Here is a 72089-nt window from a genome sequence, read left to right as displayed (position 1 = left end):
GTTAGAGGCAGGGGTCACCTGACACAAGCGGCTATTCTCCCTTAGTTGCTCCCCCCATCTCTGAGGTCCTGATGCCAGGTCACCTCCATACCCCACAGAGAAACATTCTCCCAAGTGATCTAATCAAGGCATTTTCCAATCACAGGCAGCTTGTTCCGTATGTGTCTTTTTCCTACCAGCCACGAGAACTCAATTTTCTCCCTCATTACATTTTCCCATGAGCAAAACAGTTATAGCTCCTTGCAAATTTATTTTATTAATTCCCTGCTTGAACCTTAGGTGAATAAAAGAAATAAGCAGAGTGATACATAAAGTCCATTCACTTAGCAGAGATTCTCTCCTTTCTTTCTAATCTGAGGTTGGCCAAGACTCTCCTTTGAGGACCCAGGATTGTATTGTTTTCGGATTTTTCCCAGAGGTTCACTCTTTGCCTCTTTCACTCCGACGTTTTTCTCTGTATTCAGGACCAGCACACAACAACCATCTCCTGACACAATGTAGATGAGGATAGAGAAATGTACAAATATATTTGACTTACAAGTCTTTAGATTTATTACTTAAGAATAACTAGAATAAAACATCCTTATTTTGGACCTTCCCTCCCCCCTTTTTTTACAAACCAGGGTCAAAATCCTGTGTCCACCTCTACCTATAAAGAAAGTATCAGGAGTGTGAGTTCTTGGCCATTTCTTGCCTTCCAGCTTTTATCCCTTTTTTTTTAGACCTTTAGCTCAGGAACTTTATCCATTCCAGGATCAGTGAGCCTATAAGAGTGCGCGTGGTTTTTGAACCTGCTGCTTAGGTAGTAGCTTGCTAGATGCCAGTGTGGTGGGTGCCGATTGTCCCTAAAAGCCCTGTTTCCTCATGTGATGACCAAAGTGATAGTCACCATCGCAGTTCAAGCCATGAGTTTTGTGCTAAGAATTTGTCTGAATGGAGGTGGGGACTGCCCCACTTCCACCACCAGGGCTTACTTATCACTATGCATTAACTTCAGGAGACAGAATGTGTCCATCACATCCAGCTCCCACCTCTGAATGCAGCCTGCAGTCCCAACTCTAAGCTTTTCCTGATAGAACTCAATGTTACATTATTTCCTTTCCTGAGGTAGGTGCACTAATAGTGGGATTCAAATCATATTATCCTTTGTTGCAAAAGTTTAACTTAATCTTTCACCAGGTATTTTCTCTTGTCTATAAGAAGATCCTTAGACCTATTCAAGTTCCTGAGATTATCATTATTATTAATACCAGTGGGAAGATTTTACATGTTCTGCTCAGATATGTTCCTAAACTTATGATCACACATAATTTTTAGAGCTAGTACCTAAAATCTTTACCACCAATCATCATTGCTTCTGCACCTTTGAGTCTTGACAATCTTGGAATATTTTAGTGTTATAACCTTCCTTGGTATATTTGGGGTGATTTATTATAATAACCCCTTTTCTCCCTCCCCAACAGATATGAAAATCCATAGTTGGTCAAGTCCTATGTATAACATGGTAATTTGAACATAACCTATCTACAACTTCCATGTACATCCTCTCTAGATTATGCATAATAACTAATACAATGAAAACAGGAATACTAGTTTGTGTAATTAATAAAGATAAGAAAAGACTGCATATATTACTTTTAGATACAACTAGTTTTCAAATGAGTTTTAACCCAAGTTTAGTCACATATAATACAAAGCCCATGAATATTGAGGGACCATGTATATTCTCTTCAGTTAAAAATCTTCCTCTCCAAGCTTTGTCATAGCACTATCAGTCAAAATCTCTAGTCTTTCACAGAGAAATACTTTAAATAATGCTAAGTAAATGAAAGTACAATATTTCTTTCCCAGGAAGTAGTTTTAATCTTTGAAGGAGAGCTGTAACTAATTTGGACTCTATTGACCATAGATCTTTCTTCACCAACGAATAACCCATTCTTAAAAGAAACAATTATGACTATCCTGATGTATGATACTTCATTGTCTGCTTCATGAGGAAACTTTATGGATTCTGTAATTTTTGTAAGCTTGTATAATAATGACCTTTGTCAAGTGCTTCCTAAAGCCTCATTGGTTATTTCATTTTTAGGCCACATTTTCAAAATAATAATGACATACTAACAGAGTTTGGATTATGTTAATATTGCATTATATACTGGCCTAGCATGCATGTATTTCTTGGGAAAGCCTATAGGCTATATAAGAAGGGATGTATTATGGTACCTCACATCATCACAGAGGCTGAAAAAATATCACAATGGATCTGTGTAAGCTGAAGAGCCAGGGAAACCATAATGGCTCAACTAAAGAAGTCAGAAACCTCAGAACTGGGGCCTCAAAGCAATGACATAGCCTCCCAATCAGAGCACCCCCTCCACCCCACACTAGCCACTGATACAAATTCTAGCACCCAAACCTAAGAATCTGGAATCTCATGTCCAGGGTAGCAGCAGCACTGGAAAACATACCTTGAACAGAGTGAGAGAGACAAAGAGCCACGGAGAGGTTTCTCTTCCTTCTGCCTGCCTTTCATCCATCTTCATCCCCAACCAATAGGATGGTGCCACCCATGTTCATTGTGGTTCTTCTCCACTCAGTTTGCTATTTCCTACACGTATCTTCTCTGTAAACATTATCACAGACACATGCAGAAATATTTCAAAGGACCTTTATAGATCCTTTAGTTCAGTCAAATTGACACTCAGAGTCACGTAGGGGCATCACAAAATGCCCAGAAACAGTTAGTTAATGGCAAAGGCCTTACCTGCCTTGAGTGTGTGGGAAACCTGAAGTTCTCAAACTCTCAGTTCTCTGTCCATGTTGACTCTGGAACCTTCATATGTTGCTTTCCTCTCACCCATGAATGTCTAAATGCAAAACCTGAACTTCTTCACCACCTCTAACATAAAGCCAAGCTCACTGAGGCATTTATTAACCTGTGAGTTTATGTTAAGTTTGGAGAAGTCATAGGAGATTCATTCTCTAGACTAACACAATGTTCTGAAATTCTCAGATTCCTTTCTTGTCTTTTCTTCACCCAATTTCTAGCCTGTGTAACTGTTCTTCTATAAGCAAACCAATAGAAAAGAAGGCTTTTGTGTTAGTTTTAGTTTTTTAAACATCATTCATGTTCAGCATGTACTATAAAAACAGCATTTTCTAAAGTCAATTTGCTCTTCAAGAAATAATCCTTTTATTGTAAGCAGAAAATGAATTTATTTCTTATGTGCACCAAAGAACAATGAAGAAAGTAATTTTTAATTAAACCGCTGCCAACCCATGATAGCTGCACCAACAGTTTAGTGAATATTATTTTGGTGTTTTTTTAATTCACTTAGAATTACATCAGAAATGAAATTTTTCCCTTTCAACGGTTAAGCATCATGCCTACAGATATTCTTACATGAATTAATGTTAATAAACATTCAGCATTTCATTGATAGTTAAGTATTTTGAATTTTCCTAAGTTGTATTGCTCTAATAGCTGTTATGAAATAATATATAACCAAATATTTATAAATTTTCACATGTTTTCAACATATGTTGATTTTGTTCTTTAAGATTTCAACAGAAACCTTTGGTCTATACGAAGGATCAGACAAAATATTTAATAATAATCAACATTTTTAAGTAAAGGATGCTATGAACAGAGAGAATGCCTTTTCTTAAGGAATTTTTCTCTGAAGAGATTGTTTCAGAGCTTTTGTTAAGCAGGAGAAAATATCAGATGGTATGAGGGATTCACTGCCAGATTTGATTTGAAGCATGACAGCTAAACTGTCTATAGATATTCACAGAAAACCAGCAGCAGAATTTCATGATACTTGTTTTAATAAAACAGGAGATCAGATTTCCAGTAGCAATTCTTTTTCTGTTTTAAGGGAAAGTGATCTTTTCAGTGCTTACAACCATCAGAGATTTCTCCTTTCAAATATGTAGGCATTGAAATTTTTTTACAATCTGAGAATTAAAGGACTAGAATATACCTGATCCATATTTTGGTTTTATCATACAATTATAAAAATAAATCTCTATAAGCATCTGTATAAAGCCACTGTTTACCAGTTAATTCAGATCTTTTTATCTAAATTTTATGATGGTTAATGAAGCTAATACCATTTTTGCAAAAAAGCATACATATATACACATTAATGTTTATGCAATATATGAAACTTCTGTCTTCAATATTGGGAGTTAATGAGAGGTAATAGTTATACATGCATATAAATTCATACCAAGCCAGGCACTGGTGGCTCACACCTGTAATCCTAGTTACTCAGGATACTGAGATCTAAGGATCTTGGTTCAAAACCAGCATGGGCAGGAAAGTCCATGAGACTCATCGCCAAGTAACCACCAGAAAACTGGAAGTGGCACAGTAGCTCAAGTGGTAGAGTGCTACCCTTGACCTGAAGAGCTGAGGGACAGCACTCAGGCCCAGAGTTCAAGCCCCATGACTGACCAAAAAAAAATTCATACCAAATACTTATTTATATATTAAAGGAAGATCATGGAGATTAGTTACATATTAAAGCATTTAAATATTTAGCTTCACCAGGATTGGATAATACTAAACATAACTTTATCTAATGAGGTTTTATATTTCCCTAAGTATTGATTTTATTTTTCTCTTCCAAATATGAGACCTCTATTACAACTCAGATTTCCCCTTTTGTAATAATCCTGAGAAACCTCAGAGACAAATATGAAATAATCTTGAGTATTATGCCTGACACTTTTATTTCCATCTTCTTTGAATTTATTTCTATTTCTGTTGTATTATTACTTGCATATATATTTTCAGATAAACTGTATGAGAAAATTTTATTAAAAAAAGAAGTGGAATAAGGGTAGATTTCATGTTAACAACCCTAATACTAGAATAGTTGTTTCTTCCTTTTTTTAATCACATATTTCTCCTTAGCAGAATAGATTAACTATTCAAAAAGAACTAGGAATATCTGTTTGACCTTGGCCATCAGTGAAGCAATTTAAAGAATTATTTCAGTGAAATATAATTTCAGTGGTTAATCATCGTGTTTGTCCCTGAAAGGAAAAGAAAATCAGATTGTGCCATTTTATACATTTCCAAAAAATATACATTATTTTTGCTTTTAATTATCCCACCAAACTACAAATATAACATTACAAATGAAGTTTAGTAATCTTTAAAGAATGGTACTCCTTTTAACAATTTTTTCCTCAATGAATTATGCAAAACAAAATGCATAGGCATGAGAGTATAGAAAAATAAAGAGAAGATTCCCTTCTGTCCACATCCCCTCCAGTATCTGTTGTTATTAGAGTTCTTGATTATAGCCATTCTAACAGGGGTGAGGTGGTATCTCAATTTTGTTTTGATTTGCATTTCTTTTATGGCTAGAGAAGTTTGTCTTTAAGTCTTTAGCCCACTTATTTATTGGGCAGTTGTTTCTTTGAGGATTTGTTGGGGGATTTAATTTTTTGAGTTCCAGGTATATTTTAGATATGAGACCCTTGTCCATTGTATGGCTTGTGAAAATCTCCCATTCCGTGGGCTTTCTAAGGTCAGATAAGTTGATGTTAGGTGAAATGAACCCCAAGATAAGTATTCAAATGTTTTTTTCTTTCATGCGATTGTTTCTAACATATTTATAAGATGATTTCTTTGTTGCTTTTAATGTCCCTCACCCACGATATAACCCCTGCTTTTCTGTATTTGATGTTGGTATAATTTGTGGAGGGGAAGGAAAAAAACAAATTGTTTAAATAGGGATACAGGTGAACTCATTGCAACAATGAGATGTACGAGTCGTTATCTCGAAAAACGAACTTTACAACTTTGCGGGGGGGGGGGGGGGGGAATGGGAAAGGATAGGAAGGAGAAACAAAGGAGAAGGCAACAATGCTTGATGAGAAATATATTCATTATCTTGCCCGTATAATTGTAACTCCTCTGTATGGTATTTTCATAATAAAAAATTAATATATATATATATATATAAATAAAAAAATAAAGAGAAGAGTTGAAGTTGTGGTTTTAACAAGCTGGCCATTTTAGGAGAAAGTATTATTGGGCCTGATTTAGCAATATAATTATTCTGCTAATAATTATCTTCATCTTAATCTATTCAGAGCTATTAAGAGCCCAATAACAAATGTTAGACATAAGTATGTTCATGCATGAGAAGAAGATCATCAAGCCAAAAATTAAGATACTAACTGTGAGTAAAAATGAAAGCTTCCTCAAGTACTTCCTTCTTGGATTGTGCTTTAGAAGGGAAGTAAAAAGTACTTATTGGCAACAGTCTTGGGAAAAGACATTTAGACCAACTATAGTGAGTAACAATGTACAGTAGTTGAGCTTTAATTCTTCACTACACTCAGCTGATTTAGGCTTAGCCTCAATTGAGAAGTATTGAATGAATACTTATAGCCATTTAGTTCTTAAAAGCAAGGCTAATTTGTTCTCCCACACATCTTTCCAATAGTGTTCCTGAAAGAAATTTCCTCTGCTGTTCACATGAACTGTAACACACAATATTGATTTTTACAAGCTTGACAATTTCTAATTTTTCCTGTCTCCCATCTCTTTCACGCACTAGTTTAGAACTTATCTCACCTGCTGAGTATACTGCTGGTGGAAAAATTTAATCTGAACTTAAGATGTTTTCCGTCTGGGTCTCAAGGAGGAAAAGAAGTTTGGGAATTTGGTTTCTATTTACTGGGAAAAAAATCTTATCTGATCGCAGAAAAAATTAAGGCAAATTATATTGAGCAAGATTATGACAAAGTATTTATAATGCACCTCCATGGTAGATATGTACAAACTGGCTCCTTTGTAAATTGGTTTGTGACCTATCTTTTGGTGTTTTAGGATTTTCTAATGTGTGCTTCCTTGATATTTATCTTTTTAGTCTTAATCATCTGATTTATAAAATGGAGTTGGTCTGAAACTTAATTGAAGTCTAATTTTATTGCTTGTAAAATTGTAAAATCATATGTAGAATTATTTCCCCCCACCTTTACCTTATCAGATTCTCTGAATAAAAGTTTTACATTTAGTCACTAAATATACTTATTTCTAATCAGGATACTCTCCAACCTTACATCTATAAATGGAGCAGAATTCTTAAAACACCAGGTGTCTAGTTAAAAAGTGAAAAACAACCACTGCCTAGATGTGATTTAGCTCTTGATCATTGGACATGAGTCTGCAAAGACTATGATAAGGTTATTTAGACAACAGTGAGTTGGGGGTGGGTCTCCATGGAAAATGATGGGTATACTTTGACAATGGTGAGTCTACTTGGACAATAGGGTGTCTTCTCAATAGAGGTAGGTAAAAAAGGGCAGTGGTGAATCATCTTAAACTCAAAGCTGGAGATCCATGGGAGCTGAGCCTCCCTTTCAACCTCCCAACCCAATAAGCATTGTGTTCTTTGCTTAAAAATACTAATTTACAGCCACTTAAATCTAAGCAAGTTTAACTTACTGGGATTTAAGATAGGCTATTTTACCAGTGGTTTAAGTACAAACAAAACAGAAAGAAAAGCCAATCCATAAGAAAGTGATCACACAGAGAGTAAACACTCAAACCACACTTAAAAGTCAGTCTTTCTGTGCCCAGTGGGAAAAACAAAGACTTGAAGCATGCAATTCAAAAGAACTCCAGAGAAGGTATTAAGTCTTTATGAAGAGAAAAGCTGATTTATTTACAGGCAGTGTATATGAAGCTTTCTGGCTATCAGGAAGGCTAGATGGGCAATCTGAACTGACCTGAAGATAGGTCAGTAGTTATGTGAATGCTTTCCTACACTGGAGACCCACAAGCAAACCTGTGTTACAAAGCCATGTATAGCGTAATGGTCCACAGAATCTTGAGGAACATTCCCCAGTGTTGACAGTGGGTTATAAAAAATAGGACTGAAGAAAATGTGCAGACTGGAATGAGACAAAGGAAATACATTTTAGCCATGCCAGGCCTGGGTGTGTATATCACTTGTTCTGGCACACTTACAGCGGTAGACACATTGCTAACAAGGTCCTCCAGAGTGCACAGTATTACATTTTTATGGCTTCTCCCTTTTTTTGGTAGCAGATAGTACCTAATTAGGAAAAAAAAAGATTTTATTGCAGATTTTATTTTACTGTAAAAGTCAAAGCACTTTCAGGAAATGAATGTAGCCTTTTCCCAATGGGGATTAGCTGAATGACAATTTCAGGAAGTGGCAACTATCAAATTCTTCCTTTTTCCCACGAATATTTGGAGAAAGGAAAAAATGATGGAAAAACTTTCTACTTGTAAAACAGAAATTCCTGTTAATGTAGATTAAATCTGAAGTATTGGAGGTGGTAAAACTATTGAATGCATTTTTTGCATGGCAGATTTGAACATACATCTTGTTCATTTCATTTTTTATTGTCTACTATGCACTATCATTCTCTTGGATGTTTGATGTGTGGTGATGTAGCTACTAATAGCCTCCCATTTGAGTTGTAAATTTTTAATAAGACAGAAAAAGAAGATGGAGATACAAGTATCAGCTTAATTACAAATAAAGTGGATTTTGGGAAAATGTAAATGGTTTTAAAGAATAATTAAAGAAAAGTGTTTTCCTAGAATAAACTTTAGAATTAAAAAGTCCTACCTACATATCCTATTGCAGGCAAACCAAAATGCCGTGAAGACTGTGGGTGGAACTTCCCTTTTAGACACAGAATTTGAAAGAGACACTCAGATACTGAAATTCCTATAAGCAGTTGGATGATCTGAGGGAAAGGAACAGGGGCTAGTGTCACATGTCCTTTGTCTTTATCCTAAAGTACCCATCAGATGGTGACTTTTCCTGCCCAGAGCAAGAATGATGGAAGGGTTTAGAAAGGTCAACCTGTGATAACAGTGATGCTCTTGCAGACAGAGCAAGCTTTGGAAGTAAAAAGCTTAATAAGAGCTTTTCACTTCTTACACATATCCAGGCTCTGAAGAAAATCAACAGTTCTTCTGCTTTTATTTTCTAGCTCTCTAGGTTTGGGTTCTGCTTGTTTCTAATTGTTTTTACTCTATCATGACTTCCAGTTCTAGGATACCTTTTATAAATCTCACCAAGTCCCTCTGATCACTTTATTTTATTTTATTTTTTTATTGTGAAAATACTGTACAGAGGGGTTATAATTACATGGGTAAGGTAATGAGTACATTTCTTACCAAGCATTATTTCCTCCTCCTTTGTTTCCTCTTCCCATCCCTTTATTTTTTGAAATTGTATTTTATTGTAAAGAGGCTGTACAGAGGGGTTACAGTTACATGAATAAGGCAATGGTACATTACTTGTTGATCATTGTTACCCCTTCCCTTGTGTTTGTCCCACTAGCCCTTCCCTCCCCTACCTCCCACACTCCTCCCCACTCCACCCTCCTGCATGAAGTTGTAAAGTTCCTTTCCAATATACTCTCCTGTGTGTATCGTTGTTGTAATGGGTCATCCTGTGTCCATGTTTCAATGTTTTGTTATTCCCCTTCCCCTCTCCAGATTAGACAAATGTATCTACAAGATGCAGGGTACCAAAATCAAGTACAGTGACAACAGAGGATACCCCTCAGTAGATGAGTGGATCTAGAAAATGTGATGTGTGTGTGTGTGTGTGTGTGTGTGTGTGTGTGTGTGTGTGTGTGTGTGTGTGTGTGTGTGTGTGTGTGTGTGTGTGTGTGTGTGTGTGTGTGTGTGTGTGTGTGTGTACAGTGGAATTCTATGCTTCCATCAGAAAGATTGCATTTGTTAGGAAATGGAAAGACTTGGAAAAAATCATATTAAGTGAAGTAACCCAGTCCCAAACGAACTTAGGTTCCATGGTTTCCCTTATTTGCAATAATTGGTATACATATAGGATGATCTTATCAGATGAGCTGAAAAGCTCAAAAGCTATGTACATATTTCCATATAAGATGATCTAAGTGAAATGAACCCCAAGATATGGACACAAGTGGTCTGTCCTTATTGTTATTGTTTTAAATGTACTATATGATTTGTTTTTGTTTGTTTCCTTTGTATGCTCTTCCCCCTAAGGTATATCTCCTGTTGTCTTTGTACTTGATTTTGATCACTTTATAGACTACATATCCCCAGAGAGACTTGTCAACTCATTTTGTCATAAAATATAAGTAAGGTGATAAGATTTTTGCAAAAATACTAGTAAAGCAACATTAGTAAAATAGAAAAGTTTCCAGAAAAGGGGAAGAAAGAAGGAATGGATAGAATGTTTTCTTTAAAGCAGGTAGGGAGTCTGGCATGCCCCTAAGAAGTCAAATGAATGGGCTTTAATTGCATGGAACTATATCTGGTTACTTTCTGGGATGAATCAGGGGTAGTAAGGCCTCAAGTAAATAGCATTGTCCAAGGGCATTGGTAGAGCAGACACAAAAAATCATGACTCTTTCTGCAGGAAATTAGGATATTAGATTTTTGTGGCAGCCATAAATAATATGTTTCTTATTTGTATCCCTTTCTTATTAAAGCCCAATCAGTATAGTTACATATTAGTAGAAAACTCAGTAGATAGATAGATAGATAGATAGATAGATAGATAGATAGATAGATAGATAGATAGATAGATACACACACATATATAGAACATATATACCTACATATACATATATATACATACATACATATATATACATAATACACACATATATGGAATCTGGAGTCTGTCAATGCTGCTTTCACAGATATTGCTTCTTAGTACCAAGAGAATATTATTCCATGATTCACTGTCCTCATGTTTAGCATAAGAAGTCAGGTTTATTTTCTAGTTGTCCTTAAGATAATTGTTCTGCAATTTGTGTGCAATGTTCCTAGGTATCAATCTGATTTACTAACTGATATTATTAAATATGTCATTCATTATTGGAGATTGAAAAAAAATCTCCCTATGGAGACTTGCTTCCTTCCATACACTATTTCTTTGTGGAACTCAAATTAGACTTATATTCAGTCTTTCTTGTCCATTGTTGGAATATTCATAAGGATAGGGTTTGCTCAACCTAAAAAAGACCTAGCTAAAAATGAAATATCTCTAACGATAGCCTATCCTACATTGCCTAAGGAAGAATTGAGAGTTCTGTTCTTATTGGTATAAATACATCTCTAGAAATCAGGCTATTTTAAAAATATCTTCTGGCTAACATCCAAATATGATAAAGGTGAATTTATAAAATAATATTCAATCTCCTTTCAATCTTAAAATTGTTACTATAAACTTAATAATTAACTTAATTTATTTCAAATGTCTCAAGAATTGTTACATATAGTACTCAAATACCCACTGCTATAGTTATAAGAAGGGCCTATATCATTCTTTCAAGAATGTTAAATTCATTTAAAATATTCAAGACAGGTGACCTTGATGTTCACTCAATATGGATTAATTTGGCAGGAATAGTACAGTTACCTGTTAAAATTATTTTAGATTTTTCCAGTATTCCTTAGAAGCTTTAACCATGTAAACCACAAAACAGATTGTTTTCTTCTTTGGCTACAACTCCTACAAGTCCTTTTCAACAAGGACTTTCATTATCTCCAAAGAAACGGCACCAAAGACAAAAGAAAATGAAAGAATGGTCAGAAGGACTTAAATCATTTAACAATAATTAAAAACAATGAATTCTTCCATTTACCTAAAGGATTATCTTCAGAAGTGTTTCCAGCTCAGTGCCATACTTCCTGTACTTTTTAGACTTATGATAGAATTCATATCAACCTACTTTTTCTCATACCATGAAACTATTGACCTCCTTCTATATCGGATGAAAAATGAATGAATTCACATATATAAAATATTTAAGACAATATCAGAAATATAATTTACCAATGTAAATACTAAATAATATCTTACTGTCATCATTCCCTTAATACAGTTCTCATGTAGTTAAACTTTTGAGGGTGTCATTTCCATCAGATTACAGAAGAATGAAATCTTACCTTCACCCAGGGTTTTGTGGTACACAGCCTGTAAGGCGGCAGAAAATGGCACATTATAAAAGTGATCACATTGTTTTATACAGATGAGAAAATGTTCTCATGTTATTAGTGGAAAAGAAATCCAGTAATTATTGTGATAATGTCTACGGTGAAGCGATTCCCAGTAACATTAATTATTGAAATACAGCCATTCAAATCAAATATGGCATGTATTGGTATGTGGGGTGATTCATAATTTTCAAATGTTAAAGTTAAAAACATGAAACTACAAAGTAAATACATTTCAGCCACTTTATAGATTTAGATATTAATACAAAATAAAGGTATAAACCAAAGCAAAAATTTGTAGCTATATATGCACATGTGTATGCTTATCTACATCTATGTATGTGATAAAAGATACTATTTCATTCTAAAATAATATCCTTTAGAAAATAAAATATGATGTCTGTAGTCATGGTTTCTGCACAGAAGAAAAGATTTATATCTCCACTAGCCAAAATTCATGTGTATCATTATGGATGGATATTAATTACATACCGTCAGTTCTATACAAGATAATTTCTAAGCAACAACACAATTACAAGACACATAAATACAAAAGTGATTGAACATATACTTACATGTAGAATGCAATCACTCTTGGAGGAGTTTCTAAACGTTTCCCACTAATATTCTGTGCCCATTTTCAAATCAAAAGAACAGAAACTATGTTAAGAATGTGAAAAACATGAATTTGGTTAAAGATACATAGATCATATTGTCCTGGAGCTACTACTTCTAAATATATAAAGAAAGGACTAATGCTCAATAGGAAATGTACTCATTACCTTGCTCATGTAACTGTAACCCCTCTGTACAGCATTTTTACAATAAAAAAGTACAAAGAAATAAAGGTATGCAGACCAAAAAAACAAGACTGAAATTGTTTTCTAATTTATAGTGAGTATTTAGGAACTAATTTTAATATTTAATTTTGAAGAACATTTTTCCCTTATAGTCTTTCTCAGTTAATACCTGGTGTGTGTTTAGATGATTGAGTCTATGTTGGCCTGTGTTGGCCATATTGAAGGTTCAAGATCATCCTAAATAAAAAAAAGCCTGCTCTCAATACTAGTGGAAGTTCAAATAAGCTTATCATCTGCTAAATCCACCTGCAGGGACAATTCATCTAGTGATTTCAGTGAATGTCATCTTCTTTTTCTTTTTCTTTTTTTGTCAGTCGTAGGGCTTGAACTCTGGGCCTAGGTGCTGTCCCTCAGCTATTCAGCTCAAGGCTAGCACTTTACCACTTGAGTCACAGCAGGACTTGTGGTTTTCTGAGTGGTTTATTGGAGACAAGAGTTTCACAGACTTTCCTGCTCAGGCTGGGTTAGTCTTTTTAAAACAACTAAGAATAATGTTTTCAGAGTGTCTGCTTTGAATCTGAGGTCTTTGATCCATTTGAGTTGATTCTGCTGCAGGGTGATATATAAGGATCTAGCTTTAGTTTTCTAGAAGTAGTTAACCAATTTTGCCAGCACCATTTACTGAAGAGGCTATCTTTCTTCCATTCTATTGTTTTAGCTCCCTTATCAAAGATTAGATGGCTATAGGTCTGTAGGTTCATTTCTGGGTTTTCAATTCTATTCCATTGGTCCTGAGGTCTGTTCTTGTGCCAGTACCAAGCTGTTTTGATTAGTATGGCTTTATAGTAGAGTTTGAAATTTGGTATTGATATTCCTCCAGCACTGTTCTTTCTGTTAAGGATCGTTTTGCTATTCAGGGTCTTTTATTGTTCCATATGAATTTTTGGATTGCCTCTTCTATTTCCTTGAAGAATGAGGTTGGAATATTGATAAGTATCAAATTGAATTTGTAGATAGCCTTGGGAGGTATTGCCATTTTCATGATGTTGATCTTTCCAATCCAAGAGCATGGGAGTTTTTGCCACTTTCTAAGTTCTGTTTTGATTTCCTTTTAAGCAGACACTCTGAAAACATTACAGGATGGAATAGGAGCAACCCTAGGTCTCCTTAGCACAGGCCGAAATTTTCTTAATAGAGACCCAGAAATACAACAAATCAAAGAAAGGTTGGACAAATGGGATTGCATGAAGTTGCAGAGCTTCTGCATGGCAAAGGACATAGCTAGCAAGATCAATAGAAAGCCCACGAATTGGGACAAGATCTTCCCTAGCCATACAACAGACAAGGGTCTCATATCTAAAATATACCTGCAACATAAAAAATTAAATCCCCCCAAAACAAATCTTCAAAAAAACAACTGCCCAGTAAATAAGTGGGCTAAAGACTTAAAGAGAAACTTCTCTGAAGAGGAAAGAAGGATGGCCAATAGACACATGAAGAAATGCTCAACCTCCCTAGCCATAAAAGAAATGCAAATTAAAACAACATTGAGATACCATCTCACCCCAGTTAGAATGGCTATAATCAAGAACTCTAACAACAGATGCTGGAGGGGATATGGACAGAAGGCAACCTTACTTCATTGTTGGTGGGAGTGTAAACTTGTTCAACCATTTTGGAAAGTAGTATGGAGGATCCTGAAAAGACTCCACATAGACCTCCCCTATGACCCAGCAATCCCACTTTTGGTCATTTACCCAGATTATCACAAACAAAACCCTACTAAAGCTACCAGCACAACTATGTTTATTGCAGCGTTATTTACCATAGCTAAGACATGGGACCAACCTAGATGACCTTCAGTAGATGAATGGATCAAGAAAATGTAGTGTATATACACAATAGAATTCTATGCCTCCATCACAAAGAATGACATTGCCCCATTTGTTAGGAAATGGAAAGACTTGGAAAAAATTATATTAAGTGAAGTAAGCCAGGCCCAAAGAAACATTGATCCCATGGTTTCCCTTATTTGCAATGACTAGTATATGTCTGAGTCAAGCAGAAAAGGTCAGATAAGTTGATGTTAGGTAATGAACCCCAAGATAAGTATTCAAATGTATTTTTTGTTTTTTTTTCCTTTCATGCAATTATTTCTAACATATTTATAAAATGATTTCTATGTTGCTTTGTATGTCCCTCCCCCATGGTATAACCCCTATTTTCATTGTATTTGATGTTAGTATAATTTGTGAAGGGGAAGGAAAAAAAAAACAAATCGTTTAACTTAGGGATACAGGTGGACCCATTCAAGTCGTTATGTCAAAAAACGAACTTAACAACTTTGGTGGGGGGTGGGGGGAGGATCCGGTGGTAGGGAGTGAGGGAGGATGGCAAGGGATGGGAAGGGGAAACAAAGAGGAGGCAACAATGCTGGATAAGAAATGTACTCGTTATCTTGCCCATGTAATTGTAACTCCTCTATACATTATTCTCACAATAAAAAAAATTCTAAAAAAGACTAAGAATAGAAATAAGATTTTTAAAGTCTATTTTTCTCAACTCTCTCCCAAACAACAAATGCCATCAAAATTAATATTTATCATATGTGAAAGAAAAAAAAGGAAGATAATTACTGAATTTCAGTGGTGTATCCTAGGCTCTGGTATTCTGAGCCCTGTGAGACAGACTCCAGCTCTGACCTCGTTTCTTCAATGAATAACCTTCCACCATTTTCTGGTTAAATAACCTCAGATCAGTTATAGAACCTTTCTACTCTTCATTTTTCTCATCTGAAAAAGTTGAAATAGTAATGGTGATAACCATATTAAGTAACTTACTGTTTGTAAACATATGGCAAGACCTATGCTTTTGAATTACTGACTGCAGTTTTTTTCTAATTGTTCTATAAGAAACATTTAGTATTTTAGTGAAAGTAATCAATAGGAAAGACTGCATCAAATTATCAATGGTTCACTTCAAATGTAATATGATGTAAATTGTATTAGTTATGATGAATGTTACATTCATCATAACTCAAGGATTTAGGATTGCTATGAGTCAACCACTTAAGCCAAACCTCTGTTACTTTTTTCTGTATTTGTGAGATAGGGTCTTACCTTTTCCTCTACCCACTGAACGGTAATCTTATTTATAACTTAGATGGTAAGAATCTGTCACTATACTCAACTTTTTCTGTGGAGATGAAGCCTTGAAATTTTTTTCCCTGGGCTGACCTACACCTATGATTCTCCCAATCTTAGCCTCATGAGTAGTTACAATTACAGGTGTGAGCCACTGGTACCCTGCCTAATTACCTCCTTTTCCAAATAGAGATTGAGACTTGGATCTGGTTGTTTGACACTTTTCATACTGTATTTTTTGTGATCACAAGAAGGAATTGAGTTTCAGTCTTACACTGTGTGAATGTATCATTTCGTATATTTGGGTGGCTGGAAAATTACTGAATCCATTAACTCTGGCAGGTACTTAAATCTCAGATGACCAAGTCTCCAAGGAATGTAAGTCTCTTAAGAGAAACGTGTGCTAGGCATCATGAAGCTATATTTTGTGGAGAAGTGGTGAATATGGCTTGATAAAATTCACCAGAATTTGGTGTTAAACATATTTTTGTTCTTAGGATACTTAAGAGAAAAGCATATAAAGGCAAGCTATAAATTAAAATAGAAAGCTATTTTACAGAAACTGAATAAGAAGTTGAAATAAACTATACACTTCCGTGTTATAATCACAGTGCGTTGCATGTACTGTATTACAGAAAGTGGAGACTCGCCTTTTCCTGAACTATTCACTAAAATATGAATGTGCTCATAGCTATACGCTATGGTGGTACCTGGTAAGAGATCTAAGCATCACCAGTAAAGCCTGTTGGTGTTGACAGTGATTTCTAAAAGATTCAGCATGTCCAAAGGAGCAAAGTTCATGTTAGTTCTGAGCCTAAGAATGTAGCATAAAGTTGGTAGGTGTGACCCACATATATACATATCCTGGAGCAGGCAGTAGTGACTTTAGCAGAGAAAGTACTCAAATGGTAATGTTCACACCTATTGGCTGTGGGAACTGTCAGTTAACTCTGGCAGTCTTTGGATGTAAATAATGGCAGGACGAGTTACTTGCCCTAAAAATGAAAGAGAAATGCTAGCAAAATACAACCTCTTTGCTTTAGAGAATCGTTGTAAGTGACATACAACTCTTCCCTTTCCCACAAGAACTATTAAGAGAAACCAAATCGACCATTAATTCTCATATGGTTACTATGTTTTTGTGTGTATATGTTTTACACTCAGAGTTTGCATTGCTGTGACAGACCCCTGAGAAAATCAAGTTAAAAGAGGAAAGCTATCATTTTGGTTCCCAGATTCAGAGGTTTTAGTGCACTGTCAACTGGTTCATTGTTCCATTATGGCAGCAGAAGCTGTGGCAAATGCTGCTCATTTTATAGCCATCTGGAAGCAGAAACAGATAGGAAGGGGTACGGGACCATCTACACCCTTCAAACACATCTCCTGTCCAGGATTCACTTCCTACATCTAGATATCACCTCCCAATAATGTCATCATCATATTATAAATCCATCCATTGATTAATCTACTATTATTTTGAAACTCTATCAGTACACAAACATTTCCCTGACACCCATCAGCTAGAAATGAACCTTTGGAGAATATCTCAGAATCAAAGGATTGTATATGAAATTTGAGAAGTGAATAAATGAATATGGAAGTGTCTAAATAATTGAACTGGTGATTTTTAGATTCTTGTTTTATGTCTAGCAGCGAGAGCACATGCTAAAGATCGTGTATTACAAGTTTGATCCCTAGAATGACCTTTAGGCCCAAACACCTTTAGATGCTTGAGCCTATGGGAGTTTCTTAGGTCACTGGGAAACTGGCCTGAATGGGGTTGTGAGTATTAGAACTTCCTATTTTTCTTTTACTTCCCAGATATGAAGTGAGCAATCTGCTCTAGCACATGCTCCATGCCATTACCACCCAGGAAGCTCATAGATCCATCCCAAAGGTGAGTCTGTCTTGAACTCGAATCTCCAAAACTATGAGCCACAATATATTATAATAAACTGTATGAAAACAGTACAATTTGCTCAATAAGATGATACGTTAACAGGAAATTAGAATCAGGAAAACTAGACACCTTAGTATATTCAACACTAATAATTTTGTTCTTGCTTCTATATGTCTTCTAATTTTTCCATGTAATTTGTTATAATTCCCAAAGGAAACTATATATCAAGTATAAGTGAATATATTTTAGCATTTTTTTCTCTTCCTAATATTTCCAAAAGTAGAATATACTTTAATTCTAAAGAAAAAAAGCATAATTATTCTTATATCTCTCACATATACAAAGTTTGAGATTTTCTGAATCCTATATTCAGGCACAAATAGAATGTGTGATTCAAACTGAAGGTATCTCTCATTACAATAATTTAGTTCAAAGAAAGGTTTATCCACAGGACAGATGACTGTGAAGAAAAACTGAGAAACAAATCCACTTTTTGTATCCTCAAAAATCATTGTAGGTCTATTTAAATATTAAATTAAGCCATTATTTTCTGTATAGTTATCTTTTAATTGCACCTTTTGGGATACTTCAGCAGGAGAGACATAATTATAAGGTGTGATATGTGCAATTTCATTTTCCTTTCTATTTATTCAGTGATTAAGAATGGTTGAAAATTGTCCTCTTATTTTTTTGGTATACTATTGAGATATTTAATACACTTTGAATAAGACTGCAGAAGGGTTTCTGAGCAATTACTTTGCTCACACATTGAAACTACAACTCTCATTAAAATATAATCATCAAGTTCAATTTTATACAAGAATGGAAATACACAATGCATTTCTTGTAAGTTTACTCTATGAGAAAAGAAAGAGACATTTATGGGGAAAATCTTGCATCCTTAGGATCAAATTACCAATGCCTTCAACATTTACAGATGTCAGTGTTCTACCAACTATCCAAGTCTATGAAAAAGTTTAAAGTGACAGGACTGAGAATGACTCAGACTTACTTTCAAAGCAATACATCTATTTGCCTGTGATAGGCAAAGGAACTCTTGGAAAAGAAAACTGTATTTTTTAAGCATCATTGACAAAGGTAATATATAATAAATATGATCCATTTTATTTGTAGTAGTTCCCCAATATAGCTCATTGCTTGCCTACTTCACATGAAAAACTAAATGATCCTACATTGTTCCAAGAGGAACAAGGCCAAACAAACACCTAAGCAGTCTTACATCTTGGCTGTCAATATAATAGGCTCTAGTCATTAGGGGTTATGTTGGAAATGAACTATACAACTTGGAGGGGAGGAGAGTTAGGAGAGAATAAAAACCGGGAGAAAATGAGGGAAGAGGCAACCCTGTTCAAAAGAAATATACTCAATACCTGACTTATGTAATCCCTCTGTACATCACCTTACAATAAATAATAAAAATAAAATTAGAATTGGCTCCACTTGCATGCCTCAGTTGCTTCAAATGATACACAATGTCCTAAACCTGCAACTTACTAGACTCTGTGAAATTTAATATTTGGAGCTCAGACTTCATTTGGTAAATGTCAATCAATACACGTGATTTTGTACATCTGTATCCATTTGCCTATATGAATACATTTATGTACATACACCAGAGTTCCATACAACAAATATACAGATTGGACAGTTAGGGTTAAGTCTAAACATAAATATTTTATGCCATCATTCTAGTCATCAAAATTATATTACTAGATAGTAAGAATATATTTGAATATCCACATCTTATAAAAGCGTAGCTAATGGTTAAAAATGTTAAGAAACTAAACTGCAGCCAAATCAAGACTAAAAAATCAGAATTTCATTTGTTTATTCCTGTCATTCCCCATTGATTTTCTTTTTCATTTTTTTTTGCCAGTCCTGGGGCTTAAACTCAGTGTCTAAGTTCTATCTATGAGCCTTTCTATACTAAAGGCTAGCACTCTACCACTTGAGCCACAGTACCACTTCTGGCTTTTTCTCTCTATGTGGTACTGATGAATCAAACCCAAGGCTTTATGCATGCTAGGCAAGAAATCTACCACTAAGCCACTCTTGTTGCTCTAAAAATAATATACATAACATATGTAATATACATAATATGGATAAGGCTGAAAGCCTTATCCATGGAGCATTTGCTTCATATGCACAAGACCCTGCATTAGAAAGAGCGAGAGAAGAGAAAGAGAGGAAAGAATATGCATGCATTTTACAAACTTTAGATTTTTTAATAGTAATCAATCTGACACATAATTAAAATCCTTTATTTAACATAGGATGCTTTATATATAAAATATATGCATAGAGATAGATATGTAATGACTAATAATTATATCAATTCATACTTGCCATGCATGCCTAGAACAGCTCAGGATAGAGTGTACAGTGTTTAGATCCTACATAAAGGCCAAGATTCAAGTTTATTTTACCAATAATAACTAACTTGCTAGAGTCAGTCATAGCATTTACTTGATTCTATCATTCATAAAATGTGCTAAAAATTAAAGAGGCTTAATAAAGTAACACAGCATTGGTGGCTCACACCTGTAATCCTAGCTACTCAGGAGGATGAGATCTGAGGATCATGGTTCAAAGCCAGCCTGGGTAGGATAGTCCATGAGACTCATATCTCCAATAAACCACTCAGAAAGCCAGAAGTGCTGCTGGGGCTCAAGTGGTAGAATGCTCACCTTGAGCTGAAGAGCTGAGGGATAGCACCCAGGCCCAGAGTTCAAGCCCCAGAACCAACAAAAATAAATAAAATAAAATAAAATAAAATAAAATAAAATAACAGAAAAATTATTAACATAAACCAACAGCTCCAGATTTCTTCAGCATTCTGCCCATTCCAAAACATTCCAGGTGCTGGAGATATAACTCAGAGATAGAGTATTTATCTGGCATGTTGAATCCTCTGGATTCAATCTCTACTACCACAGAAAGAAAAGAACAAAGAAAAAGAGAGGAAAGGCAGACAGACAGACAGAAACAAACTCCAAAAAAACATAAAAAGAAAAAAAAGGAAGAGACAGAGAAACAAAGAAACAGAGAAACAGAGAAGGAAGGTATGAAGGAAGGCGAGAGAGAAAGAGAAAGAGATAGGGAAGGAGGGAGGGAGAAGGAATGGAAGTAAGTAGAGATGGAAAGAGAAGGAAAGATATAGGGAAAGAAAGAGAGAGGGATAGTGTCATTATTTTGGATGGAAGCATAGAATTCCATTGTGTATATATACAACATTTTTTGATCCATTCATCTACTGAAGGTCATCTGGGGTGATTCCATATCTTAGCTACAGGGAATAATGCTGCAGTGAACATAGTTGTGCTGGTAGCTTTAGTGTGACCTTGTTTGTGGTCATTTGGGTAAATGCCCAGGAGTGGGATTGCTGGGTCATACAGGAGCTCTATGTGTAGTCTTTTGATGAACCTCCATACTGCTTTCCAGAGTGGTTGAACAAGTTTACATTCCCACTAGCAGGGTAGTAGCATTCCCTTTTGGCCACATCACCTCCAGCATCTGTTGTTATTAGATTATTGATAATGGCCATTCTAACTGGGGTTAGATAGAATTTCAATGTTGTTTTGATTTGCATTTCTTTTATGTCCAGATATGTTAAACATGTCCATTGTTCATTCTTATTTCCTCTTGTAAGGAAATGGAAGGTCTTGGAAAAAATCATATTAATTGAAGTAAGCCAGACTCAAAGAAACATAGGCTCCATGCTTTCCTTCATTTGTAATAATTAGTATACCTAGGATAGTCCTAGAAGAGAATCACAATAGCTCTATAGGTATGTACATATGGCCATATAAGATGTTGCAAAGTGAAATTAACTCCAAAATATGGAATGAGGTTTTTCTTTGATTTATTTTTTGGTCAGTTGTGGGACTTAAACTCTGGGCCTGGGCACTGTTTCTCAGCTCTTCAGCTCAATGCTAGTGCTCTACCACTTGAGCCACAGCACCACTTCCACTTTTCTGGTGTTTATTGGAGATAAGAGTCTCGTGGATTTTTTTTCCTGGGCTGGGTTTGAACTGTAATCCTCAGATCTCAGCCTCCTGAGTAGCTAGGGAATACAGGTGTGACACACTGGTTCCCAACCTAATGTTGCTTTTAATGTACTATGTAAAGTTATTTCTTTTTTCTTGCATTTTTTTCTTTTTTCCTCTATGTTTTATCCCTTGTTATCACTGGGTTTGATTTTGGTACCCTGTGTATTTTATATGTTTATCTGAATTGAGGAAGGGAAGAGGAATGGTGATACACAGGACAAAGGCTGAACCAATGCAACAGTGATACATGACAACACATTGGAAATGAACTTACAACTTGGGGGGGGGGCAATGGGGAGGAGGGAAAGTGGGAGAAAAATAAGGAAGGGCGTAACATGTTTGACAAGAAATGTACTCACTACCTTACGTATGTAACTATAACCCCTCTGTGCATACCTTGACAATAAAATAAAATTAATAAAAGAAGGAAGAAGAGAGAGAAGGAAGGGGAGAGAGGGAATTAGGGAGGAGCAGAATAAGGAAAAAGAGAGCTAGAAGGAAGGGGAGGGAGAAAAAGAGAGAAGGGAAGTGGAAGAGAGTAAAAGTATTGTGATTTTCCTGAAACTATTTCCGGTGGCTTCCTGCCCTTCATGAAATTTTTTTGCCCATGTCCTAAACTCTTAAGAAGAAGAGTTCATAGAAACGAGTAGCTTTAAAAAGGGGAGTACATACATAGATAATAGTTCCTGATAGCAGGGATGGAGGATATCATCAATTTCCACTTTTTCCAATTTATAGTCCATACATAACCTCCATTCTCTAGTCTATCTCTCTAGCTGTACTGGCTTGGCCAAATCCAACATCTATTTATAGCAAATCTACTTTGGGGCTTCAGCACTGTTCTTCAACCATTTATTTCTAGTGGTAAGATCTTTTCTCAGACCTTCTCCTCTGAAGTCTGAATTAACTGAGCAGAAGGTATTGCAAATGAACCCATTGGTCCAGCCAGAAATGCAGACATATTGTGATTAAATGTTCACTATAAAATATGGACTGGTGGACTTATGCAAACTCAGTATGCTCAATGGCAAGTCTCCAAATTATGTACTTTGCATGCCTTTATTGTAAAATGTTGTTTATCATGTAGCAGTTAGCTGAACAGTATCAATATAACTTTCTATTCTAGAATGGGGAAGATTATAAACCATGATCAGTGCAGGTTATTGAGTTACTTTAACTCAAAAGGTCATATGAAGAGAATTTGAATACCTAGGTACTTCATTTTATTTGTTTTGAAGCACTGCACCAAAAAAGTATTGAAGATGTAATATACAGAGAAAAATATAGATTGCTTCTATTTAGGTACAAGGTTACAAAAAATAAAGCTAAGCCATATGCAACCATCAAGTCAAGAGAAAAGCAAAAAAACAAAAGGTGTACACACTAGTTCATCTTTTTTATTTGAATTAACTCATCTTCTATAGAATAGAAAACAATCTTTCCTGAAAATCATAATTAATATACAAAATTAGATTATTTGCCTTGACCCTGTTTCAGTACATTGGTTTCTTTATGTGATTTTGCAAGGAGGTTTGTACTTTTTGCTCTGCTGCTGCATATATTGATTGAGAAAATGAGTTTCTCAGAAGATAAAAACAACTTTCCCTCCTCCTCCCTCCTCCCCCCACAATGTAATATAGATAATGGATTTTTCAGTCATTGTTTCCAAATACTCTAAAGTAACCAACAAACATTATAATGCAATACAAGTAAGATTTAAACATTGAAAGTGTTCTCACCAGAAAATGCAGCTTAAAATTAAATAATATGAAAATAGGATATTTTATGTAACAAGAAGAGAAGATATAATGAACCTTTCTGATTTAGGTTAATTTGAATTGTTCTGGTGGTGAGGAAGGAAAACCAGAGCCTATCAGAATGCACAGCTAGGTGCCACTTCTGTGGTCATCAACACAGTGTGACAAATGGTCTACTTTCAACAAAGCATCTTGTGCTGAGCTTTTCACAGCAATAGAAATGAGCCTGCATATTTGTTTGCTTGGTCTTCCGCAGACTCGTATACCCCCAGACCGTCTCCCACTGATTTTTGATTGATGCTTCCATTAGGACACTTTGCACTGGCATATTCTACTCCCATTCTTACCTAGACAAGTTATTTCTTTTGATACTCAGAAACAGAATATAGTATGTAAGCAATCTAATCCTGTTTACAGTATAATCATATAATTTCATAGATGTACTGGATACTTTTGCAAAGACCTCCAGATTTGAGCTTCTAGAAGCGTGTGGGTAGGTGGCAGGGAGAGGGGAAAATATAAAGTCAGATGACAATTGAGACTTACATAGTACATGCTGTGCCTCAGAAACACACAACACAGTCTGTCCATTTTCTTTGCCCTGCCTACAAATTACCTAGAAAACTCATTCCCAGAAACTGCCATGGCTTTTCCTCCTTCTAATTAAGTCTTTGCTAAAACCTCATTTCCCACATGACCATTCTTGGTTATCCTATCTAAAAAACATGGCACTTCACACTACTCTCTCTTCTGGCATTATTTGTCTCCATAATCTATTTAGCTATTATTTGCTTTTTTTCTATTTTTAATTAAGTTTTATTGGCAGTAGGGTTTAAACTTAGAGCCTTGAATTTGGAACACAGGTGCTCTACCACTGAATCCATGCTCCCAGCTAGCTCTGCAACATAAGCTACACTGCAGGTTTGGGGAGAGTTAATATCTTGTCTGTATTATTGCTGTATCATTTCCCCACGAGAAGTACTTTAGAATAAGTTAGGTGTTAGTCTTCCAGTGGAAAATATCCCCAAGAAATACGCAATGGAATCAGACTCCCATTACCTTTAGCTACAAAATACTTTGTATTTTTTAAACCAGATCTTTAAAAATACACTTTATCAGCCAACTTATAGTTTACTTTTGGTGACACTAGGATTTAGACTAAGGCTTTATCCTGGTGAGGCAAATGCACTCTCTTGAGGCAAGCATCCAGTCTTGTACTTTAGTTTATTTTTCAGGTTTTTGCAAATTTACCCAACAATGGCCACAAACTACTTTCATCCTACATTTGTTTAATGGGATTTCTAATTATGTGACCATGGCTAAGTTGGTTATTGTCTGCTTGTGTGTTTGTTTTGAGATAAGGTTCCTAACTTTTACCCAGATTGTCCTTGGACCACTGTCCGTCAATCTCCATCTCTTATGTAGCTAGGATTACAGGTGTATATCACTATGTCTACAGAAAATATATTTTAAAGTTGAAGCATGAGTCCTTTACTTGGGAAAACTGTGAGAGAAAACAGCAAATAAGAAAAGTTATAGTTAAAGGACAAAAATATCTCCTTAATTTTTCCTCATATACATTTTGATTTATTCACTTTGAAATTTTTGTAAATATTCAGTTAGCCTGAATTTAACTCATCTTTTTAGCTTAAACTCTATTTGCATGATTGCGAACTATATATATAATATTAAAATACTTTCACATATAAATACCACTTTCACTTTTACTGAAAATGGGACTTAAATTCTGTAAAATGAGAGTATTTGAAAATTTAATCCTAACAAATGAAATAGAAAAACCTTCAAACTTGTTGTGTGGGGTTGTATAAACACCAAGTAGCTTCTATATTACCCCAGTGATTTTTATTTTTCTTATTACTAAATTAATTACATAAGAGTTTTGTTTTTCAAAAGTTCTCTGTCAGCTTAAAGTTTCCCAGTCTCTTGGTGTGGCCACAGACTGAAACAACCTTTAGCCAGATTTTGGTAAAAGGAAAATTAGTCACAACGTTCAAGTCAAACATCAAGAATTTGGATAGTATTTAATTAGTTTATTGATGACAATTATTCAAAAAAGATATATCTAAATTATTGTCCTGCTATATTTCATAATTCAATCATGAATGTAACTAGTAGTACCATAACTTTGAACAAAAAATATCATAAATGTAAAAGAGGCCACAAAACAAAATCACAAGAAAATAGCCCTGTTCTAATTATGCTATCACTTGACTTAGATGTTTTTGGCAATATGTGATGAAGTATGGTACTTTGTTTTCTGCTTGCATATGTAATATATTATTTATATATGCTAAAAACCACTAACAGCCAAAAGATGGTCAAACATAATATTTTTTTATGAAATTTGGGGATTAAAATCAGTTCACCAGTGTGTTTTAAAATCCTGTAGAAGGTAGAGTCACACATCTCTAAAGTGACAGATCTGAAATTCAAAATGAGTGAAGGTTTTCTCAATCTCTTGCCATCAGTAGTCTACTTTCTTTTTGGGTTTTTTTGTTTGTTTTTAACTTTAACATATGAGAAAGAACATGTGTTATTTGTCCTTCCTGTGCCTAGCTAATTTCACATACTATGTATAATAATGTTCTTTATCCATTTGCTTGAAATAATAGGATTTCATTCTTCTTTAAGTCTAAATAATACTGCATGTATATTTCACCACATTTTTCAATCTATTCATTTGTTAATAGGCACCTAGTCTAATTTCGTATCTTAGCCACTGTGACTAGTGCTGCAATACAAATGGCAGAGCAGGTATCTATTTGGTGTGCTGATTTCAGTTCCTTTGGAGGTATACCGAGGAAAGGATTAGCTGGATCACATGGAAGACCTATTTTGTATTTCTGAAAAGACTTCCACAGTTTAGATGGATGCACTAATTTACATTTATAGCAACAGTGTGTAAGACTTCCATATTCTTGTCAACATTTGTTGAGGTTTTGTGGTGGCCATTTAATGATAGCCATTCTAACAAGTGAGCTGTTATCTCAGCATCTGTGACTGGCATTTCCCTTGAAGCTTCATGATATTGAGCACTTGTTCATACATTTGTTGGCTATTTGTTTTTCTTTTGTAAGATTTGTCCATTCAGAAAATGTGTCCATTCTTAATTGAAATACTTGTGTTTCTTTGTTGTTTGGAATATTTATATATCTTTGTTGCTTTTTATCTTGGATTTACTTGTATATCTTTGTTTTTGTTTTGTTCTTTGTTGTTCTTTATATATTCTGAACATTAACTCTATACTAGATGAACAACTAGGGAATATGTTCTCCGGTAAGTTGTCTGTTTACTATATTCCTCTCAGCTTTCTTTGCTGTGAAGAAACTTTTTTAGTTTGGCATATCCCTTTTGCTACCTTTGCATTTGTTTTGTGCTTTTGTGAGCTTATCTAGAAAAATAATCAACTATACCAAGGTCTTGAAGTCTTTCCTCTATGATTCCTTCTAGCAGTTTCATAGTTTCTGGCTTTATATTTGTATCTCTGGTTCATTTTGTGTTCATTGTGTAGAGGGAAGAATCATGGTTAGGTTGTACTATTTGGTGAACAGGATGGCCCTTCTCCACATGTGGTTATACAGCCTCTGTTGAGAATTAGTTGCCTATGGATGCATGGATTTCTTTCCAGCATGTTTATTCTTTCCCATTGTCTATATATCTGTTTTCTTAATATCATGCTATGTTAAAGACTAAAGCATATATGAAAGTCAGGATATTGATGCCCCCACTTTGTTCCTTTTATTCAAGATTGCTTTGACTATTTGAGATCTTTTTTTCTTTCATATGAATTTTAGGATTTCTTTCCCTACTTCTGTATAGAATATCTTTGGTATTTTGATGAGGGATTGCATTTAATCTATATTTCTTTGGGTAATATGAATATTTAAACAAAATTAATTCTTCTAATTTATAAACACAAGGGAAATTTCCTCTTGCTGTGTTTTATCATTAGACTTTTAAAATTCTAATTCCCTTATTGGCAACAATTAGTATACATCTAAGATCATCTTAACAGATGAGCAGAATATCTCAGTAGCTATGTACATATGACCATATGAGATCAATGCTAAGTGAAATCAACTCTAAGACATAGACACAAGGGGTTTTTCTTCATTTTTTAAATGTACTATATGATTTTTTTGTTTCCTTTGTAGGTTCTTTCTTTATGATATATCCTCTCTTGTCACTATATTTAATCCTGGTACCCTGGTATTGTATATATTTTATTTGAATTAGGGAAGGGAAGGGGAACAACAGAATGGTGAGACAAAGGACAAGGGGGAAATCAATGCAACAGTGATATACACAAGATAATATGTTGGAAATGATCTGTACAACTTGGGGGGTGGAGGAGTGGAGGGGGGAGGGAAAGTAGGAGAAAAATGGGAGAAGGGGTAACAAGTTTGACAAGAAATGTATTTATTACCTTACTTATGTAACTGTAACCCTGCTGTGCATCATCTTGATAATAAAAAAGAAAAATAATTCTTATTTCCCAAGAAGCCACTGTATTATTGATATGACCTTTCCTAAGCAATTTGAAGTGATCTCCTCAGTCTTTATTATTTCTTTGAGGATTTCATCTATTTTTCCTGTTGATCTAGTTTTCATTTGATACCGAAACCCTGTTAATATATGATGAAAATTTCTGTGGAAGTATTTAAGGGTAATTGTTTCTATGAGTTTGCATTTAAATAATTTCTGTGTATAAAATAGAAGAATCGGGGAGCAACACTGCCTCATGCACCTGGTTCACGTTATCTTGCAAGTGAAAAATTTCAAATAGAAGGAAGAAGAAAATATCACCAGTCACATATACTGAATGCTCTTTTCTTTCATTGTATTAGGCTCAGTATGTGCTGTGTGTGAAAACATAATGCCTCTTGAATAGTAAACTTAGTTTATTAGTAAACAAATATAAATGCAATATAGTAAACATTATAAATATATGTTTTCTTTCCCATGTGAGCAAACAAAATTTAATATTTAAGCAGTTCTCTTCAAGACATAATCATTGTTCTTCTTGTCATCAGGAAGATTATTGATTTCCAGGAAATCATTAAAGCTTCAATGTACACTGGAAAAATGAATTGCCCAACTAGCTCAATAAAGCTGTTGGCCTGCTGTTGGTCCTAGAGTTCTTCAGCCATAACCAATTGCACACCTATTATTTGTACAGATATAAAGCAAAGGACAACAAATCCTGTTTCAATTTCCTTGTAACAGTGGAAGGTTAAGTGGGCCATTTTAGAAGTAGAGATCTCATGGAAGATCTAGTGTTAACGCACGTATGAATGATTAGAAAGTACTATAAATTTTTGTTAATTAAACCAGAGCTTCTGTTCAAGTGTTGTGAAGTAGGCACATAGTTCATTTTTCTGCAAAATTAGTGTTAAAAGAAAGAATAGCTTACAATAGAACAAAACAACAGTTGGAGGACTCTGTATTGCTCAAAGCATAGAGCTAAGTGTAGGTCCTAAGCGTATGTAAAGCTTGTGGATTAAGAAAAGGAATTTGTGAGCTACTCAGGAGGCTGAGATTTGAGCATCACAGTTCAAAGCGAGCCTAGGCAGGAAAGTCCTTGAGACTCTTATGTCCGATAAACCACTAAAAAACTGGAATTGGCACTGTAGCTCAAGCCTTGAGTAGAGAGCTGAGGGACAGTGCTCAGGCACAGAGTTCAAGCCCCACAACTGACCCAAAAAAATGAATTTGTGAAATATTCATTAGTTGGTTATTTATTGCTAGTATTAACTCCAAATTCTATTAGCTGAAATTGATTAGCTAAATTTTTTCAGAGTCAGTCTGAATGAAATACTGTGATTTGTATATAATAACCAATAGATTTCAGAGTTTTCTTATCCTGAGGTAGTTGTAGGATTCAAAAATCCAGATCCTTGCAAACTATAAGAAATTCAAGAAAAATATATTTAGTCAAAAACATGTAAAATGTTAGTGAAGTATGTCGTGATTTGTGTTAGAAGGCTAAATAAAGGGTAGAAAAAGATTCTCCACGCTTAGGGGAAAAGTACAAAATGATCTTGGACCCAGAACCAACATCGGTCCCAACCAGACATTTCTACTATAGCTAGGGGAAAGAAAGAGAAATTTTTCTAAAGAACAAACACAGAAACAAGGCTGAATTTGGCTGTCAAAAGAAGAATGGGCAAGGACACAGAGAAATCTCCAGTTCTGAAGCCCTGAACAAAAATCCTGAAACTGGAGCAAGATCAAGACAACAGATAACCCTGTCACCTTCACCATCAGTCTAGTGTTAAATAATAGGCGGTAAACATCTACAACTCTCCACTAACAGAAGTGGAGAGACTGTCTCTGGAGCATACATACAGTGATGGCTGAAGGTGAAAAGGAACAATGCAAAAAGCCCTCCAATAACCCACTTCCCTCTTCCAATACAACACCACAGAAGCCAAATTATTAATACATTTAAAGTGTCTTGAAGTTTTTGATACCATCAACAAAATTCAAGTGCTTATTCAGTTCACTTGACCACCCCCCACAATCACTATCTACAGAAATAGTAGATATATTTCCTAGATGTAAGTACTATTTACGTCCACTTTCTTTCTACACATAGTATATAGTATAGTTTAAAAAATATCAAAACAAAAAAAGAGAACATCGTTGAGGGATAGAACAGTAGCAAATCTAGACTTAGAAATGGCTGAGGTGTTGAAAATCTATTGTATATAAACTTCTCTAGCTTGTGGAGAGGAAGGGAAAAAACAAAATGCTTAAATAGGGATACAGATCGACCCATTGTAACAATGAGATGTACAAGACACTAGGTTGAAAAATGAACTTTACAATTTAGGCAGGGAGGGAGGGAAGAGGTGGAGTGTAGTTGTGGAAGTGGGAAGGAAGGGAGGGTAGGGGAAAAACAAAGGAAGAGGTAACAATGCTTGAAAGGAAATGTACTCATGACCTTGCTCATGTAGCTGTAACCCCTCTGTACAGTATTTTTACAATAAAAACGTAATTAAAAAGATTTTATGTTAAGAGATTAAGAGATTTAAATAAAGGCTGGAAATTTTCATAAACAGAGGGGGAATTTCCAGAAAAAAACTACAGAAAAATATCAAATAGAAGTATAAGGAAAACCTACCACCAAAGAAATAAGAAACACATTCAGTGCTCAAGTTTATTGGTGTAGTTGACTGATGAAAGAATAAGGCAAGCAAAAACCAAGACAACAGAGTTATCCAAACTGATAAAATCAAAATAAAAAAATAAAAGTGAGCAATCAAGACTTTAAGCAAAAAATCCTGCTTTTAGAATCCTTTTGGAGTTGTAGAAAATAAGAAAGAAAATACTTTAAGGCAATATCAGAGAACTTTCAAATGTAATAAAACACATAAACTAAAAATCCAAGGTCGGAGAAGTTTAAATACAAGTGTGTGCATCTACAAGCACACACACACACACACACACACACACACACACACACATTACTAAATACATCACAGTCAGGTGCTCAACATTAAGGTAGACAAAAATTCAAGGGTACCACGGAAACAAGTGCATTGTGGGGAAAAGGCTAATAAATATTAAAGGAAAATTCCTATCAGTAAATATGCAATGACAAAGGGAATGGGGTATACATGAAACGAAACCTGTCTTGACAAAATTTTGTGTCTAGGGAAATGAATTTCAAAAATAAATATTGTGTAAAATGTATTTCAGAAGGCATAATAAAGTACAAAGTTTTGCTAAGAGCAAAGAAGCTCTTCAAGAAAAGGTAAGACAAATTGTTTCACAGAAAATAATACAGTGGAAATTTAATCTAAAATGAAACCTGCTAGGAATTGTAAAATGAAGGTAAATGAAGGATCTCTTATGTTTAAACAAATTAAAGGTAATGTTTGAAGTGAAGGTATTAGTAATCTAAAGTGAGATGCACACATTTTTGTGAGAAAAATGTGTTCCAACAGTGGCCCTGAGGCTGGAAAGGGAGGTATTGGAAGAATAACTTTGCAAGTTACTGATGAAGATAGACATGAAAAACAATGTAGTTATACTGTGATAAGTAAAACACATACATCATCAGCCCTGGTTCAATCATTGTAAGAAAAGTATATAATGAATATGTAGTGAAAGCAAAGAGAGGTACAAAAGATACTTTTTTTTTCTTTTTTTCTCTTTTTTTTATTGTGAAAATACTGTACAGAGGGGTTACAATTACATGGGCAAGATAATGAGTACATTTCTTATCAAGCATTGTAGCCTCCTCCTTTGTTTCCCCTTCCCATCCCTTCCCATCCTTCCCCCGCGCCCCCACCCAGTCCTCCTCCCCCCCGACACCCCCAGTCCACCACCAACCCCCTTCCTCCCCCTCCGCACCAAAGTTGTAAAGTTCGTTTTCGACATAACGACTTGTACAGCTCATTGCTGTAATGGGTCCACCTGTATCCCTATTTAAACTATTTGTTTTTCCCCTTCCCCTCCACAAATTATACCGACATCAAATACAGTGAAAGCAGGGGTTATACCGTGGGGGAGGGACATACAAAGCAACAAAGAAATAATCTTATAAATGTGTTAGAAACAATCACATGAGAGAAAAAAATCATTTGAATACATATCTTAGGGTTCATTTCCCTAACATCACCTTATCTGACCTTTTCTGCTTGACTCAGAGATATACTAGATATTGCAAATAAGGGAAACCATGGGACCTATGTTTCTTTGGGCCTGGCTTACTTCACTTAATATAATTTTTTCCAAGCCTTTCCATTTCCTAACAAATGGGGCAATGTCATTCTTTCTGATGAAGGCATAGACCATTGTGTATATATATGCATTGTCTTGATCCATTCATCTACTGAGGGGCATCTGGAGACTCTGAATAGCAAAAACAATCCTTAACAGAAAGAACAGTGCTGGAGGAATATCAATCCCGAATTTCAAACTCTACTATAAAGCCATACTAATCAAAACAGCTTGGTACTGGCACAAGAACAGACCCCAGGACCAATGGAACAGAATTGAAAACCCAGAAATGAACCTACAGACCTATAGCCATCTAATCATCGATAAGGGAGCTAAAACAATAGAATGGAAGAAAGACAGCCTCTTCAGTAAATGGTGCTGGCAAAATTGGTTAACTACTTGTAGAAAACTAAAGCTAGATCCTTATATATCACCCTGCACCAGAATCAACTCCAAATGGATCAAAGACCTCGAAGTCAAAGCAGATACTCTGAAAACATTACAGAATGGAATAGGAGAAACCCTAGGTCTTGTTGGCACAGGCCAAATTTTCTTAATAGAGACCCAGAAACACAACAAATCAAAAAAAGGTTGGACAAATGGGATTGCATGAAATTGCAAAGCTTCTGCATGGCAAGGGACATAGCTAGCAAGATCAATAGAAAGCCCATGGATTGGGAGAAAAGATATTCATTTAAACCAAGGAATCTATATAACAAGAAACCAAGAATGGACAGAAGACAGAAATAGGAAATAATAACAGGGTAGTATTTCATCCAATTTTATTAAATACTACAATGGAATGCTTTAAGACTAAATAGGGCTTATCACAACCAGATCTGGTAGGAAACACAGAAATTAAATGATGGTTATGAAAGGGGAAATTTTTATACATACAAATCGCTAGAAATAAGAGACACAGGATGTTCTCTACATAGAAGCAGACAAATGGATTTAGGGAGCCAAGAAAGAAATCAAAGAAAGACTTTGTAAATGAGATTGCATCCACCTTAACATTTTCTGCAAGGCAAAGGACATAGTTATCAAGCTATAGAGAAAGCTCACAGAATGGCAGAGGATTTTTACCAGCTATACATCAGACAAAGACCTAATAGTTTTTTTAAATTAATTTTTACTGAAAAAGTGTTGAGCAGGGGTGACAGTTACATAAGTAAGATAATGAGTACATTTGTTTTTAATCACTGTTACCCCATCCCTCTTTCTCTTCTGCTTACCCATCCCTACTCCCTTCCCCACCCCCCAAGTTGTAAGGTTCATATCCAATGTAGTGTCAAGTGAGTATCAATGTTGCATTAGTTCAATCTTTGTCCTGTTGTTTCTGTGATTCCCTTTCCACTAATCAAATAATCTTATATAAAAGATACAAGGTACAGAAAATTAGGAGAAATGAAAGAAAAAAACCATACATGCAGGATATAATAAGAATCTCTTGTTTCCATATCTTGGAGTTCATGTTGATATGCTTCATTATATATGCCTCTATGCACTAAGTATTAGGTTATTGAGATCCCGTGTTATGAATAGCATAGACATATTCAAGTTCGTACAAATGAGGGTAAACATGCAACCTACTTTCCTTTAGGTCTGGCTAATTCACTTAATATAATTTGTCCAGGTCTTTACATTTCCTTAGGAAAATGCCATTCTTTCTGATGGAAGCATAGAACTCCATTATGTATATATACTACATCTTCTTGATCCATTCATATAATGAGAGGCATCTGAGTTGGGTCCATATATTACCTATGGTAAATAATGCTGCAGTGAACTGTGGTTGTAGCTTTAGTATAGCCTTGTTTGTGGTCATTTGGGTAAATGCCCAGAAGTGGAGTTGCTGGGTCATAGGGGAGCTCTATGTTTAGTCTTTTGAGGAATCTCCATACTGCTTTCCAGAGTGATTGAACAAGCTTGCATTCCCAACAGTGGTGCAGTAGTATGCCCCTTTGGACAAAGGCTTAATATTAAAAATATACTTAGAACTTACAATTTTTAATCCTCAAAAATAAACCCTTGAACAAGCAGCAATACAATTAATAAATAGGCTAATGACTTAAAGAGAGACTTCTCAGAAGAAGAAGTAAAAATATCCAGTAGACTCATGAAGATATGTCCAATAGCTCAGGCTATTGGAAAAGCAAATCAAAACAATACTGAGATTCCACTTCACTCTAGTAGAATGGCCATTGTCAAGAAAACAGTTGTGGCCAGGGTGTGGTCAAGGGGATCTCAATTATACTATTGGTGGGAATTTTATTCTGGAAATCAGTAAGCAGGTTCCTCAAAAACTGAAACATAGAACCATCCTAATACCCCAAAATTCCATCCTGGGCATTAATCCAATAGAACACAAACAAGGCTACAGTAAAGCCACCAAAACAACCAATTTGTATTGCAGCACTATTTACCATAGCAAAGTTATGGAATCATCCCAGATACCCTTCAGCATATGAATGGATCAAAAAAATGTGTTATATACAAGCAATGTAATTCTACTCTTCCATCAGAAGGAATAATATTGTACCATTCATAAGGAAATGGAAAAGCTTGGGAAAACAAATTTGCATGTTTCCCCTTATTTGTGGTAGCTACAATGTGCCTATAAATCTGTAACTAAGCACACTGGGTAGTATGAAAGTGTTTACCAATTTACTAACTGAAGTATAATAGAGACTATGGAGAGCTTAACTTGGTGTAATTATTTAGTAAGACACTCAAATCCCAAGAAAATAAGTACCATCAAATGGGCACTTGCAAGGGTATGGGTGAGAGGAGAGGGATAAATGAATGAAGGGGGAAAAATGGAGTCAAGAGTTGATGGTATATACCACTAAATTAAGGAAAATAAGAAAAGGATTGATTCAAAGAGAGGGTGAAATGCTGAAAGGTTGACATAGATCAAGATGCTCTGGGAAGGGATGGGAGGGGAAAAACAAAGGAGGAGGCAACAGTGCTTGATAAGAAATGTACTCACTACCTTGCACATGGAACCATAGCCCCTCTGTACAGTATTTTCACAATAAAAAACTTATTTGAAAAGATGCACTGTGTTCATAAACTGCTTTGTTAAGTGGTAAAACATGAATACATATCCTTAAAATTAAGAAAGTGAGGGAAGTGGTGGTTTGAGAGGAGTGGGTGAGAATGTTGAAAGAATAAAAGAAGTAGGAAGAATGTCTAGCTGGTCCTAACTCAAAAATATGACTAGCATTATAAATGGATGGGCTATTAACAGAAAAGGAAGAGAGAACAAATTATTATAGGCAAGAAGTCAAGAAGCATAGGAATCTTTTAAATATAATTGATAAATTATATCAATGGATAAATCATATATAATTTAAATATAAATATATAAATTATATTTCACTCTCTGTAATATAATTATCAATTCAGTGTCTGTAATTCAAATATTCACATCTAAAAAACAAAGCAGAGAAAGGGAGCTTGGGATGGTCACTCATTCCCATCATCCCAGCTACTCAGGAGGCAGTGATTGGGAAGATTGTAGCTCAAGGAAAACTTGGGCAAATGTTATTATGATGCCAACTCATTGAATAAGTAAAGCATACTGGTGAGTGCCTGTCATCCCCATTACAGGGGAGACATACATGGGGGAATCATGGCCAAAGTGTGAATTCAGACAAAAATAGGAAACCTATCCCCCAAAACCCTAAAATAAAAAGGACTGGAGACATGGCTCAAGTGGGGGAGCATCTGCCTATCAAGTTCAAGGCTTTGCAACTAAACCCCAGTATTGTTGAAGAAAAGGAAGGAAGGAAGGAAGGAAGGAAGGAAGGAAGGAAGGAAGGAAGGAAGGAAGGGAGGAAAGGAGGGAAAGAGGGAGGGAGGGAGGAAGGGAGGGAGGGAGGGAGGGAGGAAGGGAGGGAGGGAGGGAGGGAGGGAAACAAGAGGAGAGAAGGAAGAAAGGGAGGGAAGGAAGCAAGCAAGGAAGGGAGGGGAAGGAATAGAGGGTACAGAAACACATGAACAGTCTTCTGAGTTATTACCTATTGTCTTTGGGAATGAACAAATGAAGTGGGAACATTGGATTTAGTATTGACTAGTTTGACTAATTTTAGTCAACTTGAGTTCTATCATTTCAGAATCCTTAAGATTTCAAAAGCCCACTTCACCATGTGAAGAACAAGAACTCTTTCTTGGCTGCATAAAGTAGCATGATATTGTATGCAATGAAATTGTACCACCTATTCAATTTCCTGGAAGAAGTAAGAATTTAAAAATTAAGAATTTAAGATGATTAAACAATAAGCTCTTCATTATCATAAAGAATAGTGGAGGTGGGAGGGAAGGGACGGTAGGAGGAAAACAAAGGAGGAGGCAACAATGCTCAATAGGAAATGTACTCATTACCTTGCTCATGTAACTGTAACCCCTCTGTACAGCATTTTACAATAAAAAACATACAAGAAAAGAATAGTCAGTTCTCTGTATCTGAAAATACAACCACACTGGGATGGAAAATATTGGCACACAGAATTTACACTGTTTTTGTCATGTGTTTAGTAGTTAAGCTTATAATGGTTATATCCTTATTATATACATACATACATTATTTTTCATATTGTTAAGCATTAAGTGTGGGTTTTTTGGTCAGTTGTGGGGCTTGAAATCTGGGCCTGGGCATTGTCCCTGAGCTCTTCAGCTCAAGGCAAGCACTCTACCACTTGAGCCACAGCACCACTTCTATTTTTCATGTTATTCTCTAAAACAGTACAGTGAGACAACTGTTGACATTGCTTTTATATTGCATTATGTTATTATTAGGCTTGAGATGATTTAAAGTATATAAGATGATGTGTGTAAAGAATGTGAAAATATTAGATCATCATGTTTAATCTGTAGGTTCTGGCATTTATGGGGGTTCTCAGGCCAACTTCATTACAAAGCCCATCATTACAATATCCATTGGTTAAGCTGTTAGGAATTCCAGAAAAACTGGGGGACAGAAACATATGCCCTGCTATAAATACAATTAGAAGAACATGAGAAGAATGCTCTGACTCAGGCTCAAGAGTTTGGAGGCAGAGAGATTAACCACTTCAAACAAAGTTTAGAGGACATTTCTGAAGGTCTTGTAAATATGGTCCTCTTTCTGCCTGGAATTCATTCACCTCAACTGATACAGGGGTATGGAAGAGGAAGACGACTTTTACCTCAACATCTGTAAAGAAAGTAATTACAGATGTGAGAAAGATGTCCTTGACACTTTCTCTCATACAATCCCTCCATCTTCTCTGCAGCTCTGTGTGATATGGGTGAATGTACGGGACTTCAAAATCCACTTTACATGATGGGATAGAGGAGGCAGTTTTCTCAATACTCATTAAACAGAGTCGTGCTGGAGTTTCTAGCCATTGTGAAAAAGAGATCAAAAGAATTCAAAACAAAAGATAAAATCATTATTTATCTTAAAGTATCTGACTCTACCCAGAAAATTTAACTGAACAATTTTGTAGCTATATAACACCTAATAAGAATTCAGTAAGTACATGGAGTATACAATAAAAGATTGCTATGTTTCCGTAAGTCAGTCAATTAGAATGTAGAAGCAAATTACCAATAGTACAATGAAATAGTATATGGGCTTTTTTTTAATTATCAAAAGCAGACTAGTGCCAGTAACTCACTTTTTTTTTAATTTTTAAAATTTTTTTTAATTTAATTTTATTTTGTGAACATACTGTACAGAGGGGTTACAATTACATGGGCAGGATAATGCGTACATTTCTTACCAAGCATTGCAGCCTCCTCCTTTGTTTACCCTTCACATCCCTTCCCAGCCTCCCCCCTCCCCCCCAATCCCAATCCTTCTCCTTCCCCCCCATTCTCCCCCCCACCCCCGCACCGACATTGTAAAGCTCGTTTTGGACATGACAACTTGTACTTCTCATTGTTGCAACAGGTCCACCTGTATCCTTAAACAACTGTTTTTTCCCCATCTCCTCCACAAGTTATACTGACATCAAATATAGTGAAAGCAGGGGTTATACTGTGGGGGAGGGACATACAAAGCAACAAAGAGATAATCTTATAAATGCGTTAGAAACACATGCATGAAAGAAAAAAACATTAAAATACTCACTTTAATACCAAATATTCAGGAGGCTGAAACCTGGAGGATTACAATTCAAAGATACCCAGGCCAAAAAAAAGAAAGAAAGAAAGAAAAAAAAAAAAACTCCATCTCCAAAACAATGAGGAAAAAGCAGAGCTGGAAGCATGGTTCAAGTGGTAAGGTGCTATCTTAGAAAGCAAGCTGAACAAGTGCAAGGCAGAATAAAACAAAAAGATACAAAACTGTTAAATATCTTCTATGATGTATATCACAGAAAATTATGAATATCAGATTAAAATACATTCTGGATAAGAGAAATTGCCTTTGAGAGGAAGTCAAAGGAAGTGATAAAAGAGACATTATTTCAATTATTTTTTAATCTTGAAGTATTTCAAAGATGTTCATGTAGACACACAACTGTCTGTGCTTTAGTTAACATTTAAATATTTTTCAACTAAAAATAAGAGGATGAACATCCCATTTATAATGAAACAGAATTTAAATTATTAGAATAAAGAACAGAAAACACGATCATGCTTTTAAGAAAACTATCTGAATTAACTTAGAGATGTAAACAATTACAATCTCCATGTAAACACCAACAACCATACATTAGATCAATACAAGACAAAGTAGTCTTACAATTACTTGAAAGCATAAATCTGTCTGATCATTGCACTAGCAGATAGTTATCTATTGAATAGAAGAATTAAAGAATGTGAAACTGGCATAAGAACAAAGCACTTAAATAAAACATTCAGAATCAATCAAAAAATTCAGACACAAATTTTGAAACAAAAATTCTGTGGGTTAAAGTAAAGTTGACAGTATTGAATAAATAAATTATTCAACAAATCCTATTATGACATTTGTTTATTAGGATGGAAACGAAGTGTGGCCATGAATAATGCTCTCAACAATGGAAAATAGAGATGAATTAAGGTTTAATTTTTAAGAAAGAAACAAATGAATTAAGACAGTTAAATATCTTATTTCAAGATGCAGTATATTTGAAAGGTAAATGTCTAATAATAAGTTAGATAAATTGAGTGACAGAAAAACTAATAATGACTATCCCCATTAATTTGGAAAAAGACTTATATATCTAAATCACAATGAACAAAACCAAACAGCCAATAAAACTCAGACAACAATATTAAAATATACAAGGGCAAATAAGGTAAAATGAATACAAATATCAAAATGACATCATTTTAGTGTAAATCATCCGCTGATCAAGCCAGGAATTCAAGTGCCCACTTGCATTTTAATGAAAGCAGTGTAAAGTGGTCCTGGCTTTCTAGAAAGCAAATTAAGAGAATATATCAAACACAGTAACTCTCATACCTCTTGACCTTGTAATCCAACATCTAAATTTATGCTAATGAAATCTAGTCAGAAATGTTTATCAGGCTTTATGAATGACATGTTTAATTGTATGCTATATTTATTACAAATGGGAGGGCAACTCAATAGTAAAGGATTTGTTAAGAACTAATATATTGCTGGCGTGGTCTACTTAAAAGAAATTAGTTTCTTACTTTTATAGAATAATAAATGTTACAGGCAAATATTTATGAAATAAATTTCTATAGTTGACAAACATGTAAATAAATTATACAAAGTAAAACTGCCTTCGTCAAATTGGATGGTACCAGTGAATCTTAAAAACCTTTGGTTGATTTCAAGGATTTTAAAGTTTCAAATCATTGCCTATAATTAGATTCTCCAATTCCTTCCTTTCTCTCCTAAAAGCACTCCAGCAAAGATTTGCATATATAAAACTTTATGAAACCGTAATTAGTGCAACAATTTTTGTCTTCTTTGCTAAATCTAATACCTCAAATTAAGTTTTTTTTAATCTTGAACAGCATCTAAAAGCCCCAACACATTGTTCTGCTTGGACAGCAACTCTTCTCCATACTCAGGCTCATATCCAATCTCTTACCATCTACACAAATACTTCCAGGTCAGATATTAGACATTTTAAAATCTCAAAGCTAAAATTGTACTAAAGTTATCTCACCAATGCCTACTCCTTCTACAATCTATTCTCCATTCTTTTTTCCCCTTTATACCTCACCTCTGATATGACCCCCCCCCAAAAAAAATCCTGATGACAAAAAAATCCAACGATAGGCAGATCCATACCTTACCATTATTTCTTTCCTGAATAATTGCAACTGCTGTCTAATGAGTTACCCTGGTTCTACATTGTTTCCCAAGAATCTGTTTCAACAGTCTCTTTGGAAACTCATACTGCATAATCATCTTCTTGTACCCCATGAAAAGTAATCCATTTCATATTGTGAAAGGAAAGACCTTAAAATGGCATTCAGACCCCTCATCTTCACCCATTATCTCTTGGAGCTCATTTCTGTTTCTTCTCTTGCATTTACTTTGTGCCATTGCCCATTGCTTTAGCAAAGCATACACCTCTCTCAAGACCTTTTTTACTTGTTACCTTCTGCTTCACACATTCTTTTGTACATAACCAGGTACTGACTTTCCCACCTTCATTTTGGTTTTACTTCAATATCATCTTCTGAAAAGGCTCATTTTGAAACCTAAATTTAAAGGCAGATGCTGCCTCTTATTACTGATCCCTGTTACCCATTTTAACTTCCTCCAGTGTTTTCCTGTATCTAGAATGATTGTCACAAGACATTGGCTCCTGCTCCAAGCCCTACATTTGGAAGACACCCATGGGTCCTTTCTCAGGGTTGGAGAAGTCATGCAGTCCAAGCATCTGCTCACAGTGAAGCACAGACCTTCCCTTGTGAGACCAAGAGTCAGATAGCAGAAAACCAAACTGTCATAGCAACAACCCATGAGAGCCTATGTCATCAGGACATACTGCGACGCTAGTAAAGCATGCTTTATTAGAGAAGGCTTTGGTGAGAAAGGGCCAAGATATTGGAGAGTAGTGCCACTGAACTTTGGAATATGTCGACCCATGTGTGCATGTGGTACATAAAGTCCTCTCAGTATAAGATGAAGGCAAGGATGAGAAGCAATGAGGCTCGGTGCAGCACCTAGCTATTTACTGGTTACCACAGACCACTTAGAAACTCTGAAAGGATTGAAAATCCTGTATTGGTGTTTATAATATAAATATATAATGTAGCAACTATATATATACATATATATAATGGAGTCTGCAACACATAGCTCCATTTATTGCTAGAAAATTCGTAGACTGGATTATTCTACAGCTAGAAACTATGGTATTTGCTTTCATTTAGAACTTTCTTTCCTCTTAAAAATTAATTTTATTGATGTACAGAAAAGTTACAGTTATATAAGTCAGGTAATGAGTACATTTCTTGTTGAACATTGTTACCCCCTCCCTCCATTTTCTCCACTTACCCTCCCCCCACCATGTTGTAAAGTTCATTTCCAACATAGTGTCTGTGAGTATCGCTGTTGCATTGGTTCACCCTTTGTCCTTTGGCTCACCATCTTGTTCTCCTTCCCTTTCCAAAATCAGATAAATGTATACACAAGGCACAGAGTACCAAAATAAAAACCAGTGACAACAGCAGATAAACCAAAGGGAAAAAAAATGAAAGAACAAAGAAATAACTTCACATAGTACATTAAAAACAAAGAAAATCCTCTTGGAGTTCATTTTGATTAGCATCATTTTGTATGGTCATATGTACATAGCTATTGAACAATTGTGATCCTCTGCTAGAACTATGCTAGACATATCCTAATTATTACTAATGAGGGAAACTATGGAGTCTATGTTTCTTTGGGTCTGGCTTACTTCACTTAAAATAATTTTTCCCAAGTCTTTCCATTTCCTTACAAATAGGGTGATGTCACTCTTTCTGATGGGAGCATAAAATTCCGTTGTGTATATATACCTCATTTTCTTGATCCATTCATCTATGGAGGGATATCTGGAATGATTCCATATAAGTTTATCTGATTTGGGGATGGTAAGGGAATCACAGAAATGGTAAGACAAAGGAAAAAAGGGTGAACCAAATCAACAGCTACACTCACAAGACACTATGTGAGAAATGAACTTTACAACTTGGGAGGAAAAGAGTGGGTTGGGGGGAAGAGGGAAAGAAGGAGAAAATGAAGGAAGGAGTAACAATGTTTGACAAGAATTGTACTCATTTCCTTACTATGTATCTGTAATCCCTTTGTGCACCACCTTTACAATAAAATAAGGATACAAACTGGGACTGGGGTTGTGATTTAGTGGTAGAGTGCTTGCCTAGCATGCATGAGGCCCTCAGTACCGCATAAACAAAAAAAGTCATTCAATAAATCATAAAAAGACTACAAGATGTTGCTGCTGCTTCTATTAAACAATATGTAGCTGTGGCACAGTGCTGGTGTACTACAAGAGGCCTTGGTTCAAAACCTACCTCTAATAAAAAAAAGGAGAGGTCCTAAAAATAGACATTTTTTATTCCAAAAATCTACTTCTATATTTGTTCCTAAGGAAAATACAGAAAGCATTAATATTGTCTAGAATGGAGGCTCATGTCAATGCTCTGTCCAAGAAATACTACATATCAGATATGTATAGATTATATTATTCAATAGCTTATGATACATGTATACAATATAGAATCATACAATTCTTAAATGAAACATGATAGAATAATATTTTGACAGGTTTGTTTATACAATAATAAGTGGGAATGGCTACATAAAATTGAAATAAAATTTTTTCTCAAAAAACTAAAGGGATTATATACATATATATAGTTTATATACACATATAGTCTAGTGACAAGTATGTCAACAATTATGACAAAATACTGAATTTTTATAGTATATGTTATATTTTTAATAAAATGAATTAAAATACTGAGAATGAAAAAGCAAATGTCATCTGCATGTTATGTCATGAATTATATTCTGAGTACTCCATTTTTTGAAAGTTTCAACTCTCTCTAGTTGCATTATAGTTATCATTGTACGGGGTCAGGGGAGGATGGGAAGGATGGGAAGGGGAAACAAAGGAGGAGGCTACAATGCCTGATAAGAAAGGTATTCATTATCTTGCCCATGTAATTGTAACCCCTCTGTACAGTATTTTCACAATAAAAATAAATAAAAATTTAAAAAAGAATTTTTAAAGCATCTGTTCTCTTGATATCAGTTTTATATTATATTCTCAATGGTTATAGCAAAAGGATTACAGGAAGGAATATAAGGAATGTAGTTTAGTCTTCCCCAGTTAGATTTATTTCATATTCTCAGTGGTATTTTCCTTCACCAAACATAATTATACTGCAACAAGTGTCTCACAAAACATTATTTTAAGGAAATTCTACTTTATCCAAGAATATAAGCAAGTTTCCTTTGGGAAATTTTCCCAAAATATAACAAGTACTATCTTGAAATACTGGGGTCCAGCCATGGCTTTGGCTTTGGTCAAGTCCCCCCATTACATTTGGCATTCACATGCCTCCTTTGCCATGTGAGAGGACAGAAGCAAATATGCCCTGGGATTTCTGCAACTCTGATTTTCAAGAATTTGACCCATCAATTTAAGTCAGAGAAATAAGTTTGCAAAAGAAATGCCCAGTTTACCAAAGTAGAGAGGGATAATGTAATTAACTATGAGGGGACCTGAGGTATTTAAATTCTACTTCTATCAGTCCCGCCATTAGGATAAGTAAACCTTCAGGGCACTGATGGCTTTGCATGATGGGGAGACAGAGGTTAGGTTTTATTATGGTTTGAATGCCTGTACTATCCTAGATTCATGTGTAGGAGACATTTAATTGCCATTGAAGACTTATTACAGATGAGACTTTGTGGAGGTAATTAGGTCATGAGGGCTTGTCCCTCATGAATGGTTTAAAGCCATTACTTTGAGTATGGGTTCTCATTTTAACGGGTTCCTTCTAAAAGGACAAGTTTGGTACCTTATCTCTGCCTGTCCCATACCATATTATGATACAGTCAACCAGGATCCTGCAAAATATCAGGAACTTGACCTTGGACTTCAAGCCCAGAACTGAATTGTAAAAGTAAACAGCAAGAATCATGACCAATATAATGTGTTGAAACGCTAAAATGGTAGCCAGCTATTTTTGTTGTTGTTCTGGTTTATTTTTTTACAAAAATAAATATGTAAGAAAATGTCATGGTTAAATACCTGACTAATAATACAGGAGTCTGTGAAAGATTTCTCGAGTTGAAAAAGAAATTTTCATCATTTCTATTTCAGGAATTCTCACCAAAAACAGATTTGAAAAACAAACTGATATGGTACTTAACAACAAGAAGAAAAAAAATACCTCTTCTTTAATACCATGTAGAAAACAGAGAGAAAGTAAAAAATATATTCTTCCATGACAAATTCCTAAGCAAGGTTTTTGTAAAGAAAAATAGAATATTGTTTGTAATGAATAGCTTCGTCTTTAGCTATTCCTTTTGTAATAATAGATGTTACATTGTGTTTAAACTATCTCAATTTACATAACTATGTTTTCTTTCCCTTGACAATATCCTTCTTTTATGACTAATGCTTAAAGAACAGTCAAACAATTTCTTTAATAATGTATAGCATGCTAGGTACAGGTAACAGGAAATCATGATGCAAGGTTTTAAATGATTCCAAAGCTTAATCATCACAGCAAATTTTAGACAATCAACAGGGAATTGTTATGAGACAAAGTCTTATAAACTTGTGAGTTTTTAAACTATATTCTTATCCTATTAATATATTGTTCCGTAACCACCTTAAAACCTAGCTTTTCATATCACTGGGTAAAGGAGAATAATTCCATAGATCCAGGAAACAGTATTTACTGTATCTTTATTACATGATTATTAGCCCAATAAAGCCATCAACACCTTATTCTTGAGTAATTGACATGATTAAATAACTGCTCCGAAATCAAATGATGTGTAGCTTCCCAGAATATCACCTTTCTCATCAAAAGAGTAACAAATGCTAAATGACATTGACATCAATGTAGGAAGCACATAACATTTTTATTTGTAAAAAGAACATTTTTTCAACCAAAGCAATGCTTAAGCAACTAGCATACTTACTTTGCTTATTAGGTTTTTGTCTCAACGTGTTTGATTTCATGATTGTAATGAGGAAATGGCAAATTGAGCATATGTCTTGTTCTGATGAATCATCTGACAAGTTGGTTGACTGACCTTTTCAGACTTCCTTCTTCTGCTTCTCCAACTCATTGCTTTCTTTTAATTGACTATATTTTATGTAAGTTCATTGACCAAAAACTCTGGAAACAGGAACTTTGCATAGATCCACAGGGTACTAATTAGTACTTGGCAGAATGTACTCTGCCAAGGGAGATGGGTTCAATCTGTGTGTTCAATGAGTTCTGGATTTGCCAATGGAGGTGTCGACAAGGATAGTGATTAGTAATGTCAAGTAGAGCAAGGGCAATACAAGAGCATTTAGGAAATTTTATTTAATGTGTAGACATGTACCCTTGGGAAGGATAATAAAAATCACAGATCCAAGAGGACATAATACCATTGTTTAGGTAACATTGCAATGATATACAGTTGTGCCATGTTATGGTTTTGACCTTTAGAGTGTAAAGGAAAATAAATAATGTTTTACTATCTTGTTTAATTCACAGTAGGACTTCTATATCTCATTTCTCCATGTTTCTACCTGCCAGAGGCAAATCTTCTTTTTAAGTTTTTTATTGTGAAAATACTGTACAGAAGGGTTACAGTTACATTAGCAAGTTAATGAGTACATTTCTTATCAAACATTGTTGTCTCTTCCTTTGTTTTCCCCAACCCTCTCTTCCCTCCCACCTCTACAACTACACTCCCCCCACCCCACCTAAATTGTAAAGTTGGTTTCTTTTTGCTTTTTTTTAATATACTGGTCCTGGCACTTACGATTAGGGTCTAGGTACTATCCCTGAGCTTTTCTGCTCATGGCTAGTGTTCTACCACTTCAGCCACAGCTCCACGTCTGGCTTTTTCTTAGTTAATTTGAGATGAGTCCCACCAACTTCCTGGCTCAGTCTGGCTTTGAACCACAGCCTCCTGACTAGCTAGGATTATAGGTATGAGCCATTTGCACCTGGCTCAGGCATATCTTGTCTTTAAAAAAATATTCAAAATATTAGGAAGAAAGAACTAGACCCCAAGCAACTAGAATCAATTTGAATAGATTGATGATAAATGACCAATACAGTGTATTACAAAGTTCACAAATCACCAGTGACCATTTTATTCATTCATTTTTGCCCACTTCTCCTCAACCATACATAGCCAATAGTTCCAAAATGTCAACTTAAAAGCTTTAAGAAGCTAAGAACAGAGAGCTATGGAAGGGTTGTCAGATTGGTGTATTGAAAAGACAACAAATTAAAATCAGAGGTTGCTGAGCCAGATACCCTAAATTCTAAGGGAATGACCTTGGGGAATGTATAGACCCTCGAAGAATATCTCTTTACCTACAAACAAAATGAAAAAAATAGAGACACTGAAAAATAAGAGAACGGTTGCCACTCCAATAGTGATTTAAAATGGTAAGGTAATATATAATCTTATTAGAATTCTGTGAGTAAGATATACCGATACTCAGAAATTAAGTCTTTATGTCTAATCAAGTAGCAGTTTTTAAGTTTGAGTACATCAAAACAATTAAAATTTGAGTAATAAGACTAACAAAAGAGCCTGGCACCAGTAGTTCACCCATATAATCATAGGTATTCAAAGAGTTATAAGAACAGGTGACTAATATCAATGCATTCAGTGGGCATAACTAAACAGGATAATTTGATCAACAAAAATGAAACTTAATTTCCATAATTGTATTTTAGAATCATCAGAAAGAGTTTCTTTCCCCTACATCATTTAATTTCATCCAATTATTGAAATTCCAATGAAAGCATATCAAATTAAATGTGAGATATTTATATTTGTATTAATTTATACTTGTATTAGAGATAACATGCCCATTAAAATTATACACAGATGTAAGTATAATGTTCACCCTTTCTTGTGGCCCTCTGAGATATGTTTAATTTGGCAGTATAATCATGAACCATAAAGACATTCATACACTGTATAATAGTTATATTTACAAAAAATTATGCCAAATAATGACTTTGGAAGAAGAAAACCTTCATGCCAAAATATCTATTACCATACTATTTATGTTTATTAAGCTACTGGGGATAACATATCTGACCTCATGTACATAAATGGTAATCTATACTCAGGTTCATTCATAGTAGGGAAATTATATAGTCACTAGGATATTTATAAAACTTTATATCAGAGAATATGCCAGTATTGCAATATTATTATGTGCAAACATCCCAATAATTTTTGGCATGCACTGATTTTAACACTATGAAAAATGTTCAGAGAAAAACAATTGAATAATTCATCAAAATATTAATGTTTATATCTTGGGTAAAGAGAAATTGTTACCTACTTCTTTGAACTCTTATGTACTTAGAAAAATGTATATTCCCTCACAATCAGAAATAATTCTTAATAAATAAAATAATATGAGCATCATTTAGCTGCAGAAAATTGACTGGGAAATTTAAAATATGGTACTGGTACTTAGAGATTAGATCTCAGAGGAAATTGAATTTTTAAATAATACCAAAAGTAAAGTCTGAGGAAACATGTTTTTGATTTATTTCTAACTTATTCCTTCTATATACCTGCAGATTTGATAATAAGACTGAAAATCTTTGAAACTTGTATATCAAAACAATCTTTTCATACCTTTTCACCTTCTAAATCAACCTGAAATTTGAAGAAAATCATAGGTGATTTTAAAAAGTATATACTAAACTGTGCAGCATCTTTAGAACATGGTGTGTGAAATTTTAGTAATATATTACCATGCCGTTTTCTCCGTGTATATCCCCTAATGTGAGGCCACTTATGAGACACTGAGTAGCTTCACTAATAACAGACTACCTGAATAAATTCTTGACCTGAATGATAGATAGCTGCAGAGGAATTTTTATTGAAGATTATATGGGAAATGCATGGGATAGCTTACATTAGAAATTATCTTAAGAAGGAGAAACTCTACTATGAATATGGAAAGGATACAGAGACACTTGATAATTATTTAAACAATTCCATCATGAAGCAGAGTTCTGAAAAGGGAACTTAATGTTTAACCAGCAATTGAGTAAAAACTGTACTAGGTAGATGAGAAGCAATTGTGAACAGGAAGGCGTTCCTTCAAAGGGCTAGCTAACTCATTTTACAATGGAACTAAAACCTATAGAAGGGAAGCCATTTCTTAAATAAAGCCAGTGGGATTTGAATATTCATGTGGTCTTTGTGTAACGATAATACAGATACTTCAATAATTGAGAAAGAATATCTTTCTCTGGTTTGAGAGAACATTAATTTTTTGAATGTTATTTTAAAGAGTGTGTTAAAATGAAGAAATGCTAAACTTCTCTAACCATAAAAGAAATGCAAATCAAAACAACATTGAGATACCACCTCACCCAGTTAGAATGGCTATAATCAAGAACTCTAATAACAACAGATGCTGGAGGGGATGTGGACAGAAGGGAACCTTACTGAATTGTTGATGGGAGTGTAAACTTGTTCATCCACTTTGGAAAGTAGTATGGAGGTTCCTCAAAAGACTCCACATAGAGCTCCCCTATGACCCAGCAATTCCTCTTTTGGGCATTAACCCAAAGAATCACAACAAGGCCATACTAAAGTTACCAGCACAACTGTGTTTATTGCAGCATTATTCTCCATAGCTAAGTTATGGAACCAACCCAAATGCCCCTCAGTAGATGAATAGATCAAGAAGATATGGTATATATATATATATATATATATATATATATATATATGTGTGTGTGTGTGTGTGTGTGTATGTGTGTGTATGTATGTATATATTTATATATATGTATATATACATAGATACATATATATGTGTATGTTATATATATATATATATATATATATATATATATATATAGGAATTCTATGCCTCCATCAGAAAGAATGACACTGCCCCATTTGTTAGGAAATGGAAAGACTTGGGAAAAATTATATTAAGTGAAGCAAGCCAGACTCAAAGAAACATAGGTTTCCCTTATTTGCAATAACTAGTATATGTCTAGGACAAGCAGAAGAGCTCAAAAACTATGTACATATGACCATATAACCTGATGCTAAACAAAATGAACCCCAAGATAGAGACACAAGAGGTTTTATCTTTGTTGCTGTTAATATTAATGTACTTATAGTGTACTAGTGATTTTTGTTTCTTTTTTTGTTTGTTTGTTTTTTATTGTGAAAATCCTGTACAGAGGGGTTACAATTACATGGGCAAGATAATGAATACATTTCTTATCAAGCACTGTAGCCTCCTCCTTTGTTTCCCCTTCCCATCCCATCCTCCCCCCCTCACCCAACCCTCCTCCCCCCCTACCAAAGTCATAAAGTTTGTTTTCGACATAACGACTTGTACATCTCATTTTGCAATGGATCCACCTGTATCCCTCTTTAAACGATTGTTTTTTCCCTTCCCCTCCACAAATTATAACAACATCAAATACAGTGAAAGCAGGGGTTACACCGTGAAGTAAGCCAGGCCCAAAGAAACATAGGTCCCATGGTTTCCCTTATTTGCAATAACTAGTATATGTCTGAGTCAAGCAGAAAAGGTCAGATAAGTTGATGTTAGGGAAATGAACCCTAAGATATATATTCAAATTTTTTTTCTTTGATGAGATTGTTTCTAACACATTTATAAGATTATTTCTTTTTGTTCCTTTTTATGTTCTTCCCCCATGGTACAACCCCTGATCTTACTGTATTTGATTTTGGTGTCCTGCATCTTGTATACACATTTTTCTAGTTTGAGAAGGGGGAAGAGAAATAACAAAATGCTGAAATAAGGACACAGGATGACCTACTGTAATAATAATAAGTACAAGACAGTATGTTGAAAATGAACTTTACAACTTTGATCGGGAGAAGGGGACATGGGAGGGAGGAGTTGGGTAGGTGGAGAGGGAAGGAATGGTGCAGGGGAAAAACAAAGGAGGGTGTAACAATGCTCCATAGGAAGTGGACTCATTATCTTGCTTATGTAACTGTAACCACTCTGTACAGTATCTTTACAATAAAAAATATATATTAAGAAAAAATAGTGTGTCAAGGAATTGCCATTTAACAAAGCAATTTATAAATACAATATATCTTGATCAATGTCACCCCTTTCAACCTTCTTACCCAACCCTCCCCTCCCACCCTTCAACTTTTCTTAATTTTGAAGGATATACATTGTATTCTGGATGGTTTGCCCTCTTCTTCTCTTCATTTTCCTACCCCTTTCCCGTTGACCCTACCCCACACCTTTTGAGTATTTGCTTCCTGGTGTCAGAGAACATTGACTTCTATAATTAGTATAGATGACATCCCAAGGTCTATTTGTAAATTTTGTTTAGAGATAGCAAAAGAATTAGTACATTTTTATGTACCTTAGTACATTACTACATTTAATAGAAATCTTTCTCCCAAATTAAAAAGAGATATAATATCATGTCCCAATAATGGACAAGCTAGAAAATAGCACCAAGGTAGCTCTACATACTGGAAATGCAGCCTAACCATGATTATGATTCTTGTACTCTTTAGGCTGCCAGATGCTTTTATTTTCTCTTAGAGATGGGCTTCTCATAAGGAAAATGTGGGAAAGCAGAACAGCCTGAATTCTAGCTGTCTCTGAGAAAACCTTTCGGCTATCCCACAGCCAGAACAACTGCTCCTTAGCTCTCAGGTGCAAAATCATTAGCAGAATTGTAGTGGCTCCAAATTCATCATTTGTATGAGAGTCTAATACCCACTCTCAGCACCATGTTCTCTATGTGTTGAAATACTACAAGAGAAGGTTTTGATGTGATCATTGCTGAATATGCTTTCAGGAGATGACACAATTAATGACTTCATAGTTGAACATGATCAGGAAACTGACCACATGACAGAAAATGCCACTGCCAGCTTTCCTCCTTTGAAAATTAAAGGGTTTGTATAATAGGTTCTTTGTGCAGGCTCAGTGCCATAACATAAAAGACAGTTATACACTTTAATAGGTAACAATAGCATAGATGAATCATCTTATGAATTGTTATCCAGTAATCTGTAGATAGATTAATTTATGCAGAAGAGATGGAATCTAGCTATGTTTACTCAAGCTGATATCTTACATTATGAGTGCTATTTTTCTTTATACCATACTACCCCAGTCTCCCAACATACATCGAAACGCTAATGTTTAAAGTCTTTTTTCTGTGTTATTTTTGTTCTTTAGTCTTGTTCTCAGATGTGTTTTGGATTAAGATATATTTGGCTCATATATAAAACTTGTCCTTCCTCTTCTATATAGTAAACATATTTACCCTATGATGATCTATACAAAGTTTCATGTTTATATTTTCAGTATTGAAAGTCTTTCTTTCTTTGCTTTCTTTTTTAAAAAAGTCTTTACCCTTAATGAAGGAATCCATGGAATTGACATTTAGCAATGTTTTCACATTATGGCACAAATGGAATGTGACAATATTTGAATGTCACGCTGGGGTTGAAGGACTTGAAATATCAAGCCCAAGTGTTGCAGCAGGCAGAGGAGATCAATATCTAGTACCCACTCCATCTACCTGCTGCAAACTCTTTATGTATCACTGGGAATGTCAGAGAAGCAAATTTCTGGACCCAGTAAAAGTGTAACAAATTAGAAACTGAGAACAAGACCCAGCAATCTGCATCCAAACAAGCTCTCCAAGGTGATTCTGAGATGTTCTGATAGTTAAGTATCTTTGCACTTTGCTTTTCTAACAGAGAAACTGCACTGAATTAACCTCTACAGTCAATTCATGAGACAAGATTGCAGGGATTCATAGGTACAGAAGTAAAATGTCTGGACTGTCAGAGGTTTGGACACTAGGAGTGACATTCAAAATTCCTGATATCTGATAAAACACAGACACTAGGCAGTCAGAATCATGTCACCAATAATAATGAGTAGTAGGCAGGTATACACTGCTGAACAGTTAGCCTTTCATAAACTCCAGGATAACTGTGAGTGTATCTCCTTGATCCCGGAAACTGCCATCCATCACCCAGACCCTCTTGACTAATAGCCTCACCCATTTGTAAGAGGTTGATAATTTATGTGGTACAGATAATCTTGCAAAATTAAACCTTTCTTCTTAATATTCAGTCAGGATCCTAAAAGTCCAAATCACTAGTTTTTTTGTTTTATGTTTTTGTTTTTAGGAGGAATTCCTATATATTTCATTCAAAATAGTCAGAAACCATGAGAGGAGCTAATATTAGAAAATTATGAAATCTTGTCCTAATTTTTTTCTACTAGTAAGCAAGTAAACAATTGAGAGTTCTTTCAAGGCATTGTGCCATACATTGATTAATATCTTACTGGATTTCAAATGTATTTATAAGACACAGGAAGAAACAATAAACTTTATCTGATTTATACTTCTTACATTGTTCCGCTTTGTTCCAATCTCATACATATTTATGTCCTAAGAGAAGTATGGACTGAGTAAGGTCTGAATTTTTTTATTGGTTGGAGGGTAGATCATGGGGCTTGAACTTAGGGCCTGAGTGCTCTCCCTGGTCTCTTTTGCATGAAGCTAGTACTCTACCACTTTAAGCCCAGCTCCACTACAAAGGTCTGAAATACTTGATTCATAATAAAACCATAGTGAATTTGGGGAAGGAAAGGGGAATAACAAAATGGTGAGACAAAGGACAAAGGCTATCACAATAGTGATATTCAAAAGACACTATGTTAGAAATGAACTTTACAAGTTTACATTAGGTTTGTAACTGTAATCCCTCAGTATATGACCTTTACAATAAATTGCCATAAAATCTAAATATAAATAAATGATGCCCCTGATGCCTAGGATAACCACCCCCACCCAAAAAAAGCAGCACAGCAAATATTGAAAACAGAAAAGGAAATATAACAGTTACTTCTATGAGATTTCTTGCCACCCCTTTAAACAATTGTGAATTTCGTAATATGGTGTTTCTTTCAAAATAGCCTCTCTACCTATAAAAGCCAGATCACAAAAGATAGGATCTAAATTAAGATTTCTCTAAATTCAGATTTCCCTATTTACTCTAGTTTTCTATAATTGCTGATTTCCCTAAAATTTAATTCATGAGCATAACATTACTGAATTTTTTTTCAGTTTCCCTTCTTTTTTATTTTTTTTAATTTTTTTTCCTTTATTTTATTTTATTTTATTTGAGAACATACTGTACAGAGGGTTTACAATTACATGGGCAGGATAATGCATACATTTCTTACCAAGCATTGCAGCCTCCTCCTTTGTTTACCCTTCACCTCCCTTCCCAGCCTCCCCTCTCCCCCCCACCCAAGCATACCCCCCTCTGCCCCCCAAACCAACATTGTAAAGCTGGTTTTGACATGACATTTTGTACTTCTCATTGTTGCAACAGGTCCACCTGAATCCTTAAACGACTTGTTTGTCCCCATCTCCTCCACATATTATACTGACATCAAATATAGTGAAAGCGGGGGTTACACTGTGGGGGAGGGACATACAAAGCAACAAAGAAATAATCTTATAAATGCGTTAGAAACACATGCATGAAAGAAACGAAAACATTAAAATACATATTTAAGGGTTCATTTTCCTAACATCACATTATCTGACCTTTTCCGCTTCACTCATACCTATACTAGATATTGCAAATAAGGGAAACCATGGGACCTATGTTTCTTTGGGCCTGGCTTACTTCACTTAATATAATTTTTTCCAAGCCTTTCCATTTCCTAACAAATGGGGAAATGTCATTCTTTCTGATGGAGGCATAGAATTCCATTGTGTATATATACCACATTTTCTTGATCAATTCATCTACTGAGGGGCATCGGGGTTGGTTCCATATCTTAGCTATGGTAAATAATGCTGCAATAAACATAGTTGTGCTGGTAGCTTTAGTGTGGTCTTGTCTGTGATCATTTGGGCAAATGCCCAAAAGTGGGATTGCTGGGTCATAGGGGAGGTCTATGTGAAGTCTTTTCAGGAATCTCCATACTGCTTTCCAAAGTGGTTGAACAAGCTTACACTCCCACCAACAATGAAGTAAGGTTCCCTTCTGCCCACATCCCCTCCAGCATCTGTTCTTGTTAGAGTTCTTGAGTATAGCCATTCTAACTGGGGTGAGGTGGTATCTCAATGTTCTTTTGATTTGCATTTCTTTTATGGCTAGGGAGGTTGAGCATTTCTTCATGTGTCTATTGGCCATCCTTCTTTATTCTTCAGAGAAGTTTCTCTTTAAGTCTTTAGCCCACTTATTTATTGGGCAGTTGTTTCTTTGAGGATTTGTTGTTGGGGAATTTAAGTTTTTGAGTTCCAAGTATATTTTAGATATGAGACCCTTGTCTGTTGTATGGCTAGTGAAGATCTTCTTCCAATCCATGTACTTTCTATTGATCTTGCTAGCTATGTCCTTTGCCATGCAGAAGCTCTGCAACTTCATGCAATCCCATTTGTCCAACCTTTCTTTGATTTGTTGTGTTTCCGGGTGTCTGTTCAGAAAATTTCGGCCTGAGCCAAGGAGACCTAGGGTTTCTCCTATTCTATCCTGTAAAGTTTTCAGAGTGTCTGCTTTGACTTCGAGGTCTTTGATCCATTTGGAGTTGATTCTGGTGCAGGGTGATATATAAGGATCTATATATATAAGAATCTATTTGTTTTCTGTAAGTAGTAACCAATTTTGCCAGCACCATTTACTGAAGAGGATGTCTTTCTTCCATTCTATTGTTTTAGCTTCCTTATCGAAGATTAGATGGCTATAGGTCTGTAGGTTCATTTCTGGGTTTTCAATTCTATTCCATTGTTCCTGAGGTCTGTTCTTATGCCAATACCAAGCTGTTTTGATTACTATGGCTTTATATTAGTGTTTGAAAGTTGGTATTGACAGTCTTCCAGCAGTGTTCTTTCCGTTGAGGAGCATTTTTGCTATTCGGGGTTTTATTGTTCCATATGAATTTTTGGATTGCCTCTTCTATTTCCTTGAAGAATGAGGTTGGAATTTTGACAGGTATCGTAATCAATTTGAGGATAGCCTTGGGAAGTATTGCCATTTTCACAATGTTAATCTTTCCAATCCAGGAGCATGGGAGGTTTTGCCATTTTTTAAGTTCTGTGTTGATTTCCTTTTTCAAAATCTTAAAGTTTTCATCATAGAGGTCCTTCACTTCTTTGGTTAAGTTAATTCCTAGGTATTTTATTTGTTGTAGGGCTATTACAAATTGCGTTGCTTTCCTAATTTCAGCCACACTTGTCTCATTGTTGGTATATAGAAAAGGCATTGATTTTGGGGGGTTAATTTTATACCCTGCTACTTTGCCAAAGTTTTGAATCAGCTTGAGTAATTTGGGAGTGGAGTCTATGGGATTCTTTAAATACAAGATCATGTCATCTGCAAAGAGGGAGAGTTTTATTTCTTCTTTCCCTATTTGGATCCTCTTTATGTCTGCATCTTGTCTTTTTCCTGTAGCTAGGCCTTCTAATACTAGATTAAAGAGAAGTGGAGAGAGTGGGCATCCTTGTCTTGTTCCTGAGTTAAGAGGAAATGGCTTTAGTTTTTCACCATTAAGTATAATGCTGGCTGTAGGTTTGTCATATACAGCCTTTATTGTATTGAGGAATGTTCCATGGATTCCTAATTTTTCCAAAACCTTCACCATAAAGGGTGTTGGATCTTGTCGAATGCTTTTTCTGCATCTATTGAAATAACCATGTGGTTCTTATTCTTGCTCCTGTTGATGTGATGAATAATATTAATTGATTTGCGTATATTGAACCAGCTTTGCATCCCTGAAATGAATCCTGTTTGATCGTGGTGTATGATTTTTTGGATGAATTGTTGAAGTCGATTGGCCAAAATTTTGTTGAGAAGTTTTGCATCAATGTTCATCAAAGAAATGGGTCTATAGTTCTCTTTCTTTGATGAGTCCCTGCCTGGTTTTGGGATGAGGGTTATGATGGCTTCATAGAATGTGTTCAGTAGTGACCTTTCTCTTTCAATTTCATTGAAGAGTTGGAGGAGTATTGGTGTGAGCTCTGCTTTGAAGGCCTTGTAGAATTCTGCTGTAAAACCATCTGGTCCTGGACTTTTCTTAGCTGGGAGGTCTCTTATTGCTGTTTCTATTTCAATGCATGATATGGGCCTGTTTAGCTGGTTTAACTCATCTTGGTTTAGTTTTGGCATGTCAATATTTGCTAGGAACAGGTCCATTTCTGTCAAGTTCTCAAACTTATTAGCATAAAGTTTTGAGAAGTATTCCCTTATAATGTTCTGAATCTTGGTTGTTTCTGTGGTGATGTTTCCATTCTCATCTCTGAGTTTATTAATTTGGGTGTGTTCTCTTCTTTTTCTGATAAGATTTGCTAAGGGTCTGTCAATTTTGTTAAGTTTTTTGAAGAACCAACTCTTTGTTTTGTTGATTCTTTCTATAGTTTTTTGGATTCTAATTCATTTAATTCTGATTTAATTTTAATTATTTCTTTCCGTCTACTGGATTTGGGTTTATCTTGCTGCTCTTTTTCAAGGAGGTTTAGATGTGTCATTAAATTGTTGGTTTCAGATCTCTCCAATTTGTTGATGTAGGAGCTCAGAGCTATAAACTTGCCTCTGAGTACTGCCTTTGCTGTGTCCCAGAGGAGCTGGTAATTTGTGTGTTCATTTTTGTTGAATAGCATGAACATTTGAATTTCCTTTCTAATCTCTTCCATGATCCATTTGAGATTCAACAGTGTGTTGTTCAGCCTCCATGTGATACATGACTTTCTTTGGTGGCTTTTGGTGTTGAGTTCTAATTTTATTCCCTTGTGGTCAGAGAAAATGCAAGGTATAACTTCAATGTTTCTGAATTTAGACAAATTTGCTTTGTGGTCTAAAATGTGGTCTATTTTAGAAAATGTTCAATGTGCTGCTGAGAAAAACGTGTATTCTGATGCTGCTGGGAGAAATGTTCAGTAGATATCTGTTAAATCTAGTTGATCTATGCAGCTGTTTAGATCTGCGGTTTCTCTGTTGAGTTTTTGCCGAGTTGATCTATCTAGTAGGGAGAATGGTGTGTTAAAATCCCCAACAATTAATGTCTTTGGATCTATATTGGATTTGAGGGAAAGTAGTGTATCTTGGATAAATTTGGGTGCTCCATTGTTTGGCAAGTAGATATTTAGAATTGTAATATCCTCCTGAAGGAGAGATCCCTTAATTAGTATGTAGCGACGTTCTTTATCTCCCCTCATGAATTTTAATTTGAAATCTATTTTATCTGATATTAGGATTGCAACTCCTGCCAAAGGGCCAAGGGGGCCCTTTGCTTGGTAGATTTTGTTCCAGCCTTTAACATTGAAAATGTGTTTGTTTTTATGGGCAAGATGTGACTCCTGAAGGCAGCAGATAGAGGGTCTTGTTTTTTAATCCAACTAGACAGTCTATGTCGCTTAATTGGAGAGTTCAGTCCGTTAACATTAAGAGATAGGACTGAGAGGTATTTGGGAGTTCCTGCCATGTTATCCACTTTCTTGGGGGCTGTGAAAACTGGGTTCTTCCTATGGTTCTTGGATTCTCAGTTTGGGTGCAGTTTCTTGGCCTTTATTGTGGTCTTGTTGGTTTTCTGTGTGTAGGACATCTTTAAGAATCTTTTGTAGGGCTGGTTTGGTGGAGATGTATTGTTTCAATTTTTCTTTGCTATGGAAGGTTTTTATTTGGCCTTCAGTTATGAAGAAGAGTTTAGCTGGGTACAGTATTCTTGGTTGATAGTTGTTTGTTTTTAGGGCATGGCATACATCATTCCAGGCTCTTCTTGCTTTGATTGTCTCTGCTGAGAAATCTGAGGTGATTCTAATAGGTTTCCCTTTATAGGTGATTAATCTTTTCTCCTTCAGCTTTAAGAATCTTTTCCTGGGTCTGAGTTGATCCTGTGTGGATTATAATGTGACTGTGGGATGTCCTATTCTGGTCTGGTCTATTTGGGGTTCTAAAAGCTTCTTGTATCTGAATAGGCTTATCTTTTTGCATGTTTGGGAGGTTCTCTGCTAGGATCCTGTTAAACAAATTTCCTAGACCATTAGCTTCTGTTTCTAGGTGCTCCTCTACACCCATTATCCTTAGATTAGGCCTTCTGATGGTGTCTTCCAGGTGTTGGATAGATCTATCATATTTCTTGGACTTGTCTTGGATGGTTGTATGTTCTTTCTCTATAATATCTAGGCTGTCTTCAATCCCTGAGATTCGATCTTCTGCATGGTCTAACCTGCTGTCAAGACTTTCTACTTTATTTTTTATCTCTTTTCCTTCTAATTGGTCAGCTTTGATGGCTTCAAATTCTTTGTTGAAGCTTTGTTTTAGATCTTATATGAACTTCTTTACTTCCTTAATTTGGTGTTCAGTGTTTATTCTCAAATCACTTAGTTGATTGGTTATGGTTTCCTTGGACTCCCATTCCTTCTGTTGTATTCCATTCAGCATTCCCTTTGTGGTCTCCCTGACTTCCTTCAGCTCTTTGTTAATGGATTCCATGAATGCCTTTACTGATCTTTGTGTATTCTCTTCCTGCTCTCTCAATTCCTGAATTACTCTTTGATTAGCTTCCTCCCGTTTGTGGGATTCCTGTAGTTCTCTTTGAGTGTTCTCAGCCTGCTCACCCCATTCCTGCCTTTCTCTTTGAGTATTCTCAAGCTGCTCATGCAAGCCCTGTATCAGTTTTTGAGTAGCTTCCTCACACTTATGATATTCCTGTATAAACTTTTGGATTGCATCATCTCTCTCCCTATCACACTCATACAGAGTCCTTTGTATGCTTTCAATCTTTTCCTTTATCATGTTTGCCAGCAGTGTTTGTAGAGCTATTTGGGAACTCTCCTCTGGATTATTCATTATCTGTTCTGTCCCCTGATTATCAAGATTGGGAATTGAGATACCCGGATTTGCCATTTTTCTTGTGTTTTTCTGGCTTACTCTGCCAATTTGAGATGAAAATAGCACCAGTTTTGTGCTAGAACACGATCTTAAGGCAAGCCTCAACCAAAGTCTGAATTTGCACAGTCAATAGTCTACAGATACAATCTAGTTCAACAGATACATCTATTCAACATCAAACAACTATATGTTAATGGGCTACGAATTGCAAAGAAGAATTTGGAAGACCAGAAATTATTAGGGTTAGGGAGAGATGTGGGTAAAAAATAGGTATAGGTTGATGTGGGGAGGCTCAGGGAGAGTTAACTAAGTCCTAATCTCAAAGCAGGAAATAGGTTGGGTAGGATGAAAGTAGAGAGAGAGAAAAAAAGAAGAAAGGGAAGGGGAAAAGAAAAGAGACCAGAAAAAATAAAGAAGTAAAAATTAATAAAATTATGTAGATTTGATAACAATCTATTTAGAGAAGAACATGAATATATTCAGAAAAGGGGAGGGATATAAAGGAGATATGAAAAACTTAAAAATAAAAATGCTTAAAATATTATATAGGTATAAAGAGGTAGTAGTGCTATCAAGGAATTTAAGTCTCAGAGGTTTTGAATTGAGTAATAAATTTGTGGATTAAGTGTGTACACAATGGGGGATAGGGTCTAATAGTCAACTACGGGTTTATGCCGAGTCTTGGTTCCTGGGTCGTCTCTGGTCTGTGAACTGCAGGATGAAGATGTCTGCTCCTTGTCAGTTCTTGCTGGTGTTGAGTAGAATCCACTCACCTGCTGCGTCTGGCTCCTTCGTCCTGGACTCTCTGTGGCTCAGGTATGGCTCCTGCACTCACCGCCCCCGCCACAGCTGCCGCTGCCACGGCGGCTGCTGGCAAGCGCTCAGATGTGTCTCCTTGCCTGGGTTTCCCCTCTCTGGCCTAACTCTCTGTCCTGTGATGACACACTTGGTGTGATTCTCTGGCTTAGGACTGTTCACTGGAACTCTAAAACTGCTTTCTATGCGAGAGCTTGCTTAGACTCCAGCTTCTCCTCCGCCATCTTCCCGGTCCTATATAACTTTTTGACACTAATTATTTTTTACTTAGCATTGTTTTTTTGAAAGTTATTTGAGTTGTATACAGTTTGTTCCTTTGAACCACAGGCTAGAATTCCATGGTATAGATGCACAAAAGTTTAATAATGAAACCAAGGATTGATATCTGGATTCTTTTCATTTTATGTAAGTAACAAATGAAGCTGCTATAAATGTTTTTTGTACAGTGTTTTAAGTGAACCTTAGTTTTCACTTCTTTTGGATAAATGCCTACATGTGTAATAGGTGTTACATATTTGTTTTGAAAGTAACTGCCAAAATGGTTCCAGAGTAACTGTGTCTACCAGCAATATATAAATGATTCAGTTTCTCTGGATTATTATCACTTTAGAAACCATTTTAGTTGGCTGCCAGTGGCTCATACCTGTAATCTTAGTTATGCAGGAGGCTGAGATCTGAAGATCACAGTTCAAAGCCAGCCAGGGCAGGAAAGTTCATGAGACTCTTATCTCTAATTAACCTCAAAAATCCCTGGACTGCAAAAAACGTTAATCATTCTGATAGTGTTCAAAACCAATGAAGTGTATCTTGTCAATATCTTGGTGTTTAATTGTGTTAAACATCTTATTTACTTACTTGCCTGTTGTGTATTCTCTTCATTGAAATGCCTCCTCATGATTTTACCCAATTTCTTTCTCTCTCTCTTTCTTCTTCTTCTTTTCTTTTCTTTCCTATTATCTTTCTTTCCTATTATCTTTCTTTCCTCTCTCCCTTCCTATGCTGGCCTGATTGCTTGTTTGCTTGCTTTTATTGGCAGTACTATAGAACTGAAGCCAGGGCCTGAAGTTTTCTTGCTTACTAGACAAGCGCTGTGAATCATAGCACAAACCCATTTTAATTTTTTTTGTTGTTGTTATTACTACTACTATTACTGCAACTAATGCTAAAGCTTTAAGAGTTTTTATACAGTCTAAATAATGTTTGTCCATAGGATTTACATGTTGCAAATATTTTCTTATAGTATGTAAATTATTTTTACATTACAACTGTATTTTCCTTTCTCAAAAGTTTTTCATTTTGATGAAATCTGATACATTATTTTTTCCCCAAATCAATCATTCTGTTGCTGGCAAGGCAAACAATGCTGAGGAGATTCAAAACATTTTTATCCTATTCTTCTCCCTTATATTTTTCATTTCCTTCTTTGACTGCCTTTTGTTCCATATAAGACATGAGTATATTTGTGTAGATTCATCTGTGATCACTGATCTTGCCCTGTGTCTATCTCTCTTCACATGACCATAATCATATTCTCAATTTTCATACCAGCTAGAGAGACTCTTCTGTGTTTTTTAATATAAATTTTTTCTCTTTAAGTTGTTTCAGCAATTCTGTAGGCTATTTTTCTATATAAATTTCATATTTTCCATATGTTTTAGAGTAAGTTTATCTATGTCTATTAAAAAAATTACTGGTATATTGATCTTGGGAATTTTTCAACCATACTTGTTCAAAGAAATACAGAATCATTGCAAAAATGAAATGTAGAACACACTTTTTGAAATAGAAATTTAGTCTGGGTGCTCTGTGTCTTAATTGCTTGTGTGGGATACAGCAGTGCTTCATAAAACCTCCGAATTTATATTCTATGGCCATGTTTGACAACCTTTGGTCTACAAAAAAACTTTTATGAACAATATTTGTGAGCTAGGATTGCATTTTGCATTTTTTAAAGGTGGGTAAATCAAAGAATATCTAACTGAGGCCCTATGTAAGTCATGAGTCCTAAAACATATCTGTCTCTTTACAGAACAATCTTGCCAGCCCTTAATATAGTCTCATTTGTGTTACAGGGAACAAAGAAGACAACTATTAAAATCTCTGAACTTGTAAAGGTCCCTCAATGAGAACTAAGTATACCAGTGTTTAAAGTTCTGTTCAATCCAGTTAAAAACCATTCAATATCACAATGTTGATCCTTCTGATCCAGGAGCATGGGAGGTTTTTCCACTTCCTAAGTTCTGCTTTGATTTCCTTTTTAAGTTTTTAAAGTTTTCATTGTAGAGTTCTTTCATTGCTTTAGTTAATTCATACGTATTTTATTTTTTTTGTGGGGCTATTACAAAAGAAGTTGCTTTCCTGATTTCAGCTGCGCTCTTCTTATTGTTGGCATACAAGAAAGCTATTCATTTTTGAGGGTTAACTTTATACACTGCTACTTTGCCAAAATATTCCCTAAGGCTATCTACAAATTCAATGTGATACCAGTCAATATCCCAACCCCATTATTCAATGAAATAGAAGCAATCCAAAAATTCATACGGAACAATAGAAGAACCCAAAAAGCAAAAATGATCCCTAACAGAAAGAACAGTGCTGGAGGAATATCAATACCAAATTTCAAACTCTATTACAAAGCCATAGTAATCAAAACAGCTTGGTACTGGCACAAGAACAGACCTGAAGACCAATTGAAAACCCAGAAATGAAGTCACAGACCTATAGCCATCTAATCTTCGATAAGGGAGCTAAAAAAAAAAAAATAGAATGGAAGAAAGACAGCCTCTTCAGTAAATAGTGCTGGTAAAATGGTTAATCACCTGTAGAAAACTAAAGCTAGATCCTAATATTTCACCCTGCACCAGAATCAACTCCAAATGGATCAAAGACCTCGGAGTCAAAGCAGACACTCTGAAAACATTACAGGACGGAGTAAGAGAAAACCTAGGTCTCCTTGGCATAGGCCGAAATTTTCTTAATAGAGACCCAGAAACACCACAAATCAAAGAAAGATTGGAAAATGGGATTGCATGAAGTTGCAGAGCTTCTGCATGGCAAAGGACATAGCTAGCAAGATCAATAAGAAGCCCAAAGATTGGGAGAAGATCTTCACTAGCCATACTATGGACAAGGGTCTCATATCTAAAATATACTTGGAACTCAAAAAATTAAATCCCCCAACAACAAATCTTTAAAGAAACAACTGCCCAATAAATAAGTGGGCTAAAGACTTAAAGAGAAACTTCTCTGAAGAGAAAAGAAGGATGGCCAATAGACACATGAAGAAATGCTCAACCTTTCTAGCCATAAAAAAAATTCAAAGCTGGGCGCCAGTGGCTCATGCCTGTAATCCTAGCTGCTCAGGAGGCTGTGATCTGTGGATCCCGGTTCAAAGCCAGTCCGGGCAGGAAAGTCTATGAAACTTATCTCCACTGAACCACCAGAAAACTATAACCCCTCTGTACAGTATTTTCACAATAAAAAATATAAATAAAGAAACCATTCAATAAATGAATCTCTATTCTGCTTTATGTAATCCATTAAAAGTTTATTAATGTGTTCATTAATAAATTAATAAATTTCTAATCTAATATAGTCTTATGAACTGAAAGATATGATACTATTTATATACATATTTATCATCATCCACTTTTTCCTCCTGGATTTATGAGTGAGCCCAGCACTTTACCATTGTGTCATACTGCTTAATTTTGGCATTCACAGTTTAAAGGATGGTTCTTTTTTTTTTTTTTTTTTTTTTTTTTTTTTTTTTTTTTGAGAATACTGTACAGAGGGGTTACAATTACATGAGCAAGATAATGAGTACATTTCTTTCTTTTTTTTTTTTTTTTTGTCAGTCGTGGGGCTTGAACTCTAGGCCTGGGGGCTGTCCCTCAGCTCTTCAGCTCAAGGCCAGTGCTCTACCACTTGAGCTACAGCGCCACTTCCGGCTTTCTGGTGGTTTATTGGAGATAGGAGTCTCAAGGTCTCTCCTGCCCGGAACCGTGATCCTCAGATCTCAGCCTCCTGAGTAGCTAGGATTACAGGCTTGAGCCACCAGAGCCCGGCATGAGTACATTTCTTATCAAGCATTGTTGCCTTCTCCTTTGTTTCCCCTTCCCATCCCTTCCCATACCGCCCCCACACCCGATCTTCCCCGCCCCCCAAAGTTGTAAAGTTCCGTTTTCAGCATAAGGACTTGTACATCTCATTGTTGCAGTAGGTCCACCTGTATCCCTATTTAAACAATTTGTTTTTCCCTTCCCCTCCACAAATTATACCAACATCAAATACAGTGAAAGCAGGGGTTATACCGTGGGGGAGGGTCATACAAAGCAACAAAGAAATCATCTTATAAATATGTTAGAAACAATCGCATGAAAGAAAAAAAAAACATTTGAATACTCCTCTTGGGGTTCATTTCCTTAACATCATCTTATCTGACCTTTTCTGCTTGACTCAGACATATACTAGTTATTGCAAATAAGGGAAACCATGGGACCTATTTTTTGGGGGCGTGTGTGTGTATGTGTGTGTGTGTGTGTGTGCACGTGCTGGTGCTGAGGCTTAAACTAAGGGCCTGGTTGCTGTCCCTGAGCTTCTTTTTCTCAAGGCTAGTGCTCTACCACTTAAGCCACAGCACCCTTCTGGCTTTTTCAGAGTAGTTTATTGGAGATAAGACTCTCAGAGATTTTCCTATCCAGAAAGCATGGCCAACTGGGATCCTTAGATCTCAACCTTCTGAGTAGCTAGGATGACAGGTATGAGCCCCCAGTGCCAGGCTAGTGTTACTGCTTTTATTTTATATACATCATTGTTAGCATAATTCAATAATCAATAACTTTCTTCATATCATCCAAATCCTAAGGAGTTGATACTTGCCATGACAGATTTTTATATATAATTTTTATTACAGCCTGTGAAAAAAGGATTATTCACTCCACGGATATGGATTTTAAAATATCTGATACCATGCAAAGCGCTGTGAGAAGCAGTAATCTTACCATCAGATAAGACAACCACCTCACAAAGGTTAGTGTGACATTAACACAATGACAGACATGCACAAGAACTCAACAGGAATGCAAGTAAATAAGTCCTCCATAAAATCTAATTACCAACATGAAAATTACAATACAGTTAAGAATATCCATATCGACATAATGGATTTCCATTACCTATAAATCAGAGCTCATAAAAATAAGAAGCAGAAAACTAAAATATTACTGCTCAATGGCTATGGAAATATCACAAGGTTAATTTTCTTTTCTTTTTTTTTTTTTTGCAGCATAAACCATTACCTCAAGTTCTATGTACAGAGATAAATTATAAACCTTTCTAATTCTGGCACAAAGGTAGTGTTCACAATTTTTATATAATAATAGTGAAGTGGAAATGAAAAAATGCCTTATTTGTCATCGGGCTATCTAAATTGTATCCACATAAAAACAAATTTATGACTATCAGAGGCAAAGTTGCACTGAGAGGATAAATCAGAGTAGAAAGGGAGGTTTTTTTCAATGCAGGTTTAATTCTCAAGAGTTATCTAACTGCAAGCTAAAATCAAACAGGAGATCAAGGTTTTCTTTCTTGCTGTTCAGTATAGTTGGTTGCCTGTCTAACTCAGATCTGATAACTGTTTTAGGGCTTGGGTCATATTTCAGTTTGTGTTTTTGATACTGTAATGCTATAAAGCTTCACTTGACAAAGAATAGAAGTTCATTTTAGTCCACTGCTCTTTTTTATTGTAAAGGTGATGAACAGGAGGGTAATGAACACTGTTACTCCCTCCATTATTTTCTCTTGCTTTCTCCTTCCCAGCCAAGTTGTAAAGTTCATTTCTAACATAGTGTCTAATGAGTGACATTGTTGCATTAGTTCATCCTCCCCACCCCCACCCCCCCCCCGTTTCTCTGATTCCCTTTCCATTCTGTAGATCAGATAATCGTATATACAAGTCAAAGAGTACAGAAAACTAAAAAAAAAAAAAAAAGAATAGAAATAACTGCAAATAGTACATAATAAAATTTTTTATTTCCAATTCTTGGTGTTCTTTTTCATATACTACATTATATAGGAGCATATGCTCAATAGAGATTGAGGTCTTTTTGTTACCCTCTACTAAGAATATTATAGACATATTCTAGTTATGACAAATGAGAGAAAACATGAAACCTATGTTTCATTGGTTTGGGCTTCCTTCACTTAACATGATTTTTCCCAGGTCTTTCCTTTTCCTTACAAATGGGGCAATATTAATCTTTCTGATGGAAGCATATAATTCCGTGTGCATATATACCACATTTTCTTGATCCATTTATCTACTGAGGGGCATCTGGACTGGTTCCATATCTTATCTCTGGTAAATAATGCTGCAATGAATGTGGTTGTTCGGGTAGCTTTAGTATGTCCTTGTTTGGAAGTTCCTCAAAATATTAAACATAGAGCTCTCTTATGACCCAGAAATCCCAGTCCTGGGCATTAACTCAAATATCCCACAGTTCTTAATAAGGTCCATGATTTGGAGGTTAACGTTTGGTGATGGCTTTCTTTGTAGAAGAATCCAGAGACAGTGCAGTGTCACATTGCAAAGAACAGCCTGATGATCTTATGAAATACTAATCAAACTCCCAAATCCCTACCCCTAATTTTAGATTAAATTCCTACCCTATTAATTCCATATATCAACATATGAAAGCTTGAGTGACACATTCAACCCAATCTGAATCATAGCAGATCATTATTTTTGTTTGTGCTAGAATTCAGGTCATCATGTTCTCACTCAGTTTTCTCACTCAAGACTGGTACTGGACCAAACCTCCAGTTAGAGCAGGTCATTATTTATATAAGATGAAGGTTTTGTTTGTTCATGTAAGAAACAGAAGTCATCTTGCTCTGCTCCTTCTGTAAGGTGCTGAAGATTCAGTCATTGTTTATAGTTAGTCGTGATGTAGAACAGCTAAAATCTGTCTAGAATACATACTTTTTAATTTATCAAAAACACTTTTAATATATAATAAACACATTTTAACATTTGTTAAGTAATATGTAGAAACTCTAAGTATATACTTGTTAGAAGAAAATTTCAAGTGAATGAATTTCTCTAAAATGTCTCATAAAGATTAGCATGATTGTAAACTGAAGCGTCATAGGATACAACCAATCATTTTTTCTGGGAAACTTCTATCCCAGATAAGGCAACATATAATTATCAGGAAGATTTAGATAAAATTTTCTAATTGTGATTTTTCTATTAATCCTGTATTTGTCAGTGAAATCATCAGCTGGTGTGTCTTTCATGGTCAGAATGCATGAGGGCTGTTCACACTTGCAAACAGTCAGAGAAGAGATGACCAGGTGGAGAAGATGATGAGAATTCATATATATTAAGCAGTACTACTGTACTTGAGATACATTATGCTTTTGTATTTCATAAATATTTCATTAGGATAGAACAGGGATCCTATCTTCTAGATATGGTAGGAAGTATTTCTTAACCTAAGAATTCTCTAGACAAAAGTCATTGAATCTGTTTTTTGCTTAAATCTACCTTTCTGATTTTATTATTGAGAAATTGCATTCACATTACGGCCTCAGGGAACATAATACATTGAGGAAAACTAATAAAAGGTTTCATGATTTGACATGCATTGAATTTCACTTTGCTTTAAAAATGCCATTTCAAGTTTCTAATTGAATGATGTTTTAAAATTAATTAAATGTCTTCATTAAACATAGACTCATTATGGAACTGTTTTCCCATGGTTTCTCAGACATCTGATGATTCAAGTCTATTTCATCTTAAATGAATTAATGGGGTACAAATACAAGCCAAAAAATGTTATTTTTTTAGTTATAGAAGCATCCTTCTAAGCCCTAAATTCCCAAAAGATGTTTGTTTCTGTCATTGAATTGAAGGCAAAATAACAACACAGTAATTCGTTGAAATAGGTGAAAAAAACCTCAGCATCATAAATGCAGAGAAGCATAACAGAAAGTAATTACAGGCCTGTATTTACATTTGATCGTATTAAGACAAAGCATATTGTAGAAGCCAGGGGTAACTATGTAGTTTACATTTAACAAGTTATCACTCAAGCAGCTGTCATTCTGGCTTGGATAAGGGAGCCACACATAAAATGTAATTTACTTTTCACCTCATTGATCAGAGTTGAAAGGAGTACTTAAAAGTAAATATAATCATCAGTATGGTTAACTTTTCCTATGATTAAAGTCTTCAATTTGCAAGGATGCTGAAGAGGGGTAAAGAATTAACCAAAGTCAACATTTTCTTCATCCACAGACAAATAATATTTTGAAAGTTGATCCAATTAATGAAATATTGATTAAGTCTATAACATGTAAACAGCAAGCGGGCTTCCACTTTTTAGATTATCTACAATTTATCAATTAGGGAAGAGAAATGGATTAAAAAGTAAGAAAGAAAGAAGCTGGATGCAGTAGATGTCTGACTATTGAGTTAATGATCCTGAATTCACAAGTCTGATTTTTCTTTTATTTGAAGAAGAAGTCTCTTCCAAAATATTCCTTTAAGTCTTAGTGGATCTATGGAAATTAAATTTATGGACTAAAATAGAAAATTATTCAGTAAGTTATATATCTGGTGCATCTGTGTCATCTGCTTTTTAAAGCACAGATATAATGAGCTAGGTTTTGTGATGATAGGATTAAACCTTAGAACCACATTTCTATTTAATAATCAATAATTGTATGATCATCTGTCATCATTCTACTTTTACCAAAATCAGTTCAGAAGAGTGAATTAGCACTAATCTCAGGCATGAGTTTCCACAATCCATAACCTATTTATCGTCCAAAGGTCCTATTTCCAAATTATGTAACACTGAAGATTTTGCAGAAGAGAACAGAACATATAGATAATGTTCTACAGTAATGCTTCTATTGTAATAATTCAACAGGAACATGGAAGGAGTACACCAAAATAATAACGTTGATTTTATAGTAGGATGATTAAGAATAATTTGTTTTCCTTATCTTCCAACATTTTGTTTCTAAGGTAATTTAATATTAAGATATAGAACAACTGAAATACTGATTGTCCATTTCCATTATATAATATGCTATTTCTGTTTGTATTTTATGATTTTTTTCTGTAGGCACGTCTTTTAAATAATGCCTCATTATGTGTGAAGCTTTCAATTACACTATACATGATTGCTTTCATTATTTTAGGTGACTGAAATATATAAACAGAATTTTCACTTCTGTATATTGTATTGTTACCCTATGTGGCTGTTATCTTTAAAATTATACCATTTTAAACTGATTGTTCCCATCAAATATTTTCTCTGGGGGGGTGGTTTTTGTTTTGTTTTGAGAGAAAGCTGAAAATATCTGAATCAACAATCCATAGCCGAATGGACAAAGACGGAGAAGAAAACCTGTAGGATTTACTCATAAAGAGAAATGAGAAAGCAGCATGCCCTCAAAGTGGGAGGAGTCCCATTGGGTGCAGCTTGTGTGGAAGTTTATAAGTCACTTCTAGATAATGTCTGTATGGCCTCTAAAATCATTGGATAGTTTATTTGAAGCATCAGCCCTCAGGGTCTAGTCAGAAACCCCACAGGGGGTAACCACACACCTCTGGTCCAATCAGGGACCTACGCAAATGTCCTCCAGCTCATTTGGTTGGTTGTCAGGACTGACACAATTCTGGGATCTAGTTGGCCTGCTTTTCATGTGTAAGACATTCTGTGGAGGCGGAACAGGATGTGGAATTCGTGGGTCTGCATGCCAGGAATCGGGAACTTCCATGTATGTTTACTGAGGGAAGGAATCCTTCCTAGTGCCTTGCCAATATCTTTCTCCTGGTCTCACTACATGTTTTCTTTCTTAACAATATCAGACTTCTCTAAAGACAATACATGATAGATGTGCTTTGTAAACATGCTAAGTAATAATTTTGTTAAATGCTCTTAAACTAGCTACTTAAAAATTCATGCACACCACTCATAGGAATCTTATTTTTTAATCACTTACCATGTATTATTCAATAATAGTAGCCATTATTTATTGGGCTTATGAAAAGAAGGTATCTGTAGGCAAAGTAAATCCAAAAAAGCGATGGAAACTACTTAAATAATTAACATGACCAAATGATCACTTTTCTAGTTTCCTAAACTCTGGACAGTCTGTCTATAAGTTATGTGGAAATATGAATGCAGCCTCCAAAAATAAGGAATAAAAGTGACTACACTTTTCCCCAATGGCTCTCCTACAAATCAGACCCAAAGTACATGATAGAAGATACTAACATTCAATTTTTCTAAGGTTTTGTTTTAATGGTTTCATGTAGGATTACTAGTGGATAAAAAGCAGTTCACATAAATTAAGAGAGTGTGAAAAGAATAACAAGCAAGAAAATGCCTCAGCCCTGGATTGTACTTTTTTCACAAAACTCTATGACCAAAGAATTCACAAATATAAGGGCACTCTGAAAACAATATTCCTAACTTCCCACAGAAATTGACAAGTCCTCCAATGGCAAGACTAGTTTGACAGAGAAGCAGATTAATTAAACAGAGACAGGAAAACTGCATATTTAAAAAGTACATGGGCTCACAGATTCAAATATAAACAACTTCTATTATAAATGACTTGAAGAACACCAGACATCTAAGAAGGTTTGTTTACTAATTTTTGTACCTATTTTTTTCTGTCAGAGATCCATATTACTTAAGTGGCAACTTAAATAATACTGCTTTAGAAAATTGGTCTTTGCTAATTTTTTATTGCACCCTTTTGTGGGGAAATTATTTATTTACATGTTTCTATCCCAATTAATTGTTCTGATGCCTAACTGATGCTCACTGAACTGCTAATCAGTAGGCTTTTCTAGTTAATGCTACAATAACAAACTACTTAGCATGACCCAACAGAGAGAGAAGGAAGGTTTGTGGAAGGGTTATATCCATCCGGCTCTAACTCTTGTTTTCAGAAAGGCTGTATCCTCCCTTTAAGCATTCTCTAATTAGGGAATCAAATAGTTGCAAATCCTTCCAGATACATCTAGTGCTGAGATGGTTTTTCTGAGTTACCCAAATCTTTTTTTGACATAAGTTGTAAATGAAGTTTTAATAGGAACATTTGAAAAAGGAGTAAAGAGTTTCAAAAAAGAATAAAAGTGATTTTAAAGCCTGTCTATTGTATTTTTCTGGTGCAAGTGGCTGATCCCTGTAATCATAAGTATTCAGGAGGCTGAGATCTGAGAATCAAAGATCAAAGCTCCCCTAAGCAGGAGCTCTTGAGATTCTTATCTCCAAGTAAGTACAAAAGCCAGAAGTGGAGCAGTGACTCTAGTGGTAAAACATTGGCCTTGAGAAGAAAAGACAGTGCCCAGGCCCTGAGTTCAAACCCCAGGGTCACCATACACACACACACACACACACACACACACACACACACACACACACACACACACACACAACAACCACTATGAACAACAAATTATGCTATTTGATTAGTATGATTTTTTGTGATTTTTCTTAGCCTCATAATTATAAACTTCAATGTTATTATGTGATCAAATGGCATCTACAAGATAAAATGTTTTGCTTTATTGTTTAAGAAGAATATTTTAAGTAATAAGAGCTACTCAATTGATATGCATTCCTGTTTCAACTATGTAAATAATCTCTGCAAGTGAATTTTTATATGCTATATTTTTTAGAGCCACAAGAAAGTTCTTAGTATTGGCACAAACATCATTATATTTCTCCT

This window comes from Dipodomys merriami, unplaced genomic scaffold (genome assembly GCF_024711535.1).
Source record: "Dipodomys merriami isolate MVZ:Mamm:240054 unplaced genomic scaffold, mDipMer1.0.p SCAF_12, whole genome shotgun sequence".
NCBI classification, from domain to species: Eukaryota; Metazoa; Chordata; class Mammalia; order Rodentia; family Heteromyidae; genus Dipodomys; species Dipodomys merriami.
This window is presented reverse-complemented; position numbering follows the sequence as displayed.